Below are 64627 nucleotides of genomic sequence, written 5' to 3'. Positions count from 1 at the left end.
CTGCTGATGCAAGACTTCTGTGGTAAATTTGCAAGTTGATTTATCATTTGATCTAAAGGCATAGGAACATAGGAATCTGCCATATACTGAGTCAGACCATAGGTCCATCTAGTTCAGTATCGTCTACACAGACAGGCAGCAGCTTCTCCAAAGTTGCATGCAGGAATCTCTCTCAGCCCTATCTTGGAGATGTCAGGGAGGGAACTTGGAACCTAGATGCTCTTTCCAGAGCGGCTTCATCTGGGGAATATCTTATAGTGTTCACACTTCTAGTCTCCCTTTCATATGCAACCAGGGTGGACCCTGCTTAGCTAATAACATTTTTTTAAAGCAAGTAAATCAATAACATAACTATTGAGTGCAGAATTATAGTCAATTCACAGAATGCGTCTTTAGGCCTGTGACTAATTCCCAGTTCAGCATCTTGGTTTCTTCAGCTAATAGGTAATCTGAGAAGTACGCACTACCATTACTTATGTTAACATATTCTGTTATAGAATGTGATGCAACAACCTTGGACTGTTATTTCATGATTGTTAGACATCCTGAAAGCCATGCTAATAGAATGGGTATAGATTTTTTAAAATAAAATATTTACTGTTTAGAATAACATGCAATCCTATGCACATTTATATGAAAATAAGTCCCTATTAAGTGTGTTTAGGATTGCAACACAAAGCTAAAATCCTAAACACACTTATGAATCAATGAGACTTATCAGCTAGTTTGTACCTGTGAGGTTTATGTCTGAATAAATATGCATAGATCAAATGCATGTTTGCTTGGGAATGTGTCCCACTGTAATGTATTGCCTACTGATCAGTATTGCCTAGTGATTATTGCTTGTAAAATACTTGTCACATCAATTCCCTGTGAGGGAGGGAAGTTGCAATGATCTTGTACATTTAATAGAAGGCGAGTTGGGACTGAGAGATAATCTGAAGAGATACTCATTGGCTGACAAATCAGACTATGAGTTTCATGCAGGGAGCACTTCCATTGTGCATGGGGAGGAGGAGCCGTCTCCACTGATTTTCCTACTGAAGTCACCTGTGCCTCCTGAAAATGTGTGTCTGAGGTTCCTTGAGCCTTCAAGGGCGTATTTTCAGAAGGCACAGATAACTTCAGAGTGAAGTGGGGATCTTGCCCCTTCCCTTGGTGTGCAGGCAGGTGTGCTCCCTGTGCACAAACCTTTGACTGGATTTCAGCCAGTGACTTTAAAGCTAAGCTTGGCATTGGACTCATTTGTCCTGCATCCAACATTTTTTCCTAGCTCCCATTGTGTCCAGTTTCCTCCCATTAACTTCAGTAAACCTGTTTTCCCCTTTTCTGGTTGTATTTATAACATAGATTGCAATGTTCAAAGCATTTCATACACCGTACCTCAGTAGTCCTTATAACACTCCTGTAAGATATTGCAGTATTGCTGCAGACTGAGATAATTGTGGCTTACTAGAGGTCGTGCAGTAAGTTCATTACAGAAGTAATGAATGATTACAGAAGTAATCCCTCAGGGGATGAAGCCGCTCTGGGAAGAGCAGAAGGTTTCAAGTTCCCTCCCTGGCTTCTTCAAGATAGGGCTGAGAGAGATTCCTGCCTGCAACCTTGGAGAAGCCGCTGCCAGTCTGTGAAGGCAATACTGAGCTAGATGGACCAATGGTCTGACTCAGTATATGGCAGTTTCATATGTTCCTAAGTGAGATCTGAACTGTGGTTACCTGGCTCACACTTGTAACTGCTGTGCTTTGCCAGCATAACTATACTTGAGTAGCATTATCACAGTTGTATGGTCGGTAAAGAATAATTCTAGAAAATACTGAATCTATAAACAGACGGAAACCTATTTATAATAAGCTACCATGTGTGTTAAATTTTACAGCAATTTCATGCGTCAAGAGTGTTTGGATTCTAGATTTGTATTTGACAGACCTCTTCCAGTTTCTCGACTAGTATCGCTGATTGGAAGCAGTATCCTTTTTCCTATAGTTATCTTGACATTCTTGGTCATCAAGAAACCACACTGCCAGGCAATGGTTTTACTGTTATGAACTCTGTCAAGTGTTGTTAAAGAAATACTGTTTTGTTTTTAGGGGAACTAAACTAGCACACATTAAATTAGAAGCACTTCATTTCGAGACATTGGATCTATTGGCTTCTGTGAGGGATGGGAGAGGAGATCTCAACCATGGAACAGAATGCTAAAAACTAAATGAGAAGCAGAATTTTAAAACATTTTTTTAAATGTAAAAAGAGAGAGAAAGAGAGAACCCATTTGCTCCTTGGCAGATTCACACATGCATGTCCATTGTTTAGTTGCTTCAACATTAAGTGATAACTTGCACATGTGAAATACCAAAACTAATCAAAGACAGTTGAGCTTTCATATCATCTGACGTAAACTTGGAGAATTTTCACAGCAGATCAAGTGAAGAGATGTTGAATATTTGCATGTGTGAACCAGGCTTTTTAAACACATTCCTTAGCGTATTCAAGAAACGCAAATACCAACACAGCGTTATGGCAGAAGACCATATGGTGTGGGACTTCTCATTGCAGGATATGATGTAAGTGCAGTGGTTGTTTTTCCTTGATATGTAAGAAAAATGTACTAATCTGTCATGTATCCCCTGTAGGATATGGTTTCTTTTTTCTTTTGAGAGCTCTTCATTCCAGAACAAGCATGATAGGACATTGGCAACAAAGAATTTTACTCCAGGTCATGAATTCAGTTGTAGATTGTCAACCCAAGGCTCTGTAGCTGCTGCTGGACTACAACTCCCATTATTCCCAGCCACAATGGCCAGTGAGTATGGGAGCTGTAGTCCAACAGTAGCTGGAGAGCCTCAGTTGGCCCACCCTGAATTGGGTTAGGAGCTATAAGGTTCAAATTGTGGGCTCTTGTGAAGAGAACCTAAGACTTGAAAATTGTGGTATCATGGACTATATAAAATTGGTGGCACTCAGATTGATGCACCGCCAGTGCAAAGTTCTTTCCATATCTCTGCTCGCTTTTTAAAAAAATTCTCCTGCAGCCACTCATGGCACATCTTGTATTGTTGCCAAGGGTACTTTGACCCTCGAGAACAACTTTTCCAGTGACTATGGAGGCTGCAGCAACTAGGGATGTGCTGAAATGCTATTTGGCTTCCGAATCGCAGCATAATTCCTTTAAAATTGAGGGCTTACCCAGTCCCTTTAATGTGGAGGAGAGCAGGTCCATCCCTGCTCCTCCTCCGCTTGCCACCACTTCCATACTGGTGGTGCTCTCTTAGTAACCAGCGCACACCATTGACGTGCTCTCCCAGCCGCCTGTGTGGGATACTGGCACGCACATGGCCACAATGCATGTGCGGAGGCCATGTGCCAGCACACACAGGGGGCTGGGGGAGAGTGCTGCTGGTGCACACTGATAGCTGGGGGGAGCGCCATCAGTATGTAAGTGGCAGCAAGCAGAGGAAGAGCAGGGCCTGCTCTCCTCTGTGTTAAAGGGGCTGGGTCCTCAGTAAGTCCTCAGTTTCAAAGGGATTGTGCCGTGATTCAACAGGCAAATCGCTTTTTGAGCACATCCCTAGCAGCAATGGGGGAACCTGCTTCTGCTCATGCAACAGCATAAGCATCACTCAAGATGCTAGTCCATGTCATTATTCTTGATTTTTATTTGTAACTGTACATTTGGTGTGAAGTTTTTGGTTTTTTTAAACTACTGAAACACTTTGATGGTGTGCCTTTTGTTTTATTAGGAAATGGGTCCCCATATCTTCCAAACCTGCCCTTCTGCCAATTATTTTGATTGCAAAGCTATGTCTATTGGTGCGAGGTCCCAGTCAGCTCGAACATACTTGGAGCGGCACATGACTGAGTTTGCTGACTGTAAGTGTTGGTCATCTCCTCTCGGTTTATGGTATATTGGATATTTGGTGACTTTCTGGGCTTATTGCCAAACAGATGGTTGGTTGCCCACTGCATGCTAAAAAAGGTAGTGGCTGATTTGATTCATCCACAGAAGCGTCTAGAAATAAGGTGTTTCTCAAATGGCTGTGTGTATATGTTGCAGGTAATCTGAATGAGCTAGTTAAACATGGACTGCGTGCTTTAAGAGAGACACTTCCTGCTGAACAGGATCTGACCACTAAGGCAAGTGTTGAATTTATTATGTTATTTTAGTTGAGGTTCATTCTGTGGTATACAATATTGATAGGTGATGAATCCTGTTTTTATAAGTGGGAGCCAAAATTCAGGGCTAAGGGACTGAGCAATTTATTAGAAATTCCTCAGTTTAAATCTTACTTTTGCTCCACTCCAGCCCTCAATTATAGTGGATAATAATACTTGCCTTATTGTATAGAGATTACAAGAAGATAATACGTGTGAAATGTTTTGAACACTCAAAAGCGTGGTACAAATGCTATGTAGTACTAGAAATATCAACTTAGGTTGATCTGGATGCTGGGCAAAGGCCCACACTTTCTCCATAGAAGCACCAATGTTGCAAGACATTTTGCCAACCAAGGGGCAACTGGCTTCATCTCTGGCTTTCCATTGTTGAGTTTAAATGTTTCTTTATCAGAAAGTGTTCCCCCATGCCTGAAGGAGCTGGCTGTTCACTGCTGTTTGTGCAGAGTTTTGCCTGGAAGTCTTCTGGTTTTTGGATTGTTTTATTGTGGTTGTGCACTGGTGCCAATTTTTATAAACTCTGGAATATGAAACACAATGCAATATTTATATAACACGAATAAGCCTGATTTGATTTTTTAAAAACCCTTGAAGGAAGAGGATTGCCATTGCCTAATTCTTCCTGATTGTTTCTTGATATGTGCACAGTGCTGTGCATGATCTGTACTCTTTTTTTCTTCCCCTTTGGCAGTTGTAGTGAATGGCAAAATCAAATATCACAAAAGAGATATTAGTGTCTCAGTTTATAATGGTTGTTTTTAATAGAATGCTTCCATTGGGATTGTTGGCAAGGACATGGAATTCACTATTTATGATGATGATGATGTAGCACCATTCCTGGAAGGTCTTGAAGAAAGACCACAGAGAAAGGTATGCACATTTTAAATATTATATAGACAAGTATATTGTGAACTGCCCAGGGACCTTTTTGTATGGGGCGGTATATACTAAATAAATAAATAGTGTAGAATGCCTTATTTACTGTTTCTGTGAACTATAGTTTGATAATCCCCCCCCCTCCAAAAAAAATCTTCATCACAGTTATTCTGACTTGCAATTTAGAAATGAAGGTTACACACTTGGTAAACTTTAATATGATATTATTCCAGGCTGCCTTTAGAGGGTGTGTTTAATCACAAAAGCATATTTGCTTATAACTTATTTTTTCTGTTGGAACAGATAATTAACTATAAGTGAATTTCAGCTCATTTTTTACTATAAAATTAACCTCATGTATGTGTGTGTGTGTTCGTTCACACACACACACACACACACACACACACAATATTAAAGCCTCTTTGAGCTTTGTTTATAGGGATATTAGTATAGCAGGGTGAAAGATTGAACACCAGATTTTTTATCTTTATGTAGTCTCTGATATATGATAGGGTCATATATTTTTGTAGAATTTTGTTCTGCAGCTTGCTACAAAATGACACTTTACAGTTTTTAATTCTTGCTTCTTCTGTTTTCTTCCCCTTTCAAGCCTGCCCAGCCTGCTGAGGAAACTGCAGAAAAGGCAGAAGAACCAATGGAGCATTAATTATTGTAGATGCACTAGTGCATAGGTTACTTCAGGCAGAGTAATGCTGAAGCATTGATCTTTATTCTGGAAACTTAACTCTGAGCAAAATGCCCATTGTAGTGAAGCATTCTAGTGAGTCAGTCTTTAAAACGTATTTCCAAAAAATGTTATGCTGGCAGCAAAGAATTCACAACTGACTACTTCTCTTGGGAAGAAGAAAAACCTTTTCTAGACTGTATGGGAGATTGTTTTATACATAAACTTGTTGCTTTTATGTCATAAAGGCCTCTATGAAATAAACTGGTCTTTCTCGAAATCTCTTGCTCTGACTTTTTTTGCTCTGTTCAAATCAAAGAAAAGTTGAGCAAAATCTATTATATACTTGGGTAGGTGCTCACTATAGTTTTTTAAAAAAAAAACATCTTGTGGTAGCAAGCATGAATTGTCCCCTTTGCTAAGCAGGGTCCATCATGGCTTATATTTGAATGGGAAACCACATGTGCGAGAGCTGTGAGGTATTTCCATTTAGGGAATGGGGCCACTCTGGGAAGAGCACTTGCATGCAGAAAGTTCCAGGTTCCCTCCCTGGCATCTCCAAATAGGGCTGACAGAGACTCTTGCCTGCAACCTTTGAGAAGCCACTGCCAGTCTGTATAGACAATACTGAGCTAGATGGACCAGATCTGATTCAGTATAAAGCTAGGTTCCTATCTTAATGGTTTTATGAGTCTTTTGTTGCATCAGATAATACCAAAACACATCAAGCTCTAATAACCCATAAAAATAAGAATACACAATTTTACATTGTTCCTTCCCATTAATACGCCCCCCACCCCTGCACACAAGCGTGCAATTTAGGAAATAAAATGTGCAGAAGGTAACAAATGCAAAGATAGCCATAAAAAACGAACTGAGATTCTCTTAATTCCCTCAATTTAGTAATTAGAGTAGCTCTCATGGACTAGTCCTTTATATAATGTATGTCGAGCATCTAATACTGGAATATAATCCAATATTAAGTGCACTGCTGTGAAATACAGTGTGCAATACCAGATTCTTATCTACCTTCTGTCTGACTCTCATAGACTATTTGAAACCAAACTGATATTCAGCACTTTCCATCTTTATATGCCCTTTGCACATGTACCCTGGGCACTTAAACATTTGCAAAACAGTATTATTTCTAGGATTTGGAAGAAATATACATTTCACATCTATTTGATCTAAGAAGTTGATCCAATGTGGTTTACTTCTTTTGTTTAAAATAAAAGTAGTGGCTTTAAAATGGGAGGGGGGATTAAATGCCCATTTCAATTCATTTCTGACACTGAAAGTGACCTTCATTTTCTAGTTCCCTCCTACTGTCCCTTCTGTCTCCCGTCTGTCTTTGTTTGTAAGCCTTGGGGCCTGTGTCTTACTTTCATTTATGTGCAAGCACCTTCTATAGCAGCATAATGAACAGTTGTGAGCTGCTTTGGGAAAACAATCATAGAATTTCAGTGCTGGAAAGGACCTTTTTGCTCAGAGCAGGATATCATACACCATTTTTGTCTGAAAAGCAAGATACAAATATAATGAATTGGGTAGGCTAGTTAGAAACCTTTGTGCATGTGCTAGATACTTATGGGTTTATTTGCAAATTTAGTGTAACAATTTGCATTGTTTCAGTAATATTAATTACTGAAATAATAACTGTGTTGCATCTTTTGTTCTTTGTCTTATTCAGGCCTTTAACAGCATAGCAATGCTATGCTAGTAAGGTTTTTAATGTTTTAATTGGCTTTTTACAGTGCAGAAAGATGTTTTTGATAGGGAACAGAATCATTCTCTATAATTCCTGAGAGAATAATTCTTTCATAGAAAAATCTTGAAACATTTGACATTTCTGTGAGAAGCTTTTACAGAACATAGACATGATGATCATGTCAGAAATCTGAGTGTGCATGAACCTCATTAGGAACTTCATTTCTACTGATTTCAAATTCAATGAGAAAAAGCATTTCTGATTTCTTTTTTTCTAGCTAGGAGTGTGTGCAGTGGGTGGAGAGAGAGAAGATTGTGCCTTTTTTGTACTGCCCCCCCCCCCGACAGTTGTCTGAGGTAATCCTTCACAAATGGGTTGTGCTCCAATCATGCATCAGAAAAAGACAGGAGGTACAAATTTAAACTAATTAGTAATACCTGGTAGCTGGCTGGAGGTGCCAAAAAACCCCCCCGTTCTGTTCCTGTCTTGCCTCAGGCAACAGCAATTTTAGAGAGCTCCTATCAACATTTCACAGGCTTGTGTGTGTTCTGCCATTCTTGGCCATTCCTTTCCTTTTCTCCTCTCTCAGCCCCTTCTTGTGCCAGGTTGGGAAGTGAGTGTTTTGGTTTTTCTTTATCGAAATTCTGCTACTCGATCCATTGGCTACATTTGTTTTTATTTTCAGTTTGTGTCCCTTTGTTTGCCTTCATGCCTTTTCCCCTTCCCCATTGCTCCTCATGGAGCCGTCCCATGCAGGGGACTTGTTGGGGAGTTTCCTCTCAGAGAGCCCCCAGTCCAAAGCCAACTCTCTCTGGAAGGAGGAGTCTTCTACCGTTATTCCTCCCTGCAGCACAAAACGCTCCCACTATCCCTCGCTGGGTGCGGCTATGCGCGTCCCTGCTGCCCAAGCGTACTACGCTCCTCCTAGCCTCCCTGCTCCTCTGGATCTCATGGAATCTCCTAGAAAGGCTCACAAAAAATCAAAACACCTTGAGGAGGGTTGCAAGGCACCAAAGGGACAGAAGCAGCCACGCGATCATGCTAAAAAGCACAAAAGAAAATCCAAGCCTCCCGTAGTCCATCTGAGTGAACACTTGCTGTTGTAAGCAGCATGCCAGCATCACTTACCTTGGGGTCTCCCGCCCGCCATTTTGAGGGACCAAACTGCCACAGGCTTATCTTCAATTCTGACGGGTGACGTGTACACCTACACCCAAGGTCACTGGCAACCAAGTGGGGAAGGGTTCTCCCAGTCATTTCCCCCCTGTATCCGCAACACCATAAGATATCACTCCTTCTGAACCTCCTTTTGGGACTTTGGTCAAACCTGTTATTAATGGGGGCCATGAGTACTATTCCCTCAGGAAACCCTAGGCCTTTCAAGCTGGTTGTTCCTGATATGGAAGTATGGCTTAAAGACTTCATACAAAAGGAACTAAAGTCCATGGCTTCCCCTTCCCTTCCTCCTCCACTGCCGCCACCACCACTGCTCAATCCCATCATTCCTGCTGTTCCCCCCACTCCTCTCTGCCCCAAACGTTCTGCCAAGCCTGATTTCCCGTCTTCATTGCCAGGTTCCAGCCCCACCAGGGGGGTTATTCTTCTAAATGAGAGGGGGTGATTTCTCCCTAGATCTCTGAAGCACAAAAGAAAAAAGAGTTACCTACTCCTCACCCTCTTCACAAGAGTATCCCCTCCCTACAAGAGACCACCCCTGTCTCCCACCCACTCCTGCCCCCGCAACCCCTGCTTCCAACCCTCCCCCGCTTAATCCTCTCTCTCTCTCTCTCTCTCTCTCTCTCTCTCTCTCTCTCTTCCTCCCTCCCCACATGCTGTTCCCCAGAGGCCCCCTCCAGGTGGTCCTGCCTCTAGGCCTCCGTATGCCCCCCCCACTCCTCCTCCTCTTCTGAGGAAGGAGAGCTTTCCGAAGAAGAGTCAACCACACAGTCTCTTAACTCCGTTTGACTTTTTTCTCCAGATTTTGAGATCGTTCTAACCAGAGCAAGGAGAGCCATTAAGGATGTTTCTCTGGAGGCAGTATCACAGACTCAAACTACTTTGGACCAGGCTGTTTTTTCATCTCCCTCTTCTATATTTCAGTTCCCTTTCCTTCCTTGTTCAAGGACACAATGTTGGCAGAGTGGAAGGTACCCTCCTCAGCTAAGTCATCTACACCATTCCCTAAGAGGCTTTATACTCTTCCTGATGATGTTATGACACTTCTTGCTTCTCCTACTGTAGATGCTCCAGTAGCACAATTAGTCTCGGGAACTCTCATTAATAAGGAGGGGTACGGACAACTCAAAATTCCTTAGGATAAAAAATGTGACTTCCTCCTTCGTAAGGTTCATAATGCTTCTGCCTCAGTAATCAAAGTGGCTGCTGCCTTTTCTATTTTTTTGCTCAGTCCTCTGTGTTATGGGACAAGGAATTAACCCAATTCATTCCCCCCCGAAAATAAGCAGTTGAGGCATGGGATTAATAAGTTAGTGAAAGCTGTAGTCTTTTTGGCCAACTCCAGCCTGGACGTATTCAACATGCTTCCAGGACCATGGTAGCAGGAGTGGCAGTAAGAAGATGTCTTTGGTTAAAAAACTGGTGGGTAGACCCCAAATCCAAACTCAACTTCACCTCTACTCCTTTTTCCAAAGATTGTTTGGTGATGTCCTGGATCCTGTTCTTGTAGAAACACGGGACAAAAAGAAGACCATGCCCACAGACCGGAAGGATTTTTGCCAACCTAACAGAACATCTTCTAACTCATACAGAGACAACAGACCATTTAACAACTCCAGAACCTCCTGGCGCTGCCAATGGCAGCAAAGATTCCACGGAAATAACAAAACCCAGTCCTCCAGATAGTTCAACTCTCCCAGCTTCCAACAGAGACGTAAACAATTACTCCTTCCCTGTAGGAGGCTGGCTAAGTCTTTTCGCAGATCCTTGGAGCTTGTCAACATCTGATGCTTGGTTCCTAGAGACCGTGTCTCAAGACCTCTGCCTAGAGTTCATCGTATCACCCCCAGACCTCGTTCAGACCTACCCCAACATCCAAGAAACTGATGCAAGCGCAGATTCCTCTGGCGATTCAACATCTGATCCAGATACAGCAAGTTGAACCCGTGACTCCGACAAAGAGATGACAGGGCGTCTATTCCATTTTGTTTCTGGTACCAAAAAAAGGATGGCTTGTGGAGAGGAGTCCTAGACTTAAAGAATCTCAATCACTTCATCCAGAAAAGATTCTTCAGGATGGAGTCGCTTTGCACTATCAAGGAAGCAGTCCGCAACCAAGAATTCCTGGCCTCCTTGGATCTATCAGAGGCATACCTCCAAATAGCCATCCATCCATCACAGGTACCTCAGATGCTGTGCAAATGACCGGCACTATCCATACGCAGCGATGCAATTCAGCCTGTCCTCTGCCCAATGAGTCTTCACCAAGATCATGGTGGCTCTGATCACCCAAATGTGCAGAGTCTCTCCCTGTACACCCATATCTAGACAACCTCCTGATCTGGTCACTATCACTCAGTCAAGCAAAAGAGGATGTTCAGAGAACCATTTAAGTGGAGAACCATTGTTCTCCTCCAAACCCATGACTTCGTAATCAACTTGCAAAAGAGCCACCTCCTGTCCTCCCAGTTCCTTCCTCTAATACAGAACGAGCACGTCTTAGTTAGCACAGAAAACATGGCCACGAAGTCTCAGGTGGCAAATCAAGGCGGCACCAAGTCACAATCTCTAATGAGAGAATCTAACCTCCCCTTCACTTGGGCAGGAAGACATCTTCAATCCATCTCAGCAGAACATCTCAGCACGCTAACCAATCTGGCAGCCGACTGGCTGAGCTGAAAAATCTTGGATCTGGCAGAATGGACCCTCCACCCAGAGGTCTTCATTCAGATCTCTGCCAGATTCAGTCATCCAAGTGTGGACCTATTTGCCTCTCCACTCAACCACCAGCTGTGGAGATTCTTTACCAGATTCCACTCCCCCTTGGCAGAGGCAGCAGATGTACTGACACCTCCCTGGCCCACGGGGCTCCTATATGCCTTCCCTCCAACAACCATTATAGCCAAAGTTCTTCAAAAGCTCTTTCTAGAGGGAGCAACGATCATCTTCATAGCTCCTCATTGGCCCTGTCTGCCATGGTTCTTGGACCTGGCCTCCATGTCCGTCTGGGACCCATGGCCACTTCCCTGCCATCTGGATCTTCTATCTCAGGAGCCCATTCTTCACCTGGATCCAAACTGGCTCCAGCTCCACGCATGGATGTTGAGCACACCTCCCTAAAGAACTGTGGTTACTCGATGTCAGTGCAGAATACCATCTTAGTTTCAAGGAGACCATCTACTAATCAGATATATCTGGCCACCTGGGCAGCCTTTTCCAGATGGGCATGTAGGAAGCATGTTTTCCCCTTCACAGCTGACATTCCCATGGTTCTCTCCTTCTTTCAAAAGGGTCTGGACATCGGTCTACGCCCCAACATGTTGCGTAGGCAGATGTCAGCTCTTTAGTCAGTCTTAGATCTAAATGTTCAAGGGTCCACCCTTCTACACCCACACCTTAGATGTTTCCTCAGAGGAGCCAACAATCTGGCTCCTCCCCCTGTACCCTTCTTGGGACCTCAATAAGGTATTGAATGCCCTCACCCAAGAACCCTTCAAACCTCTACATTCAGTACCTTTTAAAATCCTCATGCAAGGTCCTGTTCCTCGTTGCCATAACTTTGGTCCACAGAATATCAGAGTTGAGGGCCCTATTGGCCAGGAAGAAACTTTGCATTTTACAACAGGATGCTGTTATACTTTGTCTCTTTTCACTCAGCCCTGGTGGCTCTTGGTCGCACAGTCTTACAACAGGTAGTCTAGCACATCTGCTCTATCCTCCCTACTCTTCCTCTGCTTGAGCATGTCCTGTTTGTGAAGGATGACCTCAGACAACTGTGGAAAAAGAAACATTGGTCTTACCTGTGAAGGGTTCTTTCTCTCAATGCCTGAGGTCATCTGCCCCACCTGCGGATATCTGTTCTCCCTGATGCCAGGGAAGGGGCCAGTTGCAGGAGGTGGTCGACTCCCAGGGTATTAGTATCCCTTGTCTTTCCAATTCTTATTCTGCGTATTTTCACTCTATTGGTTGATCTCCTCTGCTTTTTCTTTCCAAACAATATTTCTATAGACTTGCAAACTAAATTCTTTCTACCTAGCTCGACAGTTCCAGAATAGGGATTTTTTGGCGCCTCCAGCCAGCTACCAGATATTACCAATTAGTTTAAATTTGTACTTCCTGTCTTTTCCTGAGGCATGATTGGAGCACAACCCATTTGTGAAGGATGATCTCAACACTGTGAAAAAGAACCTTCCACAGGTAAGACCAATATTTCTATTTAATATATTGTTTTTAAAGCTCTTATAGTTTGCAGTAGAAGCACACTGAAAAACAGACTGAGACACCATTAAGATATAGCCCTCTCCTTACCTCTTCCTTTTTGTCCAAGGGCTGCCTTGTGCGTCTTCTTGTCAGAGAGGAAAGGCAGGTGCCACTGTATGGCACACGTTGCGCGTCTGAGCCTGTCTTATCTATCCCACTGCTTTTCAAGATGCATGTATTGTTAACTAATTTTTATACATCCCTGGTGAGCACTTTACCACGCTGCTTTGAAGTATTTATATATGTACACATGCATGCATGTAGATACACGGTAAACAGCCAAGTATCTTTATGTTGCATGGTGAGTGAAAAATAATCCATGTGCCACTTGGGAGCAGGATCACCTGGTGGTGATCACCCAGACTATTGCTAGCTGAGTTAAGTGAACCATAGGTTTGCTTAATCTTGGTGAAACAATGGGTTTAAATATGGGACTTAGTGCGGGGGCACTTCACAGCCTGGGTTAAGCTGTGCGTGTGAATACCCTTTAAATCCCTGTCCTATATCTGTTGCTGAATGCACTTAATTGATTTTCTTACTTTTGATTAAGCCTCTCACCCAAACTTCAAACACAGATGCAGCAGCTTTATTTTAGTAAATATCTAGGGCTCTGAATCGATGAATAGCCCAAAATATATTTATTCAGAAATGAGATCAACTAAATTCAATGGGACTTCATAATAACTATAGGTTAGGAGACTGAGCCCTTAATTGAGAATAAGCTCCTCTTAAACTCTCTGGAACTTTGGTGTGGACATACATAAGACTGGTCTGTAAAAGGGTTTGGGTGTAGTCCTTTTAAAGGTGCCATCTAGGGTTGCCACGTTGATGGAAATAATTCCTTACCATAACATCAAAGCCTGTCGGGGAGGGACCTTCAGGAGAGCTTTTGATTCATGCTACTTCGAAAGACAGCAAATTCTAATTAAGTTTTCTGAAGTTCAGCCTCACTTGTCGAAGGCCTGTTGCTTCTTGCATTTCTTCCTGCCACTCCACGCAGGAGATTAAAAGGGCTTTTCACAAGACTGCAGATGCTGCATCGGGTAATGAGTGCTTTAGAGAGAAGTGGGACTCAAAAATGCCACTAGAGAAAAGTGATCTCTCGGACCTTATACAAAGGATGGGCCAAAGATGAGGGGAAGGGGTTTACCCAGTCCTAGCAAGAGCGCCAACCCAGCCAGGAGGCAGCACTGGCGCCTGAGAACGAACAAGTGCAACAGTAACCAGATATCGCTTGGCTTATTCGCGCGGTAATTAGATGGGGGGGGGAGCCCAGAGACCCTGATTTCACAAGCTACCTCGGAGTTTATTGCGAGGCAAGAGGAGAGGACGGAGCTCGACTACGAGGTTCGGGCCATTAACACGTAAAACCGGGGGCGAAGGGAGCGGAAGAGGCCGAACCTTCTTCCCTGATCATCATCCTGTTCGCGTTCCTGCGATCAGCAGAGGCGTGTCCCGTTAGGGCCGCCGTACCTCCTATCGATGTGGCCTGCGCTCGGAGTGCTTCCACGTCAGCTGGAGCAGGCAGCGGCGCCAGGAGGACCAGGAAGGCGGGGGGGGGGGACGAGCCACTCCGGTGAGCTTAGGAGGTGGCCGCGAGGAGTCGGTGACCGTCTTTCGAGTCCGGGACGCCGCGCCGAGGTAGCTCCCTGTGCCTGAAATCCGCTTGCGCGCCTGGGTCGCGCGTTCGGTTCTAGCGGGGCAGGGGGCAGGAGCAATGCGGGGCCCAGGAGGCGCCTGGCCGCTGGGGGCGGGGAGTCCTCCCGGGGCTCCAGTTGGGTGACGACAAGGCGGAGAAGGCCCTACTTAGCGCCCTTCTAATCGGGTCTTCTTCTTCGCTCAAGTTCAACTTTTCCCGGATAGCGGCGCAGACTCAGGAGGAGGCGCCCTGAATCATTCCATGGGGACTGCTGGCTAAGCAGTGGAGGTTGGGACTGGACCCCTTTCTTGAGAAGATTAGCTCAAGGAGGCAGAGACTAGTTGCTTGCTCCAATCCTCCTATCCACCGGGTACCCTGTTGTTCCGAGTGGGGTCCCTGTTGCCACACTTTCTGTCTGTGCATACTTGGCCAAATGGACATTTTGCTATTCGTTAGGCGTTTTGCGTACAGAAGCTTGTGAGATGGGATTTGCTGGATTAATTAAATCAATACACAGTGCACTGTCGTGAACATCGTGCAGAGCGAAGCGTGTGTCTGTCTGTCGGCAACATCTGTTTTTTCTTTCTTTCTGAGCACCTCTCAGTGTTCCTAGTCTACGTGTGCAGAGACTTCAGCCCACCTAGGCAAGGGGCAGGCCAGAGAAGGTCCATCTAGTCCAGGATCCTTTTCCCCACACTGGTCAGCCAGACTCCTCTGGGGAAATCGCATGGAGGGTATGAAGACTGATACTTCCCAGCAACTGGGATGTAGTGGCATTCGTCAAGGCTCGATAAAGCCAGTTGTCAGGGAGCCATGGTGCTTAGACCTGTTGTGCCTAGACTAGGATATTCAGAGATAGAGTTACTGAATAGAATCTTTATTGGTCCCAGTCAGCCCTGTTTCTGTTCTGACTATGCTGCTTCTAAAGGGAATAAAGAGAAACCCATTTGTCCTCCTCCACAAAGTCCATCACTAAGTTTGTCAATTTTGCCAAGTGCCCATTGTCTGGCTCGTAAGTTTTGGGGCTGGCTCCGAGATCTAAAGAATATTTGTCAAGGGCTGGCATGCTTATGCTGAACATGAAGGTTCCATTTAGCCATCATGGCTGTAGATAGAGCTATCCTCCATTAATTTGCCTAATCTGCTTTCTAAAGCCAATTAAACCAATGGCTATAACTGCATTCTGTGGCAGTTAGTTCCATGCACTGGAACTCTGCACTGTGCAAAGACATTTCTTTTTGTCAGTCCTGAATCTGTTGCAAATCAATTTCATTGTATAAGGGTGAGTGCATAAAGTTTCTCTATATGCACTTTCTCCACACCATGTGTAACTTGATAACACTTTATCACACTTCTCTGATGCTTCTGTCTCTTCCCTCCCACCCCCATTTAAGTAGCCCTAAAACTTTGGCCTTTTTCATAGGAAAATTTTGCTTGCCCTTTTCTGCACCTTTTCCAATTCTACATTGTCCTTTTTGAGACTGAATAACCAGAAACTATGTAAGGTATTTCAAATGTGGCTGTACCATGAATTTCTAAAATAGCATTTTTATTTACTAGCTATTTTATTTAGAATTCCTTTCCTGGTAATCCCCAGTATGAAATTTGCATTCTTCACCACTGCAGCAGTCTGTCAGTCTTTTCACTGAGCTCTCCACCATGATTCCAAGACCTCCTTCCTGGTCAGAATCCATCAGTTTATTTATAGAGTTGGGGATTTTTGCCTCACTGTGCATCACTGCATACTTTCTTTACTGAATCTCATTTGCCATATTTGTATACTACCTTTCAGACTGAACTCTCTCAAAGCAGTTTACATAGAGTTATAAAGAAATAATCCGGTTTTGGGCTGTGGCTGCTGGTAGTTCTTAAAGCTAATGCATACCTGATGTAACTAGCTGCCAGGAAGAACTTGGCAGCAAAAGACAACAGTTGTGCAGGGGTCAAGGTTGGTCCATCACTGGACTGCACAAGTATAAGAGGTATTTGGCTACCTCTACATACATTTGTTATGTGGAGCAAGGGGTGGTGGGGAGGCAAGATAGCAGCAGTCCTCACTCCAGGTTGAATGTTCTGGGTGCTGATGGTTTCTGACGCAGCCTAACGTAACTAGCCCTCAGGAAAATAATCTCCAGGAAGAACCTGCCAGCAGATGCTGGTTATATGGGGTGAGGCTTCTCCTCCATTTGCCCCCAGTGTAAGGGTGGAACCTGTCCACTGTTACTTTTCTGTAAAGTAAAGGTAAAGTTGTGCCCTCAAGTCTGTATCAACTCCTGGTGACCACAGAGCCATGTGGTTTTCTTTGGTAGAATACAGGCAGGGTTTACCATTGCCATCTCTCCCGCGCAGTATGAGATGATGCCTTTCAGCATCTTCCTATATCGCTGCTGCCCAATATAGGTGTTTCCCATAGTCTGGGAAACATACCAGCGGGGATTCAAATCAGCGACCTTTCGCTCCCTAGGCAAGTTACTTCCAAACAGCAGAAAGGACTTGGGAGATGGTACTGGTCCTTGCCCGTACAAGCTGGCAAAGATGCATAGCTGACTGCCTGGGATGAGTGTAAATCTTAAGACAAAAACGGTTTCTGTTCCCAACAGTCTTGGTCATGCTCTACAGTCTGGATGTGGTACAATATTCTGTTTTCCTATTCATGTCCTTATTTCAGTCAGACAGGATGTTAATCCATAAAGGTTGTTGAGGAAAATCCTTGATAATATACCATCCATGATCCACTGCATTATTATCAGTGCTTTTCCAGTAGAGGTGTGCTACGTAGGTGAGAGAGAACCCAAAATAGCAAGATCCATCTCATTTCCATGAGGCACAGACTGGTTATCTTTTTGTTGGACCCACTTAATTTACTGTCATTTTGATGGATCAGTGTGGTAGTCTCACTCTGAACCAGTATCATTGAATATTGGAATTATTAAGTTTTTAGATGAAGAGAAGTGATTATCTGCTCCTTCTGGGTTTTTTTGAGCTGAACCTTCTGTGTTTGGAATACATGCTTTTAGGACATTGTTTCAAAATCAATGGAGATACTTTTGTCTTGGAATTAAGTTCGTGTGTGCAAACCGACTAAAGTTTGAGCACTTAAATTAAGTTCATATTTTACTCTACCATCGAAATCAATAGGACATTCAGGTCAGTCCTATCCATGTTACTCAGAAGTAAATCTTGCTAAATTCAGTAGGGCTTACTGTCAAGTTTGCATAGGTTTACAGCCTTCAGATGCTTAATTTTTGCTGGGTCATGCCTCCATTTTCAATAAGGTATATAACCAACGAAGTTTGCTTAAGATCTTGCTTAAGATCTAGGCAGTGTACAAAGTTTAACATCACAAATGTGAAAACAATATAAAACAGTTAAAATTCATAGAACAGATAAAAATCTCAGTAAGTAAAAACATTAACATTTAAATTTCAGTTAAAAGCCTGGGAAAACAGGAGTGTCTTGAGAGTCTTCCTAAAAGCAAGCAGAGGTGGAGATGTTCTTATTTCAACAGGGAGTGTATTCCAGAGTCCTGGGGCAGCTACAGAGAAGGCCCGATTCAGGATTGCCACCAAATGAGCTGGTCGCAATCATAACTGGACCTCTCCAGATGATCTTAATAGATGACAAAGTTCATGACAGAAAAGGTGTGCTCTTAAGAACCCTAGATCCAAGCCATTGAGGGCTTTATAGGTAATAACCAGCACTTTGTATTTCATTTGGAAACCTATTGGCAGCCAGTGCAATTCTTTCAAAATCGGTGTCATATGGTCCCTTCGTGTTGACCCAGAGACTAATCTGGCTGCCACATTCTGTACCAACTGTAATTTCTGGACTACATACAAAGGCAGTCCCACATAGAGTGCATTACAGTAGTCAAGCCTAGAGGTTACTAGCATATGTACCACTGTTTTAAGGTCATTAAATCCAGATATGGCCGTATCAGGCATATCGGTCAAAGCAGATAAAAAGCACTCCTGGCCACTGCCTCGACCTGAGAAACCAGAGAGAGTTTGGGATCCAGGAGCACTCCTAGACTACGTACCTGATCTTTCAGGGGGAGTGTAATCCCTTCCAGAAAAGGCAGATCTAAATTATCTCTCAAATCCTGACCTGCTACTGTCAGTACCTCAATCTTATTTGGATTCACCCTCATTATCCCTCATCTAGCTCATTATTGCCTCCAGACGGGCATTCAGGGGAGTTATGCCATTTCCTGAAGAAGTTGGAATGGAGAAATAGATCTGGGTGTTATCAGCAAATTAATAATGTGGTTAAACCCTTGGGTGCACTGTAAACAATCTAAAACAGAATATTCTGTATTTCTGTTTCATTTATATATGCTTATTACTAATAAATAATACATTTGTATGTTAAAATTGCAACGCTGATGGATTGGAGTAGTCCTGTTGAGGTTATTAGAACTATTACCTTAAGACTTGGTTGTGTATGTTTTCACATTTATGGCAACTTTTTGGTATCTATCATGTGTATAAAGTATAGGTTTGAAGATTTAATTGGAAGGCAATTTTTAACATTGAAATCAATATTTTAAGCAATAATTCTAAAGAAAAACTAATATCATTTCGTGAAAAACTTTGGAAGCCACTCTTAGGTTGCATGTAAAGCAAGTTCTGCATTTGCTACGTTAATGGATTTATTTTCTAGGTTTCATAAGCCATTCCCCCCCCAAAATTCTTGCATTTTGGGTGCCTTTGTAAAGAAACACCATGACAGCTGCAGAAAATGTCTGCTATACGTTAATCAATGTCCCAATGGACTCAGAACCACCATCTGAAATTACCTTAAAGAATGACTTGGGTGAGTAATATAAAAAAACCCCAACAAACTTGAGAGTATTTGTGTATTTATTTCAAGTATATTGTCATTGATAAATCAACTATATGAGTTGTTTTGATTTTGTTTTTTGTTTTGTATATTGTTTGTTATAATTGAAAGGTGGTGTATATATTTTGTACACTATTTATAAGCCATGTTTTCTGCCCAAGTGGCACTCAGAATGGTGAATAAGTATAAGAAAATGAAACAACGATAAAATCCAAATTTGTGAAATGTTAAAACAATTATCGTACACAAGTCCATTAAATTCTACAGTGGCAACTAAAAACAGGTAACCCACCATAGAATCAGTGTGAGGACTGATCAGAGCAAAGTTTTTTTTCTTCAGAATGACAATAAAAAAGGAGCCAGGTAAATTCTCATTCTCACCTGGGCAAAGGACTGGATATAGAATAAACTGTGATAAGTGGCAGATTAAAATTCCTTCTGTACTCTGATGCAGCTGTGCTGAGTAGCAGATAAATGTTGCTGCTTTGAGTATGCTCTGCAGTGTGCAAGTCTTGCACGTTACAGTAGCTGGGTAGAATTCTGCCATTTGGTGATTGTATGTGAGAATTTGCCTTGAGTCGAGTTGTCTTCACTGACAAACCTATCAATGACATAAAATTTGTGCAAGCCTTCCCACTGCCTAGCAACTCCTCCATTTTCATGCTGTACAATACAGCTGCATCAAAATGCAGCAAGATTTTAGCTTTAATTCAGGACAGTAGCCTGCCTTTCAAGTAGCCTTCCATGCGTGCATGATCATCATCATGTAATAAAATTTAGTAGTCTGCGGTACAACATCTGAGAATTGTTGCGTTTGAATATATTGTGTCTTAATTTTAACTTACGCAGCTTTTTCCCCCTACCAGAAAAGGGAGATGTGAAGTCCAAGACGGAGGCCTTGAAGAAAGTAATCATAATGATCTTAAATGGTGAAAAGTTGCCTGGACTTCTGATGACTATTATTCGGTTTGTGCTGCCACTTCAAGATCACACCATCAAAAAACTACTTTTAGTGTTTTGGGAAATAGTTCCCAAGACCACTCCGGATGGTAGACTGCTTCAAGAAATGATTCTTGTTTGTGATGCCTACAGAAAGGTTAATCTCTTATTTATGTCATATAGCTGTAATATATGATAAACCTTAATATTTTTGATAGAAACAAATTCTCTGTTCTAATTTCCTCTTTCCTGAATGAGCCAGTATTGTGGGGAGTGTTGATAGGCAAAAAAACCAGTTGCAAAACAGGTTTTAATATTTTCAGTCAACAGAATTGTGTGCAACTTTGATCTGTACTCTGTGTTTTAGTACATTCAGGAGATCCTCATGCTTAAAAGGAAGTTGTTAGCTTGTGTGATTTTTTCTTTGATCACATTAGATTGGGTTCAAAGATGTCTTTCCATTTGTGAAGGTATGTTTTCTCTGAAGGGCTGTTTTACACCTTATGCTAAGACTATTTTGCAAATTAAACTAAATCTAAAGATGCTCTTCTGACTATATCAGAGCTTGAGCATAAGAACTGTATTAAAAGTATTTCATGAACTAATCTGCAAGCTCTTGTATGAACATCTGCAGTACAGCACTAGCAGCTATTTGGCTTCCATTCTTGGTTCTTTAGATCCAAGCCAGAACACCTGTTACATAGCATTAAACTGGTCAACATTTGAAAAAGAAATTATCTCTACATAAGAACGGCCTTGCTGGATCAGCCCCAAGGTCCATCTAGTCAAGCATCCTATTTCACACAGTGGTCCACCAGATGCCGCTGGAAGCCTAAGATAGGAGTTTAGGGCATGCCCTCTCTCCTGCTGTTACTCCCCTGCAACTGGTATTCAGAGGCATCCTTCCTTTGAGGCTGGAGGTGGCCTATAGCCCTCCAACTAGTAGCCGTTGATAAACCTCTCCTCCATGAAGTTATCCAAACCCCTTTTAAAGCCATCCAGGTTGTTGGCTGTCACCACATCTTGTGGCAGAGAATTCCACAAGTTGATTATGTGTTGTGTGAAAAAGTACTTCCGTTTGTTGGTCCTATATTTCCTGGCAATCAATTTCATGGGATGACCCCTGGTTCTAGTGGTGTCCCTCTATAAACTTTTTCCACTCCATGCATGATTTTATAGACCTCTATCATGTCTCCCCACAGTCTTTTTTCTAAACTAAAAAGCCTCAGGTGTTGTAGCCTTGCCTCATAAGAAAGGTGTCTAGGCCCCTGATTATATTGGTTTCCCTCTTCTGCACTTTTACCAGTTCTACAATGTCCTCTTTTAGATGTGGTGACCAGAATTATACGCAGTACTCCAGGTGTGGCCGCACCATCGTTTTGTATAAAGGCATTATAATATTAGCCGTTTTATTTTCAATCCGCTTCCTAATGACCCCTAGCATGGAATTGGCCTTTTCCACAGCTGTCACAGATTGAGTCAACACTTTCAATGAGCTGTCCACCACTACCCCAAGATCCTTCTCCTGGTCAATCATGGACAGCTCAGATCCCATCAGCGTATACATGGAGTCGTCCCAATGTGCATCACTTTTCACTTGCCAACACTGAAGCTCATTTCCCATTTTGTCACCCACTCCCCCAGTTTGAAGAGATCCTTTTGGAGCTCCTCACAATCTATTTTGGATTTCACTACCTGAAAGAGTTTGGTATCATCTGCCAATCTGGCCACCTCGCTGCTTACCCCTACTTCTAGATCATTTATGAATAAATTAAAAAGCACCGGTTCCAGTACAGATCCCTGGGGGACCCCACTTCTTACTTCCCACCATTGTGAGAACTCTCCATTTATCCCTACCCTCTGTTTCCTGTCTTTCAACCAGTTAGCAATTCACACATGTCTTATCCCATGACTGCTAAGTTTTCTCAAGAGTCTTTGATGAGGAACTTTGTCAAAAGCTTTTTGGAAGTCCAGGTATACTATGTCAACCGGGATCACCTTTATCCATACAACTTTTGACACTCTCAAAGAACTCCAAAAGATTTGTGAGGCAAGATTTACCTTTGCAGAAGCCATGCTTGTTCTCTCCCAGCAGGGCTGTTCTATGTGCTTTACAATTTTATCCTTGAGGATGTTTTCCATCAATTTTCCTGGAACAGATGTTAAGCTAACTGGCCTGTAATTTCCTGGATTGCCTTTGGATCCCTTTTTGAAAATCAGTGTTACATTTGCTACCTTCCAGTCCTCCAGTACTGAGCCTGATTGTAGGGATAAGTTATATATTTTAGCAAGGAGGTCGGCAATTTCACATTTGAGTTCTTTAAGGACTCTTACATGGATGCTGTCTGACAGAGGTCTTCTATTTTTATCATGTTAGTAGCTCTCATTGTCAAGGCATCAGCATAATCCAGGTAACAGAAGTCGGAAAGGAGCTCAGTCTATCCTACCAGCTACTCTGATCTGTGAAAACCCTTAGAATATCTCTGCCGTTTGCAGCTGAAATATAGTTTTAATTCTTTAGCTTTATTTTTGAATGGATTACTGTTTTTCTAAGCCTCTAGTGTGTTACCTTTGGATACTAGATACATTATTACAAAATTTTAGGCACTAGATTGTGTAAACTTAATCTTCTGTGCCCATAATAATGCTTTCTCTGTCGCTAATTAAAAAAACCCTGCTAACTTGGCGAAGAGGCACCTTTTAACATGCAATTCTCTTTATTTAGCAGGGTGAGAATAACTGACCCTATCCACCCCAAGCACAGTACCTCCAGTGACTGTTGCTGGTGTCAATCTTATGTTTATTTTAGATTGTGAGCCCTTTGGGGACAGGGATCCATCTTATTTATTTATTATTTCTCTGTGTAAACCACCCTGAGCCATTTTTGGAAGGGCGGTATAGAAATAATAATAATAATTAAAAAAAAGAAAGAAAAACAAGTTAAAATAATCGATATAGCAATAACAGGGGATACCAGAATAGAAGAAAAAGAAATAGACAAAAATCACAAAATACAAAGATCTACAAATTGAAATTGAAAGGCTGTGGCAGAAAAAGACCGAAATAATCCCAGTGGTAATTGGCGCACTAGGTGCAATTCTAAAACAACTTGAAGAGCACCTCAACACCATAGGGGCCACAGGAATCACCATCGGCCAATTACAAAAAGCAACTTTACTGCGAATAGCCTATATTCTGCGACGATATCTGTAATAACAGCAACAACATTGACAATAAAATTCAGCCATCCCAGGTCCTTGGGAAGGACTCGATGTCTGGATAAAACAAACCAGTCAATAACACCTGTCTGACTATGTAAACAAGAAATAATAATATTGGCCATGCGTTTGTGCTGTGCAGCACATGACCTTCTATCTAGAAGATTTTTTTTAGTAATTAAAATTCTAGAATTCTTTTTTAAAAGTCTTTGAAATTCCAATAAATCTGTGCCCAAGTACTTGAGCACCATCACAGGAAAGCATTGTATTTGATAACTATGAATCCAATAGCCTGTGTTGGGCTTAAAGCCTGATTGTAAGTATTTTCTTGGAAGTATGTTTAGGATTTCAGCCCATGTTTTTGAAGGGCAGGATTCAGATCTCTGCATGACTATTTGATATCTGAATGGCTTTGAGTGGTTACTGTCTCTGCCACAGTTCTCCATTTCTAAAAGGAGCTGAATAGTGAATGCTGGAAACAGAAGACCTGGATGCAAAGATCCCCCTGTACTAATAGAAGGCACTTCCACTTGCCTGTGCCTTTTTTCCTTGCCGATCTCTCCTCACCCTCAATCCCAGCTGCAACCCCTTGTGTCGCATTGTATGAAGGTTCTCCAACCCTTTAGTGGCCTTTCGCAAAGAACTGCAGTCAGGGAAGGAATTAGGTGACACCTTCCCCACTGTGTGCAAGAAGTGCCTTCACATCTTACAGGAGTAATATTTAAATTCAACCCCATGGCTGAGATGAAGATTTCATGCAAAAATGTTAAATAAGAATCATCATCTATGTTTGATAAACCAGCATCTTGATGTTAAATCCACAACTATATTATTACAAAAATAAATAATAACCCCATGTTAACTAGAGATGTTTAAAACTGCAAGGACAGTTGAATAATCAAAGATTTTCCTTTCCATCCTAGTGCTATGACTTTGATCGTGTTGCATGAGGGGAGACGCTTTAGTTCAGTTGAGAGTGGGGAGCCAATTTTCTACCCTGCCCTCAATTCCCCATGTCTCTTACAAAGCTACTCTTTGGATCCAAACCATGGCTATGTTGTAATAATGAGTATCAGTGTTAGATCATTTTAGCTCTTGTCCAGATTAGGAGGGCTGAGTCTTATGAGGAAGAATGGAATGTAGTGACATCTGGTTTCTGGAAACACTTAGCATCTTGATTTTGTTATCTCAGGATCTTCAACATCCAAATGAGTTCATCCGAGGCTCCACTCTTCGCTTTCTTTGCAAGCTTAAAGAAGCAGAACTATTGGAACCCTTGATGCCAGCTATTCGGGCATGTCTGGAACATCGTCATAGCTATGTGCGCAGAAATGCAGTCCTTGCCATCTATACAATTTACAGGTAAATTATGTGCATTTACTGAAGTCTTAAAGCTGCCAGGCCAAAACTTTGTGCTAATACACTTGCGTTATTGAGCATTACATTTGTAAGCTTTATTTGTGTTCTTTTAAAAGAAACTTCGAGCATCTTATCCCTGATGCCCCTGAATTGATCCATGACTTTCTGGTGAATGAGAAGGATGCAAGTTGCAAAAGAAATGCCTTTATGATGCTAATTCATGCTGATCAGGTAAAAAATATGGCCCTTGATCTCGAATTATTTTTCTAATGCTTTATATCAACTATCTGTTATAATCGTGAGGGTCTCTACTAGGCTGAATAGTAAGATATTAATGGATAGCATCCAGAGTAATACATGCATAAGTGGAATTGTGCATGTTGGAGAGATATGATTTTCGCCAAACCACCACCCCCTGTGCCTGCTGAAACCCTTGGGGACATGCTTTTAGTGGGAATAGGGAGGTGCAGAGGGAAAGAGGGATTGACACAAATAATTCCCTTCTCCATGTGTGAGTAGAAGCATTCCACTCGCACACATCTTACTATGAATGCTGCCCAGTAAATGCACAGGGGTTATACAGGGGGAAAGAGCAAAACTCATGTTTATGTCTGTGTTTTCTTTCTGAAGGATCGAGCTTTGGATTACTTGAGTACCTGCATTGATCAAGTTCAGACATTTGGTGACATTCTCCAGCTGGTTATTGTGGAACTAATCTACAAGGTACAGGAAACAAAGACTGTTTCTTCATTGTGAAGGAATTGAAACTTAAGCTTCAATCCTTTAGTTCAGCTATTAGAAAAGGCTGGGGGTGGGGGAAGATTAATACTGTAGCATCTTAACTACTAATACATCTTCATAATAGAAACTTTTGTGGGTCAGAGCCCACTTCATTAGATGAAAAAAAAGGAATGTGTTTTAATATTATGCCTTCTGAAAAAGACTTCTGTATTGGCGATTTACTTCATTTTTAGAGATTCTGTGTTTATTCAACTCAATTTCCTTTGTTTCACCAACAAAAGTATTATGGTAACCAGGGAGAAGCTCCTTAGATTCTATTACCCTATTTTAAAGTAATGCCCATTCTTTCTTCACTTTGTAAACACAGCTTCTCTATCTGTTATTTCTTCATCTAGGTTTGTCATGCTAATCCATCAGAAAGAGCTCGATTCATTCGATGTATCTTCAATTTACTGCAATCTTCAAGTCCTGCAGTAAAATATGAAGCAGCAGGAACTTTAGTGACGCTCTCTAGTGCGCCAACTGCAATCAAGGTACTGAAATGCATTGCTGTGATATCAAATATTTTATATTGTCCTGGAAATCAATACATTATGATACATTTTGGTATTGTGAGTTAAAGATTCCTAAACTTTATACACTGTTTCAATTCACAAGAGTATATCTCAGAAGTGCTCCTCTCTCTCTTGATTGCTAGCAAATGGATGTGAATGTCACACAAACTGTTATCCCACTTGTAATTCAGTACACAAACATTTTGATAGAATTGACTGCTCAGTCATGTTGACTGTCTCACATCCTAATGTAACTGCTTCATTTCATGATCAAACTGTGTTAATGGGCCAGAAGAGAAGGAAGTCAGTGCAAACCGCTGAGCTATTTAGTTTGTGGGATAAACTGAAGAAACCATGCCCACCTGTGTCCACCAGCCCAGTTGCATTAGAGGTGATATGTAATGATGAGGAGCAGGATCACAGCGGTGACCTCCACATCCTAATATATGTATGTCCATCTCTCCACAAAACTGGGAATGGGAATCCTAGACAAGTGTGAGAGTCCTACATATATATTTTTGTTACTTAGATTGACTCCATGTAGATAGTCAGGTAAATGTGCATAGAATTCTTTTCAGTGCTCTTTCACTCACCCTGAATGTGACATGAGAAGTTAGTTTAAAAATCAGCATTGTTTCTCATGAATGCTACTTTCACCAGATAGTTGCTTTCACTCAGGCTTTGCTGTATCACAAGTAGGAATGCTTTAAACATTTTAACTTTTTTTTTAAACTTAAGGCAGCGGCTCAGTGCTATATTGACCTGATTATTAAAGAAAGTGACAACAATGTTAAACTGATTGTCTTGGATCGCTTGATTGAACTCAAGGAACACCCTGCCCATGAAAGAGTATTGCAGGTAGGTTTTGGTTCCACAGATTTAAAACTGAATATTAGCAGGACAGTGTTATGGTAATAGAATAGCCCATATATTTGAAAAGGTAGGATTTTTACAGAGTTATGAGGATACCATGGACAGACAGGAAAACAAACAAATGGATCATAGAACAAATCAATCCAGAGTTTTCACTCAAGGCACAAATGACCAGGCTCAAACTATCATACTTCAGACACATTATGCGAAAACCCAGCTCCCTTGAGAAGTCCATAATGCTGGGAAAAGTTGAAGGAAAGAGAAGAAGACATCCAGCAGCAACGTGGATGGACTAAGTTACGACAACAATGAATGCACCACTGAGAGACCTTAAAGGCCAAGTTGAAGACAGATCATCCTGGAGAGAATCTATGTGGTCGCTAAGAGTCGACACCAACGGCATTCAATCAATCAATCAATCAATCAATCAATATAGAGCTATATTGGCAGTTGTTTAAAACATCAAACTACCTTGGCTAGAAAAATTGAACTATGGAAAGGCAAACTATTTGCTACAAGAAGAGTAACTAGGCCCTGATTGGTTGGGATTTTTTACTGTGTGTGTTTAAAGAAATCAGACAGATGCTTTACCTTTTCTTGGACAAAGGTTTTCTCCTGAAAATCCACCAGCTGCTGCTGTTACCCTCTCTCAGGTTTCAGATGAATGTTTGTTGTGAAGATTCATTTGGAAACCCACCCTAGGTAGAAAGCAACTGAAACGGAAAACAAATGGTAGGAGGAAAAAGGTTAAGCAGCTTCCTAAATATAGGAAACTTGGTTCCTGAGGATGCATTTTATTTTTTTAAAACCTTGCTTTGTTACACATTAGTATACTGCTATATAGCACATACTGTGCCCCATAGTTGTGTGGATGATAGTCTTCCCCCCACTATTTTTTAAACTAGTGGGACTGGGCGCAGAGCATCTGCACCTCTAGTTGGGCTCAGCTGCCCCCCCCATGCTGCCGCTGCTGCTGTCACACCCTGGGGGGCCAGGCCATCTCACCGCCTCCCTCCACCTTGCCATCCTCCTCCTAGGGGCAGCGGTGCTTCACCCGCTGCCCATTGTCCTTTCGCCTTTCTCCTCAGGGCAGTGCTGCCGCCTCCCTCCGCCTTGCCGCTCATCCTCTTCGTCCAACCACCTCCTGGCGTACACTGCCCTAACCGGCTCCGGGCGTGCGCTCCTCCCTCCTGCCCTTGCGCATGCCGCCCCCTCTGGGCCAATCATTGGTCGCGGCTGCAGCACAGGCGGAGCTTGCCACATGCACATATAGAAGATTAGTAACTCTCTTTGATGCCATTTGGAAATGCTTGCACACACAAAATTCCAATGTTAAACTGACAGTTGCCTATAAATGAATTTTTTTAAAAATTATATTTATCATATTTTTATACTGCCTGATATTTTGTGTTTTATTTCAGGATCTGGTAATGGACATACTGAGAGTTCTTAGTACTCCAGATCTGGAAGTGCGCAAAAAGACTCTACAGTTAGCTCTTGATCTTGTATCTTCCAGAAATGTAGAAGAGGTATTTTTTAAAAAACTAATTTGCTTTCTTCGTTTTAATCTTCCTTTTTGCCTTGTTTTCAAAACATTTGCATTTTTTTTTGTGGTCTAGCTGGTGATTGTTTTGAAGAAAGAAGTAATTAAAACAAATAATGTGACAGAGCATGAAGATACTGATAAATACAGACAGTTGCTTGTTCGGACATTACACTCTTGTAGCGTTCGGTTTCCTGATATGGCTGCAAACGTCATTCCTGTGGTATGCAAATGATTCAACATTGTTTTCAGTGTCCCACAGTTCTAGTTACAGTTAACCTGTTATCTCTGTTGACATACTCTAAACTAAACCTGAATGAGATTTAGAGGAGCTCATTCAGGGCAAGTTGCCTGTAGTTTATTGCTGTTTTAAAAATACCTTAAGATATTTTTCTTCCAGCCCAGAATGTTTTCCTCATTTGTAAGTTAGCACTTCTTTCTAGGTTATTAAATTTTTATTATTTAAAATACAATGTTTAAAAGAAGAAAAGATAAGTGTGTAACTAGATTGAAGTCGTAGAATACTACGTTATGAGAATTATTACGTTCTTTAATGTATATTGTGTTATTGCTTGAAGAGTATCAATCTTGTGTATTCTTAAAGATTTGGCTCTATAGGTTTTGAATTAGGAAAGCTTAAAAGCTTTCCTGAGTCTGAGAGTAAAGAAATGCTCCATTGGGAATTTCTTTTGCAAAAGTTCCATGGAAATGAATGGGAGCTCTGCTAGAGTCATTATTGTCTGTCCTTCTGCAGCTCCTTTTTGGCTAGGTGTGGGGGCAGGCCACGAGATGCTGCCAACAAGCTGTATATTAATACCTCCTTGTTCAGTATACTGGCCAACATCTGGACTAGCACTGTGTGTGTGCAGCCTTGCAAGTTCCAGACTACTGATGCACTATCACTAGAGTGGAGGAAGTTGGCGACTTTCTGCAACCTCCTCTTTCCTCTGAGGCCCATTGTGAGTTGACAAGGTTTGTCTCTGATCACATTTTGGTGACTAACAATGGACTTTGGGGGAAGGGGGAATCACTTAAAATCGTCCCTTCTTCTGCTCAAGTGACAATGCAGTGATAGTCTAGAACTCGCATTACTGCACACTTGCAGTGCTAATCCAGATGTTGTCTCTATATCTGACAATGGCCAAGGCTAATCTGGATATGTCAGAAAAAGTTGAGTACTGGAGTTATTCATTTTCTGTTTTGTAGCTACCTTAAGTGGCACAGTGGGAAAATGCTTGACTAACAAGCAGAAGGTTGCCGGTTTGAATCCCCACTGAAACACCTATGTCGGGCAGCAGCGATAGAGGAAAATGCTGAAAGGCATCATTTCATACTGCGCAGGAGGTGGCAATGGTAAACCCCTCCTGTATTCTATCAAAGAAAACCACAGGGCTCTGTGGGCTCCAGGAGTCGAAATCGACTTGACGGCACCCTTTACCTTAATCATTAGCCAGTGTAGTAATTATGTCTTCTTTCAAATTGTGTGACATTACTGTTGGTTCATGCTTGCTCTTGTCCTAGCTGATGGAATTCCTAAGTGATTACAATGAAGCTGCAGCTGCTGATGTGTTAGAGTTTGTGCGTGAAGCCATCCAGCGTTTTGATAATCTCAGACTACTTATTGTGGAGAAAATGTTGGAAGTGTTCCATGCTATTAAATCTGTCAAGTAAGTTTCAACATACATCTCAAGAATGTGCCACTCGGTACTTGGATTCAAAGGCTTCATGTTCCTTACACCTTTCTGAGCTATTGAAATGAATTGCTGGTTGAGGAACATGACCTGGGTGCAAATGACTTTAGGCAAAAGTCTAGAAATAAAAATTAATTTTATTGCCTGAGCTATTTCTCTTCTGAGTTATGTGCAAATAAAGTTTATTGTAGCAGCACTTGAATAAAGCTGTGCAGATCTAAATCTCATTTATGAGACTTAGTTGTGAGTTGTTTTTATATTTATCATTTAATAGCATAAATAATGAAGTCTAACGTTATTGTGCCATTCACCTGTTGCTGCTAAAGATCACTGAAGCAGCAGCTAACTGCCATTAAATATAATATGAATTATTGTTACTCAAGAATGCTTGCTCCGAGACGTTTTGGGCAGTATATGTCAAATAAATAAATAAATAAATAAGAATGCTTATTCAACTTTATTAAGATACCCCATGTAAGCAGATTCAGTTCTGATTAAGAATGGAGTTATCAGTATAACACATTTTAAAAATCTGTCCATATTTATAGTAATGATATCTAATAATCCTATACCTCCACATTTTAAAATGTGGAAGAAATGTGCATTGATCTGCTGTCCCAGAGAGCATGGTTATAGAACTTAAGGTGGAAATGATTAAAAACTTACCCAGTTAATCATCCTGCCCTTGCAATTAGTTTCCATTCGCCTCTCCACTCCACGCCCCCTCCCCCGTTTTCTCTGATGAGTAGCAAATTGCACTCATTTTTTAAAAACCACTTTCTTCAGGTGCAGACTTGATTCCTTTGGGTTGGAATGACTGATGCTTCTTGCACAAGGCAAATTCATTATTGCTTTATAAGTAATGATGCTGAACTTTTACTTTGCTTTGTAGAATTTATCGGGGAGCACTTTGGATCCTTGGAGAATACTGCAGCACAAGAGAAGATATACAAAGTGTAATGACAGAAGTTCGTAGATCACTGGGAGAGGTATGTCTACATTGTTAATCAAAAGACCTTTTTATGTTTATACGTTTCAGAGAGAAAAATGGGAAACCTTTGGAAGATGCTGTAAATTTTTGCAAATACTGATTTCAGGTTTGGTTTCTGATTTTTGGAACATCCATCTATTACTCTTGAAATGAACAACTGTATCTTTATTTATTTAGAACATCATTTTTAAAGTAAAATTTAAAAACACATCTTTCAAAGTTTGAGTATAACAAGCAAGCAAGACTTTACCATAATTTATTTGACTGATGATAAATATTAATCTTGCCAAATTGCAAGAAAAGAATATGGTTTTGATTGTCCCATTCAAAGATGCAACAAATGGGTTAATTTCTCAGCTGTAGCTGTTTATACCAAACCAAAGCTGTTTATACCATTCATCTAAAGATAATATTCCATGCTTCCAATATTTAGTTAACAACATTCTGGCCGCTATCAACATGTAAATTACTAACTCTTTTAGATTTTATTACTTTATTAACGTCAGTAAATATTCCCAACAATGCTAGCTGAAGATTTGTTTTAATGATTTTGTCCATTTCTGTAAATACCAAGCCCCAGTAGTATCTAATCCTTGGCACATCCACCATAGATGAAAATATGTGCCCTTGTCATTTTAGTTGTTGCTACAAAGCATAGATTATATGCCAATTTCACAGGAGTCATGTAACCTCTAGAAATTTTTAAGGTAACTTTTTCTAATTTGAGCAGAAGATGAAAATATAGTTTTAAAAAGCCAAATCCTATTCCAGTCCCCTTCATTGATGATCATTTGTAAATCATTTTTTCCAAATTAGTTTTAATCCATCCAGTGATGAGATCTTATGGCATTAATTTTGGTTATTAGCCCTTTAGTTGATGTAGCGATATCTAATTAATTTTCAAGAAATGAACAACTGTAACATGCTAATTTCAACTAGTAGTTTCTACTAATGAATCAGAGCTTCATTATCTAAAGCTTCATTAGCTTTGATTGTGGCAGATTTGATTAATATTGGATTGTGGCAGATTATGAAAAAAAGAGTGTATAGGGAATTGATGTGTGGAAATTCCCTTTCCTGACTCAGGTCAGGTTAATGATTAATCTCCCTGACCGGTCTAAACCAGTTTACAGCATGAGGGAGACTTTAGTGCTGAGTCATCCCTTTCCTGTGCTCTGAGAAGCAGACTGGCTGGTTTAAACATCTTTACCTTTCAAGACCCAAAAGTTAAGAAAAAGATCTGGTAAACCCAGAAGTTCTGGTAGGTTAATCTCGCTGCCACCTGATCTCTCCTACAGGCTACTCTGAACGGGCATTGCAGTGATCAAAGATCCCCATTCGCCTTTTTCCTCCTTGCTAACAAGCAAGGTTTTTAATCCAATTGTTCTCCCAGGCGTCTGCCTGCACATGGAGTTAATTGGAGAGCCAGCGTGGTGTAGTGGTTAGAGTGCTGGACTAGGACCGGGGAGACCCGAGTTCAAATCCCCATTCAGCCATATAACTAGCTGGGTGACTCTGGGCCAGTCACTTCTCTCTCAGCCTAACCTACTTCATAGGGTTGTTATGAAAGAGAAACTCAAGTATGTAGTACACCACTCTGGGCTCCTTGGAGGAAGAGCGGGATATAAATGTAATGATAATAATAATAATGATAATAATAATTGTTAATTTGGCCAAGCTCTCACTGAGACGCATTTTGTACCAGAGAAATCCCCTTTATGGCCCCCTTTTCTCCCACTGGGTTAATAACAAACCCTGGGAGGCTTGTAAAAAGTAAAGAACAGAGAAGAAAAGACTTTTTATTAAAATTACTACAGGCTAGTTCCGTCTGAGGCTTTTAGCTTTTTAGATACACTTTAAAAAATGTTTAACTTGGTTATGAGAATGCTTCAGTACACCTTGCTGGTTCTAAGATGTTACACTTTGAAATCTTAGTTGCAAAGAACAGATATTTAGGAAAATGCAAAGCATACACTCAAAGAAATACAAATCCCTGACGTGAAGTCTGACTAAACACTCTTTTCCTGTGCTAAATTCCCAAAGCCAAAGACCCTGGCTTTCATCCCTTGAACTCACCAAACCCCTGATGCAAATCAAGCCTCCTGCAATCCTGTCTTGCAAGAATCTACAGTCATCTTGCTGCAGCAAAACTCCATTGTTGCATGTCCTCCACACACTTCCTCTCTTCTTCCCAGAATTCCCCCTGCAGCTCTCATGTCCCACCCACCTGGTGGACTGATTGGTCGAGCCCTGGAGGTCACCAGCCTGTCAGTCAAGATAGGGGTTCCCTTCCTGTTAACTCTCTAGAGGGAGGGGAGACTGGCCACTACAGGTTGTTTTTATGGCAAGAGGTTAGTAAAAGGGATATTCCATGTGACTGCTTACAAAAGGAGATTGTATGGGATGTATTTTCTGATATGGTATAGCAGAATACACCACTCTAAATGTTTATGAACTATTACACACTAATTTCATTAATAATTTACACTAGTAAACAAAATATATTGCTACTCTTTTATTTTCAGATCCCAATAGTAGAATCTGAAATCAAGAAAGAAGCTGGTGAGCTGAAACCTGAGGAGGAAATCACTGTGGGCCCTGCCCAAAAATTGGTTACTGAAATGGGAACTTATGCTACACAGAGTGCCCTTAGTAGTTCCAGGCCTGCCAAAAAGGAAGAAGAGAGGTGATCAAGCTTTTACCTTTGTTAGCAGTGCTTATATGAAGAATAATGAGTATATGTTTCTTTTTTTCTTCTACAAGAGTACACGTGTTTTAAGTGTACTTGTTGCCAAAGTGGTTTGATTTATTTTGTATTTTGTTGTGACTGTGCTGTGCTCAATGCTTTTATGTTTGCTCCTTTGCTGAAATGTAACCTCCTGATACCAACTTCCAGTAATGACACTCCTCTCAGCAGGTTGCATCAGTTCTTATCTGTGAATACTTATCTGTGATATTTGGTCAAAACTGAGTGTATTGCATGAGAGGGGGTGGGGGAGGGGCCAGAGAGAGAATTTATATTACGGAAATCCTGGAAGCTTTTTATTTTTTGCCTTTTAGCAACCAGTAAGGAGTCGAAAAGCACATTCTTGGCAGCAGATAGTGCATTCAGAGAGACTATCTGCAAGTTGGCAGTGAATCCTGCTGAGTCACTAGAGAAAAGAATCTTGTTTTCAGTGGTGCAGGGCACGTACACAGTGCTTATACAAAGCAAGCAGTTGTTTGCAGCTTAATCAAAGCTGCTTACAGAAAAAAACCCTCATGGTTCCAGATGCATTTGAAAAGCAAACTAACTTTCAGTCTGAGGCAAGCCAATGTTTAGGTGGGGTGAGAATCAACGGTGACGGAAATTGTGCAGCCAGGCTTTAAGATGTCAGCTATATGCCTCTAAGAAACATTTGTCACTTGTAAGCAGTGATATTTTTTCAATAATTCAGTGGCTTGTTTCACTGCACAAGGGTGAGGGATTACATTCACCAGTTTCCCCCTTACCTCCCCTCACAAATCTCTTCCCGAGGGTTTCCACACGGCATCCAAGGATTGCCCATCCCCTCCACATGAACAGAACATCTTCTGCTCACCGGGGATACTTAGGATACAGCCTGTTGCTTTAAAAAAAAAATCACCTTAATTTGGTCTAGCAACATATTTTATTTAGCCCTTGAGCTTAGAAACTGACAGTAAAACCTTTGGGCAGCATCCAGACTAATTTTGTATACTGTCACCAGTGGTATGGTTGCAAATGCAGGTGCTCACCATGCCAGCCCACATAGCCACACCCATCCCGACAGCCCTGCCCCATAGCCATACCCCAATGCAAAAAACCCCAAGCAAATTACTGCTTTATATTATTATTTGTATTTTTAAATGAACCTTTCCCAGTCCTACCTGGAGATGCTAGGGATTGAATCTGGGACCATCAGCATGCAAGGATGCAGATGCTTTTCCACTGAGCTATGGCCCTATTCCCTAAGGGGAATATCTTACAGTGCTCACTTTATCTCTCTATCTATCTATCTATCTATTACATTTATAAGCCGCCCCATCCAGAGACCCTGGGCGGTGTACAACACATGTAGTGTCCCATCCAAATGTAAGCCAAGGCAGAACATGTTTAGCAGATGGACATTTCATGCTCAGTTCCACTAGACCTGCTCCAGAGAGGTCATTCAGTCCTCTCCACCCAACTCATAATGGCTTAAAGAAACCAAATACAGAATAATTACCACTACAAATATTCGTACATGATGCTTATCAACTGCAGTTCTCAAAGCATTTACATACATTCCCAATCCCAAAGCAGAAAGTAACCTTGCAATCAAGCTATTCCCAAAGCAGCCATTAACCTTCACTGCCCCCGCATCCCCGCTGTCCACATAGAAATTTTGGAGAATTTCCCAAGGTACCTCATAGGCACAGAAACAAGCATAACTCCCCCACAGCCCCAGCCCAAAGCAGAAGGTGATACCTTAACTGTCCCTTCTACCTGTACACACTCCCCAAATTGCCAATACCAGAAGACAGCAGGAAGGGCTTGCTTTGCAACTCCACCACTCAGGAAAGATGCATCAACTTAGTTGTTGGAGGCACACTAGCAACAGCACCTTGCAGTGCTTTTAAATTAATTTGTAATTGGGCGGGGGTGGGCTTTAATTTCCAGCCGAACCAGAAACAGGCTTATGTTGATGATCCAAAATACTGGCATTAGGCAGTTATCTTCTGAGAAGGGGTAATTGACTGGCCATCACTGTCAATGGGTGATTTGGAATGTTCCCATGATGGAGACAATGGAGGGGAAGGTGACCAGTAAGCATAACAAAAAAACCTTCTAGCAGGTACTATGAAAGCTATACAGGAGCTGGAGGTTGACAAAGAGCCAGGAATCTCCTGGGGCAATAGAGTGGATCCAAAAGGAAAACTGGGACATTCAATGTTGATGTGCAGAAATGCAGACATGTTCTGGAAAGATCTAGGCAGTTTAACAGCCTGGGGGTGAGATATGAATAGAAACATAGGAAGCTGCCTTGAACTAAGTCAGACCATTGGTCCATCTAGCTCAATACTGTTGTCCACACCAGGGCTGCACAACTTTGGCTTTCCAGCTCCTTTTGGACTACAACCCCTATAATCCCCAGCCACAGTGGCCAATAATTAGGTATAGTGGGAGTTGCAATCCAACATCAGCCGGAGGGCCCAGTTGTGCAGCCCTGGTCTATACTGACTGGCAGCAGCTCTCCAAGGTTCCTCCCAGCTCTACCTGGAGATGCTTCCAGAGATTGAATCTGGGACCTTCTGCATGCCAAGCAGATGCTCTATAACAGGGCTGCACAACTCAAATGCCCTAGTGGTCTGGAACCATCCACAGCTTGGCGCGCAGGGGCCAAGGTCAATTTTTAGCACATTATTATTACATTAAAATTCAAACTATTATTAGTTACTTGTGGATCTATTCCCCCTTTCAGTGGACTCATAGTTTTAACCAAGGATAGTGGCCAGAAAATAGGTCCTATCTCTGTTCAATCAGTGGGGCCCCTAGACTGCATGCCAGCCCCAAATTCCAAGTCCTCTCCTCTCTCCCTAAATTGTTGTTGCTTTCAGGCTGCAATTTTAGGCATGCTTACATGGGAGTAAGCCTCACTAGATACACCATGGAACATATTTCTGAGAAAACATGCATAGGATTGTGCTATAAGGCAGTTTCTAGCTCCTATGTTGCTGCAGGATACCTGGGGGCCAGTAAAATAGTCCCTGCAGGCCAGATCTGGGCCCCAGGGCTTATGTTGTATAGTCCTGCTCTATAACCTCATCAGGGGTGGGCAAACCTGGCCCTCCAGCTGTTATTAAACTACAACTCCCATCATCCCCAGCCGCAATAAGCGAGCGAAGTTTACCCACCCTTGTCCTAAGGGAAATATATTACAGTGCTCACATGTAGTCTCACATCCAAGTGAAAACCAAGTGATCCCATCTAAATGAAAACTAAGGCAGCTGTTGCTTAGTAAAAGGGACAAGCTGTGCTTAAGGTTAAGGGAAGGGAGCACTGCACTTCCATCTGCCCTGGAAGAGGGCTAAAAAGACAAGACCAAGACCAACAACAGAACTTGCAAGATAGTTCTCTCTACTTATGCCTCAGGTGTACTGCGTCAACCACCCATTGCCCCAGCTGGCCCAGTATTTTGCAGTGTGACCGCCTTCAAAGTCTCATCAACCTGCTCTGGTAGCCTACTGTCTGAAAAATAGGGTATACATGTTTATAACCTTTAAAAAACCAGAGGTTAAACCTTAAACTTCCTATATGCAACTCATGTGCTCTCCTTTTAAGCTGCCGTCTCTCTTTGTTACCAAAGCAGTTTTCAGAAGCCATAAGAACTAGGAAGATCTCCAGGGACTCACCCAGTGTCCCCAGGTCACTCACCAGCACCTGTCTCTTCAGCTCCACTGAGCTCTTGGTGGCTGGTGCAATGAATTGGAAACTGAAGTGCTTTTCACTGCAGGGTTTTCACTTCTGGTGCCAAACAATGTGGCCCCCTTCAGTGTGGCTGCCATGGGCAGCAAAGTGGCCTTCACGGCAGGGTCTTGGCTTCACCCCTTGAATGGTGTGGAGTGGCTGATGTAGCAAGACACCCTTCAGCTGGGGCAGGCCAGCCATGCAGTGACCACCCCTGGACAGTAACGGCATGGTGGTGAGCGTGGATGCCTCTTCCGGGGTGGGGAAGAGCTGGGGCTCTTCTTCACCGCTGAGAACGAGGCACCTTGCCAGAGTGGTGAGGAGGCACATGCTGCACCGGGCAGCAGCTGGTGGGGAAGCTGGCCGTATCTTGACTAAATGGTGCACCACTCTTGTGGCGGTGCCAAAAATTAGAGTGTGGGCCATGAGGGTCGTTCAGGCAGCGTCCTGGGACTGGGAGAAGTGCCAGGTCAGTGCATGTGCGTGCACACACACACACACACACACACGCTCCGTCCCAGCTCCATTACACCAGTGACTGTCACTCAAACTTTGAGTCGATTGACAACACAGATAAAAACCATTAAACAGTTATAACAGCTAAATACAGTTATGATTAAGCACTATTGAAATCAATGAGACAAATTACTCATGACTAACTTGCACACCATTAATTTCAATAGAATTTAATCTGGATGCTGCCCAAATGTAGTTGAAGATTTACTTTACAGCTCTTTCTCATACTGTTACAAAGATGCAGAAATGCTGTAGCCCAGCTCAGACATAAAAATCAGACCAGAATTTGGAGGATGAGAAGCAGGTAGAAGTGAAATAAAAAGCCAGATATTTTCCTACTTGAGCAATTAGGTAAATGACTTTAGAACTTACTTATTACAACACTGAGCAAATGCTTCCCTGAGCGTTTGTGTTAACAATCCTACCAGCTAGTTCTTTCACTCACAGTTGAAAGAGCAGTCTTTCAGCTAGAATGAAGGTGAGATGAGATGATGGTTTGTTATATATTTTCTATTTAAAATGTCTAGTTAATTTTAAATTAAAAAAACATAGTTGTGGGCTTATGGGAATCCCTAATTTAATGTGCGAGCTATTTTTCTATTCTTCTTACATAGCGTATAGCTAACTACATTATGAATAGCTAATAACATCTTTTTTTCCTTTGAGACTCTTGTCATACATATTTACTGACCAAGCAGTATGAACCTAAATTAGAATATATAAGAGTGACAGTGTTCCTGTGTTTCAAAATGGCCTTTCTCCCCATTTTGTGTAGGCCTCCACTGAGAGGGTTCTTACTGGATGGGGATTTCTTTGTTGCAGCCTCCCTTGCCACAACTCTGACCAAGATTGCGTTACGATATGTAACTCTGGTTCAAGAAAAGAAGAAACAAAATGTAAGTTATATTTCTTATACATATGAGTACTCATATGTGTCTTTTGCCTAATAATCTTTTGTGAGAGGACTATTAACTTTGATGACTAGGATAAGACAACGTCTACTCGCAGGCCAATTCCGGTGTTTTACAATCCATTTTGTGTTAGGCTATACTATTTGGTTTCAAAATGCATGTGATATTTTCAGCTTCAAACGTTTTATGCAACAAGATCTTCATTTTGTTTTAAGTGTTGGCTGACACTGCGCAACATTATGTGCACTTTGCAACATAATGTTTGTTCAGCAATCACAACAATTATGCAAATACGACTGCAATGGCAGCCGTTATTTCCAATGGCCATCAATTGCACAAAAGCATTAGCACAATTCTTGCAGTTAGTGTTTCCCATGCTCTTTCACAAGTGTGCAAATGTTATATTGCAAGGTTCATGTAGTATGTTTTTTTATTCATTCATTCATTCATTCATTCAATTTATATACCACCTTTCCTAAAATGGCTTGGGGTGGTTTACATTAAACGTTGCGTAGCATGTCAGCCACTGTTTCTAATCAGAAACCTTAAGCCTGTGACATTTAAAGGAATGTAGGACTTGGTATTATCTTTCTCCTCTTCCCTCGTTTAGTCTTTTGTAGCTGAGGCAATGTTGGTCATGGCTAGTATTCTCCATTTGGGCAAGTCATCTCTTCCTAAGAAGCCAATTACAGATGATGATGTGGATCGGATCTCTCTCTGCCTGAAAGTGCTCTCAGAATGTTCCCCTTTAATGAATGATATTTTCAACAAGGAGTGCCGGCAGTCCCTTTCTCACATGTTGTCTGCTAAACTGGAGGAGGAGAAGCTCTCTCAGAAGGTGAGAGTGCATGTGTAATTATGAGCTTTGTCGTGCTTTGCCTCTCAACAACGTCAAGTAACATTCCTTGAGGCCCAAATAAAAGAACTGCTGTATTACTCATTTGTAGGTATAGATATAACTTAACCAGTATTCATTCTTCTTTACACAGAAAGAATCCGAAAAGAGGAATGTGACAGTTCAGCCAGATGATCCCATTTCCTTCATGCAGCTGACTGCTAAAAATGAAATGAGCTCGAAGGAAGATCAGTTTCAGCTGAGTCTTTTAGCAGCAATGGGCAACACACAAAGAAAAGAAGCTGCTGATCCACTGGCATCCAAACTCAACAAGGTGAGGTATTTCCACTCTTTTTTTTTAACTTAAAAAAAAATTACGCCTAATGCTGCCATATTTTAAGCTGCATTTTAAGTAACTAACTACTGGGGTTAGGCCATTACTATTTCATTGTTAGCTTTTCACTGGACTGTGATACTGAAAAGCATTTGTGGTTTGGTAAGCCTGTGTTACATTGTTAAAGCAGTTAGTTACTGTGGAAAGTATTTCTCTTTTTTAAAAACAATAAACACCTTGGGAGAAATTCTGAAAATGTGAACCTCGTGATAGATCAAGTGAATGAAATAGACATGATAGTTTAATAGAAGTTGTTGGACAAAACAAGGAAGTGATAACTTGAGTGAAAATATAGTCAGGCTGTATTTTATATTCCTGCCTATATTATCTGTTTGGGATCAAAATAGCAGTAATATAATGCAATAATTAAAAACCCAAAACCCACAACATGTAACAGTGAAAACAGTAAAACACAAAGAACCATAACCAATTAAAACTGTTCAGCAGAGGGAAGAAAAAGCATGAAGGAAAAGCAATGTTATAAAGTGCCCAAGAGAACACAACCAACTTTCCGTGGTGCTAAAAAGATAATAGTAAAGATGCTGGGCATCTACCTCCCAGGAAGGAGTTCCAAAGTTTGGGTGCCACTACTAGAAAGGCCTTCTCTTCAATTGCCACCTGACTCACCCAATTAGAGTGCCTTGCACAATATTTCCCCCACTTGTGTTGCCTACAAAAAGAGATAGATACTGAAGAGGATAATTGCGTTATGGGATTAATAATTCTAATTGGTCTGACGTGCTCAAGACTGTTTTGTTGGCATAAATGGAAGAAAGCATTCGGAATAAAATATTCTTTAGTCATGGTTCTTCATTTTTCAATAATGTATGCCTGCTTTTTCCGCTCTTCATTTATGTTTGGCAGGTCACTCAGCTGACAGGCTTTTCAGATCCAGTCTATGCAGAAGCATATGTTCATGTCAACCAATATGATATTGTACTGGATGTGCTTGTAGTAAACCAGACCAGCGATACTTTGCAGAACTGCACACTAGAACTAGCTACATTAGGTAAATTATTATTATTAATAATAATATAAATAAATAAATTCTAACAGTGCAAATATTCATTTTTATTATTTCAGCACTTTCTTTAAGCATTCTCTTTCAAACCATTTTAAACAGGTGATTTGAAGCTTGTGGAAAAGCCATCTCCTCTTACACTCGCTCCACATGATTTTGCCAATATTAAGGCTAATGTGAAAGTAGCATCCACAGAGAATGGCATAATTTTTGGTAATATTGGTAAGTATTTATTCACAACAAGGGATTGTGAATGTTTGACATATAAGTGGTTGAAGATTTACATATATTTGTGTTTTACAGTCCTAAGAATAATTTTTGATTTGCAGCTTTTAAAACCTTGCTATTTTTACAGTTGCATGATTGCTATAAATTGGAAAGTGTATACATTTCATTCAGTTGCAAATTGATGTTGCATTGTTAATTTCTGCTGGTCTGTTTTGTATTTTTAGTGTACGATGTTTCTGGAGCAGCCAGTGACAGAAACTGTGTTGTCCTCAGTGACATACACATTGACATCATGGATTATATCCAGCCTGCTACTTGTACAGATGCAGAGTTTCGTCAGATGTGGGCTGAATTCGAATGGGAAAACAAAGTGAGCTCTATGTATTGTCTCATCCTGTATCTTATAGTAGTGTATTAGCAAGAAATCATGCAAATGAAACATAATATACACTCCAGTCCAGCAAAGCTTGCCACATGCAGAAGCAGAGACTACATGCCCAACTGCAGTCATGGCATTGTAAGATGATAGTCCTAATAAAAGGAGGAAATGACAATCCTGAAATTAGAGAATTTGTTGCAAAAGTTGGATGTGATCTAAGCATTTGTGGTTTTTCTGTACAAGATGAAATTCAAAAAAGGTTTGCAAAATGATAAAAGGATAAAAAAGCCATCTAGTAGAAACATCTGCTGCAGGACAGGACCACCTGCAGATGTCGGCAGGGGTGGGGGAGGGGGAGAGATACTGCAGTCAGCCAATCCCTGAGCATGAGCGTGATTAGATTAGTTCTAAGTAGGTTTTTAAAAAGGAAACTTCCCTAATTTATTAACTAATACAACTTGTTTTAAAATAAACTACTCATTAAGAACATTGACAGCAAACAAGTTAACCACTTGGTAACAAACTTGGAAGTTCACTAAAAGATTAAATTTTAAAATGTAATGGCTGACATCTTAACTAAATTTATTTGAGTAAACCCCATTGAAATTAAAAGGACAAGTTAATTGCAATTGAACATCCTCAAGTGATTTCAGCCAGTGGTTTTAGTTCAAAACAACTCCTGTGTGTGCATATGAAAAACACATATGTACTCATGGGGCGGGGAAGGGTTTCACTTTATCCCCTCGGCTTCATCTGCCCATGCTATTCTAGAGGTATTCTGAACCTCATGATCTGCTTTGTGGGGGGGGACACGAGCTGTGGCTGGGGATGGAGTAGAATGGGAAAGCCCTAGTCTGAGACTGATTCTTCCTTGGTTGTACACTCTGAAGGACCACAGCTACTGTGGGATGTACTTACAGTATCTTCATGGGTTTTTATTGACCTTTCAAGGGTCACACTATGCTGCTATTGCTTGTCACAGCCTGGTCCCAACCAGCCCTGTGACTTCTGAGTTTTTCTGCTGCCCACCAAGTAGACTTTTAGGCTTTCTTTGGCTAAGTCTGCAACAGCCTTCCAAACCTCTGTTGTATTAAATATATAGAGTGAGTGAGTGGTAGAGGGTTTAGGCTTGGGGTGGAGAAAAACAGACAGAAGCTATGTTTGTGTATGTATATATATATATATATATATATATATATATATATATATATATATAAAACACGACATTTTATTTTGAAAATAGTTGTTTTAAACTAATAGTTCCTTTGAAGTGTTTGTTACAAAAACAGCAACCATATGAGCATAAGGAAGAAATGAAAAGTGATCAAAACACATCCAAACTGACCTGTCTAGCACTGGGCCCTAACTCAGAATCCTCTGCAGTTACCTCAGTTTTCCCAGCAACCCAGCTTGCCCCTTGTTCAGCCTCAGGTCCTGCTCTCTGTCACAGCTCTGGGTGTTCAACCCCAAACTGTTTGTTCTTGCTTGTGTTAGCTTTACAGAGAGTTTCCACACTCTGCCAGTGATTTCACAGCTCTTTCCAGCCCCAGCTCTGATTCTCTCTCTCTGTACTAGCAATTCCTTCACTCAGATTCTCCAGCTCTGCATTCTCTTCTGCATTTGGATTCTTCTTGTACTGCACTTCAGCTCTTCAAATTGTTCTGCCCCAGACTGCCTCTCTGAACTCCTTTTTCAGGACTCAACTCTGCTGAAGGCAGACTCCTTATATATATTTTTTCCTCTACAGTTTTTTAAACAAACCAATCAAATCAACTTAAGTTCCCTCCATTTTTCAAAATCTAACCAATAAAATCAAATCTCCACTTCCCTCCAAACTTTTAACTGTCAAACAGTTCTTCCTCAAAAATGAAACTGCTGAACAGGAGCTACAGACTTTTGACAAGGGATGTGCACAAATCGGTTTTTTCATTTCGATTTGTGCCCAAATTGAATTACCCCTGATTTGTTTTGTGTCCAAATCTGTAACCCCGAATCACCCCAGATTCGATTTGGATTTAATTCGATTCAGTTCAGATTTGGATTGATTTGGGCTGCTTATAAAAGTCCTAAGGGCACCAAATTTGAGTGGTAGTTAGATCCCCACGGGTGCCACCTGCCATCCAAATTTCAAGGCAGTGGGGCACTTGGTTGATTTTTAAAATGATTTTTCTTATTTAGTTTTTACTGATTTTGTATATTTCCATCCTAGGAAATAATGGGGATTCGAAGTTGCCCTATCCTAACCCTAACACACATCCATTTAAAATTAGATTTCATTTAAAATAAAAAAAAAAGCTAAGCTCTAGCCCTTGTAGAAGTGGAATAATGGAGCAAAATGTGTGGCCACTTTCTTCAAGTGTTTGGATTTGGTGTATATGTTTGGTGTATAATAACCTTTCTTCAATGAATCCCTATGAGGATTCATTACACACCTTCATTTCTTCTGTTGATTTTGACTGTCTTTGGACAGTGCGAACTGCCATGTGCCAACTATACCCGTCCCGCACCTGCAAGGCAATCGGGTACTCAGTTTTTTGGGTTTTTTTGGAGTATTGAAGTGTTCAGATTCTTTGGTGTCTTCATTACACACCTTCATTTCTTCTGTTGATTTTGACCCCACAGCTTTATGGGTGGAGGTGGGGAATTAGTGGCATCCCATGTGCCAACTATTCCCCAACCCACAAGCCACTGCGTACTCAGTTTATATTTTAGGATTTTTGAGGTCTTTAGGCTCTTTGGTGTATAATGAATCATCATAGAGATTCATAATGAGGAAAGATTATTAGACAGCCCACTGCCTTCCAAGTGGGAGGGCGGAGTAGTTGGCACATGGCAGTTGACAATTGGCCCTGTCCAAAGACAGTCAAAATGAATAGAAGAAATGAAGGCGTTCCTAGGAATTCATTGAGGAAAAGTTATTATACACCAAAGAATCCAAACACTTGAAAAATAGTGACCGCACATTTTGCTTCATAACACTACTTCTACAAGGGCTAGAGCTTAACTTTATGATGATGATGATGATGAAAGCTGGGAATCGAGGGAAATTAATAGGAGGAATTTTGAATCGATTTGGATTGAATCGGGTGCGATTTGATTTGAACCCGAATCTAGCCAATGGACCACAGTGGTGATTTGTTCTGTCTCCAAATTGCCCAAATCAGCTAGATTCAGGAACAAATCGATTTGTACTCAAATTGATTTGCACATCCCTTCTTTTGATTCCTCCACAGCTTTTTAAATGAAGTAAAAAGCAAGGCATTTGCAAAATAAAAACTTATACAGGCGTATCTCAATATTCATGGGGGTTCCGTTACCAGCTGCAGCCATGGATTCTGAAACTGCGAATATCGAGGCATTGGGAGCTATGGGTTTGCAGGAGTTGGGTTCCCATTTGGCGCAAAAATTGGCCAAATTTCGGGGGCAAACGTGGGGGAGGGAAGCTCCTTATCATGCTTTGCTGCTCCCCTCGAGTTGTGCTATGCCCCAGAATGCCCCCAATTAGCTGAAAACCACTGAGGTTTTCTTGGTTTTTTCCTTTAAACGGAGCAATTTTGGGGCTCCAAGAAATGAAATGGCAGGTGGAAATGACCTCTGTGGTCATTTCTGGCCACCTCCGAACCAGAGATATGTGAGGTTGATGTGTGTCGTCCCCCTGCCCCATGTATGCCAAGGTCAGGTGTCTTTTTCCCAACCGTGGATACGCGAATCTGCGGATAATGAGCTTTCTCTATATGCAAAAAGAAGAGGTTTAAGCCTTGATCTTTCACATGACCAAATTTTGTTTAAAGCAATATGTGAAACTTTAAGTTGCAGAGGACTCTTCAAACAAACTGGAAATATCTGATGAGGGCCCATGAGTGGCACTGAATATAATAGACTTTATGATTTCATACTTCCCATTTTGCTGCCATCAGGTAGACCAGCCCTCATTCATACATTATCAGACGTAGAAATCTCTTTCCAGATAGAACATATCAATAACTCTTGAGTGAGTTTAATTTCTGTAGATGTGTAACTTATATGTTGAGAGAACTTTGGAAAGATCATTAAGTCCTTATATCTCTTTATTTTTGAAGGTTACAGTGAACACAAATATAGTGGATTTGAATGAATACTTGCAGCATATATTAAAATCCACTAATATGAAATGCCTTACCCCAGAAAAGGTAAGAACTTCTGCAGATATACTGTAAATCTAGTTTCAAATTGTAAATAAAATCATTATTTTGTTGAATTAATTTGTTCTGTTGTCCCAATATGCTCTATAAATTTTCTTGTCGTTTGAACTGAGAAGTCTGTTAGTCTACTGGAGAGCAGCTCACACCCACAGCTTTTAATTTGTCTCTATCCCAAGTTCATGTATTCTTAAAATTATTACTGTTGTGAGCTACATTTAACTTTTTTAGGAAAGAGAGGTGGGATATAAATCTTAAAACTATATAATTTAAAATGCTAAGTTTCAGCAGAGGATCAAACTTAAGCCCAAGGGCCTGCTAAAGATTCAGTTGGGAAAAATAATCTTACAAGTTGTATAAAATGGCTGCTATGTCTTTAGGCTCTTTCTGGTTATTGTGGTTTCATGGCTGCCAATCTCTATGCACGGTCAATATTTGGAGAAGATGCACTTGCAAACGTCAGCATTGAAAAGCCAATTCATCTTGGCCCTGATGCTCCTGTCACAGGACACATAAGAATTCGTGCAAAAAGTCAGGTAATTATATTTTGTTAAAGGTGTTTCAGAAATTGAATTACCTGAAATTTACAATGTCAACTAAAAACTAATCTGTTTAGTGCTTTCTGTTTTAATGGTGTGTAGGTAAAGGAGGGCTGTGATCCTAAGTGCAGTTCTCTGATGAGAGTTCCAGTCTAATTTCCAAGTAAATCTGTTTGTTTGCCAAAAAATCCCTAGGTACTGTGCAAAAGGTTAAAATGCAACAATACATAAATGGAAGCCTCCCCCCCCCCAAAAAAAAACAGTAAAATCAGTACAACAGAATATTGTCAACAGATGTAAAGTATAGATGGAAATCAAACACCTACTAAAGACCAGAAGATTTTGTGAACAGCACCTGACATGGAAAGGTGATGGAGGGCAGAGAGCAAACATCCTCAGGGAGTGTATTCCATAATCTCAGTCTGAGAAGGCACTGTCCCACATGCATGATGATCAATCTTAATTTGGTATCTACACACAAAGGATGGCCTCCCTTAGGTGACCTTGTAAGGCAGGCAGAAACTCATGGGAGCAGATGGGTCTTTTAGATATCTAGTAATAACTAGTACCTTGAGTTGGACCCAGAGACAAATAAGTAGTCAAAGTTGCTCTTTCAGGATGGTAGTTTAGGATTCCTACATACTAGGGGGGGGAGTTTAAAAATTGGTTAAAAATTGTGTGCTTGCCTATCATAGTTTGATTCGAACCAGACCCCAAGAAAGTGGGGGGGGGGCCACTAGAGTTCGAACTGGGCCTGGTTTGCAACACTTGAAATGGGGAATCTGGTAAGAATTACAACTAAAGTGGGGTTGAAAGGGCCGGTGGGGGCAGTGCAGGTGAGAGGGCACCTTACCCATTATAGGCTAGCAGCAGTGGCTTCTCTAGGCTCCGCGTGCATGCGTGGAGGCCAGAACCAGGCCCCCACTGATGGGGGAGTGCCAGCGTGGCCTAAAGCAGTTACCACCATGGGGGAGCTTCTGCCACTGCTGCCGCTGTGGATAATGTGTCCTCTCGCCCACCCTTACAACCCCCTTTTAGATGTTAGTGGTCTCCCTTTGCTTGTAAAGGGGAATCCTTAAATAGGGATTTCCTTTTACAAGCCAGATTCCTTACCAGGTTCCCCTTTACAAGCATCCCAAACTGGTTCAACCTGGTTCAAGTGCGCAAACCGAACCACTGGTTGGTTCTAACGAACCAGTTTGCAGACTGGTGGTTCGGTTGGAATTCAGTTTGACTGCAAACCAAATTCCCCAGAACGGTTCTGTGCACACCCCTATTTAAGGATGTGCACAAATGGCTTGTGCAGGTGGGGGGCTGAGAGCCGTTTCCTTAAATAATATAAATTTAACAATTAAAAAGCAAGTAAGTAGGTCCTTTCCTGCTTTGCTGCTCCCCGCCACCACTTTTCCGGGCACAGCGCTCGAGCAGCTGTAGCACTGTTCCCTGCACTTGCACACACCATTGGCACGCACATGGTCACTGCACATGCGTGACCACACAGTGCATGCGAGGTAGCCATGTGTGTGTTGACGGTGCATGTAGGCTGCAGGGAACAGCACCACAGCTGCACATGGCGTGAGCGCCCAGAAAAGCAGTGGGGTGGCAGCAGAACAAGTAAGGATCTCTTTACCTGTTTTTAAGGGAACCACTCACCGCTCCACCAAACCAGTTCGGCTGCAGAAGCCTGAGCTGGTTTGGTGCTTCCCTAAGCAGCCGCTGAACCGGTTCATTTACATCCTTACCCCTATTGTCCATCTCTTTTGTGGGTTGAGTAGTAGGTAACACCCATCATGTCCTACCACACAACCCACTTTCATGTCCCTAGGAGTTCCTCATAGGGAACAGTAGGGTGTTTCAAGTTCCCCCATTATTCTCTATGGCTGGAACAAGCTGCACTCACAGAGTGCACACAAGTTTCCCATTGCAATTTGCAATGCATTTTGTTTATTTAGCATATTTTAATACCTCCCACAATTTACGTCTCTGGATGGTTTACAGTTAAAAACATTTCAGCATTAAATCAGTTAAACAATTGAAATCATTTAAACAATTAAAATCGTTAAAATAAAAATCATTTAAAAACCCAACATTAAAATATTAAAATTATAAATCTAATTAAACGCCTGGGTGAATAAATGTGTCTTCAGTGCCTTTTTAAAACTTGCCAGAGATGGGGAGGCTCTTATTTCAACAGAGAGCACATTCCAAAGTCCAAGGGCAGCAATGGAGAAGGCCCACTTCTGGGTAGCCGCCAAACGAGTTGGTGGCATCCGGAGATGAACCTCTCCAGATGATCTTAACCAGCAATGGGGCTCATGGTGAAGAAGACGTTCTCTTAAATACCTAGGGCCTAAGCTGTTTAGGGCTTTATAGGTAATAACCAGCACTTTGTACTTTTCCCGGAAACGTATCAGCAGCCTGTGTAGTTCTTTCAACACAGGAGTAATATGGTCTCTCCTAGATGACCCAGAGACCAACCAAGTTGCCACATTCTGAACTAACTGCAGTTTCCGGACTACGTACAAAGGCAGCCTCACATAGAGTACATTGTACTAATCTAGCTTAGATGTTACTAGGTTGTTCATCTCAAGAAACGGACGCAGCTGGCATATCAGCCAAAGCTGATAAAAAGAACCTCTGGCTACCGCCTCAACCTGGGACACCAGGGAGAGGTTTGGATCTGGAAGCACCCCCAGATTGCGTACCTGTTTGTTCTGAGGGAGTGTGACCTCAAAATGGTCTCCCAAGTTCCGACCCCACACAATAAGTACCTGCATCTTATTTGGATTCAGCATCAGTTTGGTATCCCTCATCCAGCCCATTACTGCCTCCAAGCAGGCATTTTGGGAGGTTATGCCCTCTCTTGATGATGTTGACATGGAGAAATAGATTTTGCAGTCCTGTCTTGAAAAACATTGCAGAAGCACACAGTAGAAGGGAATCTGTTTGTCCCAATACAGTTCAAAAATGACCAAAAAAGAATCATTTGACCCAGAATCTACTGCCAGCCACAGTGTCTGAACTGCAGTAACATCAATGACATAAGTTGCTCTCTCACACAGAATTATGATTCCTTTATATTATTTTCTATCATTGCTACAGCTGCCACAGCAGCACCCTTAGCAGCAAGCACAGCCATGTTCAACTAGAGCAACTTCAGCCACATTTTGCCTAAGTACACCTTGCAATGTAGATTGTTGAGCAAATTAGAGCAGTGAGTGAATCACAAATTAGTCTCAAGGCCAGACATGCAGCTCATCACAGCAGTCACCAAGAAATATTACACACACACACACACACACACACACACACACACACAGAGCTACCACTGTCCATTTCTCACCACAACACTATCTCACAAACAGAACAAACTTCAACTTAAGGAAGATGGGCACCCAAGTTTTGCCTTTGTCAATCTGAGATCCAGCAAAACTAGATAGCTGTATAATATAGCACAACACATTATACACAGTGCTGAGAAAACTATAAAATCATATCAAACCTTCCTCCCTCCCTTCCATCCTGCCTGCCACAGAGAGACAGGAGGAAAGAGCAGTCATGGCCTGGGCAGCTCAGCTCTGAGCTCAGCCGTATGAAGACTCTGAACAGGATGGGAGGAGCAGGAAGAAATGTGAGCAGCACTCTAAGATATTCCCCCTGGGGGATGGGGCTGCTCTGGAAAGAGCATCTGCATGCTTGCGTGAATGCAGAAGGTTCCAGGTTCCCTCCTTGGCATCTCCAGATAAAGGGCTGAGGGGGAGACTCCTGCCTGTAACCTGGGAGAAGTCAAACTTTGTACTGTAGACAATACTGAGCTAAATGGACCAATGGTTTGATAACAAGCAAAGCTACTGGACTCTTACCATGAAAAACTATAAGAGAGCTCTCTCTGCCTCCCAGTTCCTTTAAATATACTCCTAAATGGCTGGGAAGAAAGCTCTAAAATTTCACATGGTGGTTCCTACAGGTGGACCTTGATATTTGCAGTTGAGTGACTGACATCCAAGCTCAGTATACTTGAGAAGCCCCTAGCAAAGAAGGGGTTAATCTTGCTTATCCGCAGATTGGAGTCACCATTTTATAATGGGGAGCCATTTTGTGACTCCTTGTTTTGTGTGTGTGTTCCCCATGATTTTTCACAGCAAATTTGCTGAATTGACTATTTTGGTGGGGCGTGTACTTGCAGGGCATATGGACACCTGTGGAACACGTTATGATACTCACTTTTCATATTGTCGCTGTTCTTTGACTTGTTAACCCCCGCCCCCTTGCAGGAACCTAACCCCCCCTCCCCAACATCCCCATAGGCGTAATGACTCATAATGAGGTATGCCTGTACATGGTGATAGCATTAAATGTGTAGACATTCAAGGAGCTCTGTCCACCCTTTGATTTTTAATGAATTGTTAAAAGAAATAACCTGTTGATTGAAAATCATGATTATATTGATCTCCTTGAATGTCCATACATTTAAGGCTACCATCATGTGCTACCACCATATGACTTTTGATAACTTTTTGACCAGCCACTTTGGAATTATAATGGGGTGTATAAAATAGGGGTACTGTAAAGTTGCGCCGATGAATTGGTGTCAACTCCTGGTGACCACAGAGCCATGTGGTTTTCTTTGGTAGAATACAGAAAGAGTTTACCATTGCCATCTACCACGCAGTATAAGATGATGCCTTTCAGCATCTTCCTAAATCACTGCTGCCCAATATAGGTGTTTCCCATTGTCTGGGATATATACCAGCGGGCATTCGAAACAGCAACCTCTTGTTTGCTAGACAAGTTATTTCCCTGCTGCGCCAGTAGGTGGCTAAAATAGGGTACTACTCCTTTCATATGAAAGCAAGGAGCAGTTTCTTCCAAATTAGGCAAAAGGCATGAAATATCAACAATTAAACCAATATTCTTGAAGTCCACAGACTTAATGCTATCATCATGTAGGAACACCTTGTGAAATTTCAGTGCTTTCTGCTTAGCCATTAGGAGTTACTAATCTTTTTGAGTTTCCCCTATGGGGAAATTATCTGATTTATCTATTTGTTTTTCATTTCTGTCCCACTCTTCCTCCAAGGAGCCCAGAGCTGTGTACATGGTTATGTTTATCCTCACAACCACCCTGTGAGGTAGTTTAGGCTGAGAGAAAAGTGACTGGCCCTATGTTCAGTTCTTGCCCAGAGCTCATTATCCTGCTGATGGGCTAGGAAACGTCTTGTTCGGGGACAAAGCTGTCTTCCCTTTTTATGCTCCAAAATAAAATCTTGTTTCTATTTTCTAAAGCTCTGCCTGTCCCACTATTCATGATGTCCTGCCCTGAAAGGGGAAGGGACCTGCAAAATCTTGTGGTGAAGGGGCAGGGATGCCATGAAAGTGACATTCTCCTTCTAATCTTGAGACTCGTTGCCCCTCCATTAGTGCTACTTGGTGTAAGACACTTTACTTTCACTTAGCTTGACACTCCTTGCTAAGCTCTCTGGGCAACAGATTACAGTAATAGTGAGTGCTGATTCTAGGTTTTCCTCTTTGGGGAGTTATCTGTGATGAATTATGTCAGCATCATGCTATAAGATAGACCAAAGCTTTTAAAAAATCCTGTTTGGGCTTATGAATAACCTGCTCTTATAGTTCAGATGAAAACACAGAATTTGTGATACGATTTATTTGTATAGCATGTCAGTAGTTCCCTTTCTTGTTCATAAGTTATCTGAAATGTGATTACTCTTTCTTTCGCTTTTGCAGGGAATGGCCCTAAGTCTTGGTGACAAAATCAATCTCTCTCAGAAGAAAACTAATTTATAAACACAAGAAGATTCTTCTTATCATTTATTAATTAAGTGCTTGGAATGTTGCTTGATGGATTCAGAACATCTTGTATTTGTATGTTCTTTTGTTGTCGTAGAAGCTGATCTTTTTGTGCTGAATGTGTTCCAGCAAATAATTTGTAGATTCTACTTACCACTTGCAAGATCAATGTTGATAAACCTTTACATTTACATTTCTCCTCATTGCCTTTAGAATTCATGTTGTCTAGCCTCCTTATATGGTCTGTTTTAAAAAAAAAACCAATAAAATGGATTAACTGCTAATTTGTTACGTGTGATTTGTGCAAAATTTCTTTTCAGCGTTTACAGAGTGTAGTAAAACACTGGGATTGCTGACTGGGGCAACTGTGTTGTGTATTTTTGTTCTGTTTATGTATTGTACTTGTTCTTTCAATCATTTCATACAGAGAATGTGTACACAACTCTCTCACATATGCAGAATCCTGCATATTTCAGTTTAGGGGCTAGTTTGGACACAGACATCTACTATGTGAGCTCCCCCTCATTGAAATTTAACGGCAAAGCCCTTGTGGGCAGGAGGCCCATACTTTCTAAAATAAAATATTTCCCCAGCAAATTGTACTAGAAAACCCTAAATGTATCAGCCGTGCAGTTAAGCTGCTATATCTTGGGCTAGCCAAGCTGTATTTTAGAACCTGATGTGTGATCTCACTCTCTTCCCCATCCCCCAACCCCTTATATGAGTTTGGGCTACAGCTTGGTTGAAAAGTGGGAACAAATTAGGTTCTTGATCTGTGTTCCAGAATTCTTGTGTGATTTAGCTAGATTCAAGATGGGAATGATAGTGGGTTCACTTGATTTAAAATAGCACACTAGCATAACTTAAAGTCCCAAGTAGTTGGCTGGAATATCTGTCTGAAAATTGATCAAACAACGGGCTAGCAAAACCAGCTTACTTTGCTGGGAGTGACAGAGAAACAAGTACTCTTTTCTTTTCTTCCCTTTTCTTTTCTTTTCTCCCCCCCCCCCCATTTTTCAGGAGCATCTGGTTCCAGTCATTTTAAGCAAAGCTGCTATTGTGCTTCTGCTCTTTAGTATTTTAGTTAATTTTATCAGTGGCTTTATGTTGTGTAGTAAAAAGATCATCACAGAAAATGGTTTGCTGACTAAATGTTGCTGAGGTTATTTGTGAAGAGCTGGTTGCTACTTGAACTTTGTAAGAGCTTAAAAGTTGGCAATAACACAAGCTGATTTGAAAAATGATCGAGTAGATAAATACATCACTGCAGAGGAAATGTTGGCCAGAGATCACAAAGGCAACTAGTATATGAGTGTGCTGTTCCATCCGAACAGCCATGAGTTTTCTCATTCATTGCGGTGTTTCTGTTGCATTGGCATAGTGTGTTTCCTCACATTCAAAGATGGTTGTTTTCCTACCCCAGTTGTATTATACAGTATCACAATGTATAGAACATCCTCTCCTTGAGCTGGCTGCACTACATTTCACTTTATAACATTTAAGAGATAGGATGAACAGGAATCAAACGGCATGATAAGGGGAGACAAAAGATATTTTAGAAAAGGCAGTTATCATTTAACATCTTGAGTCCTGATATTCTATTTCTGACTGTATTGACCTATACCAGTTATAGTAGAGATTTCAGAAGCAACTTTTAAAAAATGAAAGTGACTAAGAGCTGATAGTGAAACTAGGCAACTTTAATCCAGCCCAGAATGTTCAGCCTCTCTCTTTGCAAAAATACTCAGAACCAGCATTCTTCATCTATATAGAACATGAAAATCCTCCATAGCCCTAATCTTACCAATTTATGATCCTAAATATATCACTATCAGCAGAGGGTGCTGTCTTGTAACCAAATTTATTAAATAAACAGGTTAAAGGTATTTTATGGGATTTGAAAAATCCTAAAATGAAGGAACATATTGCTTGGGAGTAAAAGACACAAATGCTATGGTGCCTTTATTGGCAGAGAAGAACCTCACATGAAAATGCCGTTGAGAACAAGATTCTTCCGCAGTTCGCTGTATTTCCTTCCTTCCTGGGACATGCTGATTATTGAGGCAATGTCAAGCCTTCATCCATGTGATTATTAGATGTTTGTAACAGAAATTTAATAATGAACATGGTACATTTGGGCTTCAGATGTTTTGCTTTCCATATTTTATCTTTGAGCAGAGAGAACCTGAGCATCAGAGCATACTGACAAGATTAAGCTGGTCTGTGTGGGTTAAATGCTATTTATGTCACACTAAAGGTAAAGGTTAATCACTTGAGTTCTGGAGGTTAACTCTCTACTGACACTAGGCCTGTGCGCTGCCCAGAATGTTAGCTTCTGACCCAAGACACGACAAGGCACTGTTGAGAGTGGCCATGTGATCAACCTGTCCCAGCTGTCTGATCAGAATCTGCCATCTCTCAGGCCTGCTGCTGCTCCTCCCCCTTTTTTTAAAAAAGGAGAAAGAAAATAAAAACAGATGGAGAGAGAAAAATTGAACAGGTTTTCTAATGTCCCGAGTGGGGGCAGGAGGCAGACTGCATTATATCCTCTGCAGAAGGAAGCTCTCATCAAGAAACTGCCTCACCTTCCATTTAAAAGGTACTTTTGGGGTCCTCAAAATTCCCTTCCAAGTCCCTGACACAGGATGCTTCTGAAAAACTGAGTTTTTTCTGTGGCTTCAGCCATGGCTGCAAAAGAAAATGCTTCATGCAGCGATATCGGAAGATGCTGAAATAAGATGCTGAATAATCTCATACTGTGTGGGAGTATGAAAAAACTGTGTGGGAGGAGGCAGTGGGACAGCCCTCCTGTATTCTACCAAAGACAACCACAGGGCTCCGTGGTTGCCAGGAGTCGACACCGACTCGATGGCACACTTTACCTTTAGTGCTTGGTTAGCAGACTGGTTAGCAGTTCCTTGCCTGCTTGTCCACTGGCCCAGCAGCTGCGCCCACTCCCCAAAAGGCTGCGTGTGGCTGTGGCACTGTTCCCTGCAGCCTCCGCATGGCGTCAGCATGTGGAGGCTGCCGGAAACAGCACAGCAGTCGCTCGTGGCCTTTTGGAGAGCAGGTGCCACTGCTGGAAAAGTGGCAGGGTGACAGACAAGGATGTAAGGAGCTGCTTACCTGCTTTTTAAGGGAACCACTTCCTACCCTGCCGGTGGCTGCCCAAGCTGTTCATGCACATCCCTACCCTTCACAGACTATTTCTAAAACATTTCTGTTTTGCTGGGCCCTCTCTTTTTAAAATTTATGCTGGTATGTATTTAATAAATGCTTTTAACTGCTGGTTTGTGATTTTTACTGCTTGCTCCATTTTTAGCCTACTTTCCAGTGTATCTGGCGTTCTGTGTGTCCGCCCCCCACTATCAACTTTGCAATGCCTGGACCAATATGAACCAAATTGCGTACAGTTGTAGGGACACCTCAGTGGTGTAGTTTGCGATGTCATCTACCCCAATTCAAGATGGCAGGCATTTAAACATTTTAGGTGCAAGTGGGCTAACTTGTGAAGCACCTAACCGATTTGAACCAAATTTGTTACAGCTGTAGGGACATCTAGAGATACCCCAATGGTGTAGTTTGTGATGATGTCATCCACCCAGATCCAAGATGGTGGACGTGTAAACTTTTGAGGTGCAAGAAGTCTAACTTGTGGACCGTTTAACCAATTTGAACCAAATGTAGTTCAGTTGTAGGGATACTGAAAGGAAAGTAGGCAGATTAGTTCTTACTAGAACTTGTATTATACTGTTTTATAATTTAATGTTTAATTTTTAATAATAATTTTAATGTTTTATTTGCAAGTCATTTTGAGTTTTAACAAAAAGCAGGATAAACACTCATTAAATAAATATTAAATTAAATCCTTCTTATCTGTGATATGTCAACAATACTAGCATCTTACAGGGTTGCTGCAAAAATTGCAAGGTAGTGTATGTGAAGCAGAATAAAAAATGAATGCTATATAACTGCTAGGTATGTTTCCCAGACTATAGGAAACATCTATATCGGGAAATAGGGATATGCATATAGGGCGATATAGGGAGATGCTGAAAGTCATCATCTCCTACTGCACGGGAGATGGCAATGGTAAACCCCTCCTGTATTCTACCAAAGACAACCGGGCTCTGTGGTCACCAGAAGTCGACACCGACTTGATGGCACACTTTCTAGTAATGGCAGTAATTATTTATTTAAACTCTGCTGTTTTCCTTGAAGGCACTCTATGGGAAACCTCTAGTTCCCATTTGAAGTATATTGCTCGTATATTACTTCTCAACCAAAAAAAAAAAAGTATCGAAGTGGTATACATAGCAAAAGGGATAAGAAACTGGTTCCCAGTCCCCAATAGGTTCACAACCCCTACACACAAACCAGCAAAAGCTATTGGAGAAACCAATGCTGGGTTGAACAGGGACAACTGCTTTCCCCCAGTCAAATATAAGAGAGACACCATTTTAAAAAGTTACCTCTTTGCCCTATTAGCAGGAGCACATTAAAAATAAACTGATCAAGGCTTTCACACAAGCATATAAATAACAAAAATAATGGTTGTTTTCCAAACTGTGCTGTTAAGATCTATAGTTAAAGATAACGGCACCTGGTGTTTTATGCCTCCTCCATAAGTGACAACTTTATTTTTTATTTCTACCCTTACTACGCCTATTCTCACTTAAGAACATTCATGAGTCCCTGAATAATTAAATGCAAATGTTGCTATGGGAACGTTGTCACTTTTTGAGAGGTAATTATGATGTGTTGGAATGCTGAATCAATCTGTTCTATCCTCATGCAGGCATGAGGAGCAGATGAAGACATTAATCTGTGAGTCATTAAGGTCCATTTATTTATGGAAAAATGCAAATCTTCTGAGAAATTCAGCAGTATGAGATGCATTTGTAATTAAAGCAGAAATGAATAACTGCATCTGAGCTGCTAATTTTATTGCCACCTGTAGAACTCTGTATGGTGAAGAAACTGTTGAAGCTTTTCTGTCATGTAAAGTTTTCTGTTTCATCAGTATTAGGACATCTTGCAAAATATGCCTGCTGGTTTCTCTTGCTCCAGTGTCAACAGTGTAAAATAGAGGAGGTGGGAGAACTGATTTTGCTGCACGGGTGGTAATAGTGTTCTGTTCTCAAACTTTGTTCTGTTGAGAACTACTATTACTCACTTGTTCTGTGCACCACGCGTCTTTATCTTACAGCAATTCTGTAAGACAATGCTTGAAAGGTCCCTTGTTCAACTGCTTTGCATGCTGGAACCATGTTCCCACTACTGGATTCTGAGCATCATCACTGCGTACAATTTTGGTCACCATATCTTAAGAAGGATATTGTAGAACTGGAAAAAGTGCAGAAGAGGGCAACCAAGATGATCCTGGAGCCTAGAGCACCTTCCTTAACAAGGCAAATCTACATCACCTGGGGCTCTTTAGTTTAGAAAAGAGGCGACTTCGGGGGGACATGATAGAGGTGTATAAAATTATGCATGGCGTAGAGAGAATGGACAGAGAGAAATTTTTCTCCCTCTCTCACAACAGGGGTCATCCCATGAAACTGAAGGTCGGAAAATTTAGGATCAACATAAGGCAGTAATTCTTGACGCAGCACATAATTAATTTATGGAATTCTCTGCCACAGGATGTAGTATGGCCACCAGCTTGAATGGCTTTAGAAGGGGCTTAGACAAATTCAGGAAGGAGAGGTCTATCAATGACTACTAGTCTGAGGGCAATAGGCCACCTCCTGCCTCAGAGGCAAGATCCTCCTACACACCAGTTGCAGAGGAGCAACTGCAGGAGAGACAGCATGCCCTCAGCATTTGCCTGTGGGCTTCTCAGAGGCATCTGGAGGGCCACTGTGTGAAACAGGATGCTGGGCTAGATCGATCTTTGGGCTGATCCAGCAGGGCTGTTCTTATATACACAAATCCTATTCAGATATTATGTTGCACATGCATTCAAGTGTCTGTAAGATGTACGTTTGTGTGTTTGTGTGAGTGACTGTCGCATGCATTCATTTTATAAGAGAATCTGGGTACAGACCCTCTTAAATGCAGGGCATTTGTAGTGCTGTATGTGCATTGAAATACCATTTCAATAAGAACAGACCCCTAGACTGGTAGACCCAAAGCCCATCTAGTCCAGCATACTGTTTAACACAGTGGCCCACCAGATGGTGCTGGAAGCCTACAGGCAGGAGGTGAGGGCATGCCCTCTCTCCTGCTGTTACTTCCCACAACGGGCATTCAGAGGTAAATCTTACCTCACCAACCTTCTGGAGTTCTTTGAGAGTGTCAACAAGTGTGTGGATCAAGGTGATCCAGTTGACATAGTATATCTGGACTTCCAAAAAGCTTTTGACAAAGTTCCTCATCAAAGACTCCTGAGGAAACTTGGCAGTCATGGGTTAAGGGGACAAGTATATGTGTGGATTACTAACTGATTGAAGTACAGGAAACAGAGGGTAGGTATCAATGGAGTTTTCACAATGGAGGGAAGTAAGAAGTGGGGGTCCCCCAGGGATCTGTACTGGGACTGGTACTATCACATTTATTCATAAATGATCAAGAAGTAGGGGTAAGCAGCGAGGTGGCCAAATTTGTAGATGATACTAAACTCTTTCGGGTAGTGAAATCCAAAATGGATTGTGAGGAGCTCCAAAAGGATCTCTCCAAACTGGATGAGTGGGAAACAAATGGGAAATGCGGTTTAGTGTGGGCAAGTGTAAGGTGATGCACAGTGGGACAAAAAAAACCCCCAACTTCAAGTATACGCTAATGGGATCTGAGCTGTCGGTGACTGACCAGGAGAGGAATCTTGGGGTCATGGTGGACAGCTGAAGCGATGCTGGTTCTCTCCCAGCCGGGCCTGTTCTTCTACGGATGCTTTCTATCAATTTGCTTCGAACGGACTTTAAGCTAAACGGCCTGCAATTTCCCAGATCGGCCCTGGATCCCTTTTTTGAAAATTGGTGTTACCTTTGCTACTTCCCAGTCTTCCGGTATAGAGTCTGATTGCAGGTATAAGTTATATATTTTAGCAAGGAGGTCGGCAATTTCACATTTGAGTTCTTTGAGGACTCTTGGATAGATGCCATCCGGCGCTGGCAATTTGCTAGTTTTCAGTTTTTCCAGACAGTTTAGAACATCAACTCTTGCCACTTCTATCTGACTCGGTTGTTTAGCCCCTGTCCCCGAAAATCCTGGTTCAGGAACAGGTATATGCTCAGTATCCTCTGCCGTGAAGACAGACGCAAAGAACTCATTCAGCTTCTCTGCTACCTCCATATGCTCCTTAATCATCCCTTTCACTCCCTCGTTGTCTAATGGCCCAACTGCCTCCCTGGCAGATTTCCTGCATCTGATGTATTTAAAGAAGTTTTTGTTATTCCCGTTGATACTTTTAGCTAAATATTCCTCAAGCACTCTTTTTGCCTCCCTTATTGTCACCTTGCATTTCTTTTGCCAGAGTTTGTGTTCCTTTCTGTTCTCTTCATTTGTACAGGCCTTCCAATTTTGGAAGGAAGTCTTCTTCCCTTTTATGGCTTCCTTGACGTTACCTGTTAGCCATGCTGGCATCCTCCTAGACTTAGTGGTACCTTTCCTCCTTTTGGGTATACAATCTAACTGGGCTTCTAGTATTGTGGTTTTGAGTAAACTCCATGCATTCTGGAGCGAAGTGACTCTCCCAATTTTCCCTTTCAGCTTTCTTTTCACCATACTCCTCATTTTGGAGGAGTTTCCTCTTCTGAAATTCAAAGTGTCTATGTTAAACTTCCTTGGTGATTCTCTCCTCACATGTATGCTGAATTTGATCGCACTATGGTCATTGTTCCATAAAGGGTCAATGACACTGACATCATGCAGCAGGTCCTGGGTTAAGGATTAAGTCCAAGGTCTCCTTCTCTCTGGTTGGTTCCAAGACCAACTGTTCTAGGGCACAGTCATTCAGCGTATCTAGAAATGTGACCTCTTTGTCATTACCTGACTGTGAATTTACCCAGTCTATGTGTGGTCAATTGAAGTCACCCATTATTACAGCCCTGCCTCTCCTTGACGCCTCCTTGATTTCCTCCTGCAACTTCCAGTCACTGTCAGTGTTTTGATCAGGAGGGCGATAGCATGTCCCCAGTAGCACATTTTCTTTCAGGCCTTGTACTGTCACACACAGGGTTTCTGTGGAGGACTCCAGTCCTCCTCGTTTTTCTGCCTTGTTGGATTCTATCCCTTCTTTAACATACAATGCTACTCCACCTCCAAGGCACCACTCTCTGTCCTTTCTATAGAGTTTATATCCAAGGATAACAGTGTCCCACTGGCTCTCACTGTTCCACCATGTTTCTGTTATGCCCACTATATCTATTTCTGTGTTAGCAACCAAGCACTCCAGCTTACCCGTCTTGGCTCGGAGGCTTCTGGCACTGGCATATAAGCATCTATACGCTGAATCTCTTCCCTGGTGTCTGCTATCTTTCTTTGGACTATTTGACCAGCTGGCATAGCCTTCTGTCTGCTCTTTATGTCTGCTCTTTATTCTATTTTATCTGAATCCTTTGCACCCTAGCACTTTAAAGGATGTCCTTTGCTGAACCAGATACTGTCCAGCATCTGTTGGCTGTTTCCCAGGCATCATTTTAAAAGCTGCTCTGCAACCTTTTTGATTTTAAGTGCCAGCAGTCCGGTTCCAAATGTATGTGTGTACAAATCTATAGGTGAGTACACACTGTAAACAGATTATACATGTGTGGAATATAACGTGAATTGTGCTATTGTTGTTCCAAGATGTATACTCTTGTGATGATGCACTGTGCTTTTATTTTCCTCTCATGCACACAGATGCAATGCTTGTTGTGCACCACTCAGCTTGCAGTGAGACACTTCTGCTAGAAGAGTAAGCAAGACTGCTTAGTTGTTGACCTATGATGATGTTTGTACTGGGCATTTTTTTGTGTTTATTTTGCATTCTACTCCCTTAAACTTGTCCCAATAACTTAGATACAAGTATACAGTAAAATTTTGAACCAGAAAGCGACATTTTATATACATGAAGAAGATTTGATTTTTTAAAATATTACGTATTTTAAAATATATATTCTATGCTGGGGTGCAATATAAAGTGCCATATAATCTAAAGGTCCATGTATCATTTTTCCTTTTCTTTCTTTCTTTTTTAACAAGTCTGCATGGGATAATACTGAAGTGCCTTATGTGCTAGCTGCTGAACAATACACTGAATAGGTTGTTGCCATACACAAGCCACAAAACAAAAAGGGAATGCAAATAGGGATGTGCAGTGACTTCCCTTTTCAGGGGAGGCTCTTATTACAGCAGGAAGTGTGTTCCAAAGCCTTCTCCGTTGCTGCCCTGAGGCTTTGGAACACAGTTGCCACTGGCTTGTCTGAATTCAGCCTCAGCTTGTTATCCAGCCCATCACTGCCTCTTGGCAGGCATTTAGGGAAGTTATGCCTTCTCCTGATGATGTTGACATGGAGAAAAAGATTTTGGTGTCATCAGCATATTGATAACACCTTGCACCAAATCTTCTGATGATCTCTTTCAGCGGTTTCATGTAGATGTTAAACAACATCGGAGAAAATATGAAGCCCTGAGGGACACCATATCAAAGTTCAGTTTTTGAAGAACAGTCCCCTAGGGACACCATCTGGAATCTGCCTGAGAGGTAAGAGTGGAACCACTGCAAAGCAGTGCCTCCCACCCCCAACCCCCTCAGACGCTCCAGAAGGATACTATGGTCAATAGAATAAAAAGCCACCGAGAGGTCCAAAAGGACCAACAGAGTCATACTTCCTCTGTCAATTGCCAATTGGAGATCATCCATCAGGCCAACCAAGACAATCTCCACTCCATAGCCCACCCAAAAGCCAGTCTAAAATGGGTCTAGATAATCAGTTTCATCCAAGACTACCTGGAGTTGGGAGGCCACTACCCTCTCAGTTACCTTGCCCAACCATGGAAGGCTGGATACAGGCCTATAGTTGCTCAACTCTGAGGAATCCAAGACAGGCTTCTTCAGAAGTAGTTTAATAATTGCCTCCTTAAGACAAGGAGGCATCCTGCCCTCCCTCAGAGAAGCATTTATGATCTCTACTAGGTCCTCTATGACAACCTCCCTGCTAGATAGTATTAGCCATGTCAGGCAAGGGTCAAGAGAACAAGTGGTAGGCCACATTGCTCAAAGCAGCTTTTCCACATCCTTATGAATCACAGACTTAAACTGATCCAGCCTGACTGCATAAGAGGAGTAGCTGGACACTTCTAATTCAGACACTGCGGTAATTGTGGGGTGTAAATCCAAGTTGGCCGGAATACAATATATTTCATCCACAAAAAACTCATTAAACACGTCACAGTGGGTAATAGATGGTTCCAAATTCTGATTCAAGGGAGGAGGGGCACTTACTAGCCCTCTCATAACCCTGAACAACTCTGTTGGACGTGGACTTGTGGACGCAATACAGGCTAAAAAGAATCTCTTCTTTGCCACCTGTATTGCCAGAGCATAGATCTTCAAATGTGCTCTATGTTGTAATCTGTCGGATTCGAGTTGAGTCTTCCTCCACTTGCGCTCCAGTCATCTGACTTCCTGCTTCAGCCCTCATAGTTCTTCTGTATACCAAGGGGCCAATTTTGAAGCGGGTCAGACAGGATGCTTAAGAGTGATTATGTCTACTGAACCGGTGAGTTTGCTGTTCCAATTCTCCACCAGGGCATCAACAGGATCACCAGCAGAGCCAACACTAAATCTCTCCAAGGCTCCTTGGAACCCTATTGGATCCAATAACCTTCTCAGATGAACCATTCTAATGGGCCCCTCACCCCTGCGAAGGTGGGGTGTGACTGTCAGTGCAACCTTAACCAGATGGTGGTTCATCGAAGACAATGGGGAAATCACAGGAGTCCCCACCCATGGAACACCACTCTGATCAGAGTAAAAGACCAGATCAAGTGTGTGACCAGCAATGTGTGTCAGTCCTGAGACACTTTGGGATAGGCCCATAGTTGTCATGGCCGCTATAAACTCCTGAGCTGTCCCAGACAAATTGGTCCCAAAGTGGTAATTGAAGTCCCCCAGCACCTCAAGCCTGGGGGACTCCAACCAAGACCAAGTCCGTCAGCTCAGTTAGGGACTCCATCAGGCAGCAGGGTGATAGGTACACTAACAGAAGTCCCAGCCTATTCCTGGTCCCCAAACATGGGTACACACATTCAATATGGTCAGACACTTCAACAGGGATCCTGGTCAGGGAGAGGTTATTCTTATAGACCACAGCCACTCCACATCCCCACCCACGTCCCCACACCTGCTCCTCAGAGTACCCTGGAGGGAGAAGCTGGAACCAGGCTGGGCCACCAAACCCCCCCCACCCCAAGTCTTTTTAATGCATACCAGGTCTGCCCCTTCATCTATAATCAAATCATGGATGGTTTCTGACTTATTGTGGACAGACCTGGCATTACGGACCTTATTCTGGACAGACCTGGCATTACAGATGACCAACAATGGAATCTTTTGCCTATTTATGGGACTTTCGTGATGACCCACACAAGGTTGCCTATTTTCTGCTTCATTAGGGACATAAAAAGAAGGAATATAAAAAGAGCACACCTGGCTCAGACCCACAGGCCCATCTAGTCCAGCATCTATTTTGCTCAGTGGCCAGCCAAATACCTCCAAGCAGAGGCGTATCTAGGGAAAATAGCGCCTAGGGCAAGCACTGAAATTGCGCCCCTTGTCCAAACATCTGACACCCATCTTTCAGATAACTTTACCATAATATCAGCTGAAAAATAGAGGTCAAGCTCATTAATCTTTTAAAATTTCAAAAACTATTTAGCAGTAGACGTAGCCAGACCAAAAAATGCTGGAAAACTACACATTTCAGTATGCTGGGGCTCATGAATTACCCAAATACTATGTGGAGGTGTACTTGGAAAACTAAACAGAAGTGCCCGTCTAATTCTCTACTATGCATCTACTAGCATCACTATTACATAAGTTTTGAAAATAAATGGAGAATTTGACTTTTCCCAGATACTCTGAAAATAATTAAAGGATATGCAGAGTAAACTGTGTCA

At 41.8% G+C, this 64627-nt stretch overlaps 2 protein-coding genes across 3 annotated transcripts in view; both read left to right on the top strand.

Annotated features, from left to right (window-relative positions):
* PSMA1 (proteasome 20S subunit alpha 1) overlaps nucleotides 1-6014 on the top strand; it is a 12158-nt gene extending 6144 nt beyond the window's left edge. The window contains exons 4-10 of the mRNA XM_053304589.1: nucleotides 1-22; nucleotides 1880-1968; nucleotides 2494-2564; nucleotides 3741-3870; nucleotides 4055-4134; nucleotides 4939-5043; nucleotides 5660-6014. The exon at nucleotides 1-22 is cut by the window's left edge and continues 82 nt beyond it. Coding sequence (XP_053160564.1) covers nucleotides 1-22; nucleotides 1880-1968; nucleotides 2494-2564; nucleotides 3741-3870; nucleotides 4055-4134; nucleotides 4939-5043; nucleotides 5660-5716 — 554 coding nt within the window. The 3' untranslated portion in view covers nucleotides 5717-6014. The remainder of the gene's footprint in view (nucleotides 23-1879; nucleotides 1969-2493; nucleotides 2565-3740; nucleotides 3871-4054; nucleotides 4135-4938; nucleotides 5044-5659) is intronic.
* Nucleotides 6015-14237: 8223 nt separating this feature from the next.
* COPB1 (COPI coat complex subunit beta 1) lies at nucleotides 14238-52809 on the top strand. Of its 2 annotated transcripts, XM_053304564.1 has the most exons (23): nucleotides 14238-14519; nucleotides 19180-19332; nucleotides 20226-20455; nucleotides 24709-24878; nucleotides 24992-25106; nucleotides 25506-25598; nucleotides 26012-26149; nucleotides 26909-27028; nucleotides 28465-28572; nucleotides 28663-28809; nucleotides 30108-30253; nucleotides 31170-31266; nucleotides 33794-33954; nucleotides 39008-39128; nucleotides 39754-39981; nucleotides 40133-40312; nucleotides 41237-41381; nucleotides 41496-41615; nucleotides 41846-41991; nucleotides 46080-46169; nucleotides 46559-46714; nucleotides 50253-50348; nucleotides 52463-52809. In XM_053304564.1, the coding sequence occupies exons 2-23, from the start codon at nucleotides 19242-19244 to the stop codon at nucleotides 52520-52522; spliced, it is 2958 nt and encodes a 985-aa protein (XP_053160539.1). In that variant the 5' UTR covers nucleotides 14238-14519; nucleotides 19180-19241; the 3' UTR covers nucleotides 52523-52809. The 2 variants fall into 2 exon arrangements, with proteins under 2 accessions (XP_053160539.1, XP_053160549.1); XM_053304574.1 differs by lacking the exon at nucleotides 50253-50348.
* The last annotated feature ends 11818 nt before the right edge of the window (nucleotides 52810-64627 follow it).

This window comes from Hemicordylus capensis, chromosome 1, assembly GCF_027244095.1.
Source record: "Hemicordylus capensis ecotype Gifberg chromosome 1, rHemCap1.1.pri, whole genome shotgun sequence".
Lineage (NCBI taxonomy): Eukaryota > Metazoa > Chordata > Lepidosauria > Squamata > Cordylidae > Hemicordylus > Hemicordylus capensis.
This window is presented reverse-complemented; position numbering and strand designations above follow the sequence as displayed.

Excerpts from the sequence above, each read along its gene's own strand:
- COPB1 (XM_053304564.1), top strand. The coding sequence starts at position 19,242 with ATGACAGCTGCAGAAAATGTCTGCTATACGTTAATCAATGTCCCAATG. Across the intron at positions 28,810-30,107 it reads CTGCAAACGTCATTCCTGTG|CTGATGGAATTCCTAAGTGA; the intron begins GTATGCAAATGA and ends CTCTTGTCCTAG. Across the intron at positions 33,955-39,007 it reads GCCAAAAAGGAAGAAGAGAG|GCCTCCACTGAGAGGGTTCT; the intron begins GTGATCAAGCTT and ends CATTTTGTGTAG.